At 42.7% G+C, this 72,089-nt stretch overlaps 3 protein-coding genes and 1 pseudogene across 4 annotated transcripts in view; all 4 read left to right on the top strand.

Annotated features, from left to right (window-relative positions):
- Positions 1–14,420: 14,420 nt before the first annotated feature.
- Positions 14,421–36,334, top strand: LOC308088516 (extracellular calcium-sensing receptor-like; the record flags this gene model as incomplete). Its single annotated transcript, XM_080432986.1, has 15 exons — positions 14,421–14,514; positions 15,033–15,258; positions 15,954–16,118; positions 16,290–16,404; positions 18,143–18,321; positions 21,792–22,019; positions 24,676–24,852; positions 26,901–27,028; positions 27,559–27,784; positions 28,728–28,814; positions 28,933–29,163; positions 30,157–30,348; positions 34,142–34,369; positions 34,461–34,584; positions 35,421–36,334. Exons 2-15 carry the CDS (start codon positions 15,055–15,057, stop codon positions 36,332–36,334), a joined length of 3,198 nt encoding a protein of 1,065 aa, XP_080289112.1. The 5' UTR covers positions 14,421–14,514; positions 15,033–15,054.
- Positions 36,335–39,626: 3,292 nt separating this feature from the next.
- Positions 39,627–45,211, top strand: LOC308088507 (extracellular calcium-sensing receptor-like; the record flags this gene model as incomplete). Its single annotated transcript, XM_080432975.1, has 7 exons — positions 39,627–39,830; positions 40,823–40,909; positions 41,028–41,258; positions 41,877–42,095; positions 42,578–42,805; positions 42,899–43,022; positions 44,298–45,211. 7 exons carry the CDS (start codon positions 39,627–39,629, stop codon positions 45,209–45,211), a joined length of 2,007 nt encoding a protein of 668 aa, XP_080289101.1.
- A 5,463-nt stretch (positions 45,212–50,674) lies between these two features.
- LOC308088496 (extracellular calcium-sensing receptor-like) lies at positions 50,675–58,871 on the top strand (the record flags this gene model as incomplete). The annotated part of the gene is made up of 5 exons (XM_080432963.1): positions 50,675–50,878; positions 52,181–52,309; positions 54,701–54,928; positions 55,022–55,145; positions 57,958–58,871. 5 exons carry the CDS (start codon positions 50,675–50,677, stop codon positions 58,869–58,871), a joined length of 1,599 nt encoding a protein of 532 aa, XP_080289089.1.
- A 7,490-nt stretch (positions 58,872–66,361) lies between these two features.
- Positions 66,362–72,089, top strand: part of LOC308088488 (extracellular calcium-sensing receptor-like) — a 13,978-nt pseudogene continuing 8,250 nt past the window's right edge. The window contains exons 1-6 of the transcript in view: positions 66,362–66,429; positions 67,329–67,442; positions 68,446–68,740; positions 69,288–69,402; positions 70,108–70,268; positions 70,585–70,860. The product of the transcript in view is annotated as an extracellular calcium-sensing receptor-like (transcript). The remainder of the gene's footprint in view (positions 66,430–67,328; positions 67,443–68,445; positions 68,741–69,287; positions 69,403–70,107; positions 70,269–70,584; positions 70,861–72,089) is intronic.

The following is a 72,089-nucleotide window of genomic DNA, read 5'->3' as shown; positions in this document are numbered from 1 at the left end:
TGTGCCGGGCCTCCTGAACAGCGGGACGGACCTGCTGTCCAGGGGCGGGCTTCGATACGGGGAGTGGTCACTCAACCCGCAGGTTGCGAACCTGATTTGGGCCCGGTTCGGCCGGGCGCAGGTCGACTTGTTTGCATCCAGAGAGAACGCGAAATGCTCACGGTTCTTCTCGATGGGGAACAGGGACCTCTCCTTGGGAGTGGACGCCTTGGCACACAGGTGGCCGAGCGTACTACTGTATGCTTTCCCGCCTCTGGAGCTGGTCCCTCCGACGTTGGAGAAGGTCAGGTTCCAGGGCCGGACAGTCCTGCTGGTGGCCCCAGCATCGGGCGTGTGGAGGTCGGAGATTACTCCTCTCCTCTACGACGAGCCGTGGCCTCTCCCTTCTGAGACAGGGAGGGAACGAGGTGTTCCATGAGAACCCCCAGGAGCTAGACCTGTCGGTCTGGCCCGTGAAAGGGCGAGCTTAAGCTCGCAGGGGCTGCCCCCTGATGTGGTAGCCACCATACAGGGGGCCAGGGCCGTTTCCACGAGACTTCAGTATGACGTCAGGTGGAACATGTTTGTGTGCCTAAGACAGTCACCATCAGTGGTGGCTTTCCAGCCGCCTGTGGGCAGCATCCTGGTTTTCCTACAAGACAGGTTGAACCAGGATTTGGCTTTTTCCACCGTCAAGGTGTACCTGGCGGCTATTTCCGCTTGCCACGAGGGGTTCGATGGCATGACGGTGGGTCATCATCCGCTGGTGCGCCGGTTTATGACCAGTGCTAAGCGGGCCAGGCCGGATAACAGGCCTTTGTTCCCGAAGTGGGACCTTGCAGTAGTGCTGGAGGCACTCTGCCGTCCTCCTTTTGAACCTTTTGAGGCTGTGGATCTGAGGATCGTGAGTCTCAAAACGGTACTCCTGGTGGCCCTGTGCACAGCCAAACGTGTCGGTGACATGCAGGCGCTCTTGGTGAGCCCGGAATGCATGTGGTTCTCAGACGACGGCAAGAGGGTTTTGTTGAAACCCAACTTGGCGTTTGTGTCTAAGACTGGCATGATAGCTAGGGCCCCGGTGGAGTTGGGGGCCTTCCATCCACCGCCGTTCGCGTCGGTGGAGGATAAGCGGTTGCACTGTCTCTGTCCAGTAAGGGCGCTGAAACTTTACTGTCAGAGGACGGCGGTCGGCCGTGGGTCGTCTCAGCTGTTCGTCTCCTTTGGCCGGTCCGGTCAGAGGAAAGCGGTGGCTAGACCAACCCTGTCCAGATGGATCGTGGAGGCAATTAGGTTGGCCTATGAGAGTAGTGGGTCTGTAGTCCCGTTGGGACTAAGGGCCCACTCTACTCGGGGTGTTGCTGCATCTTGGACCCTTTACAAAGGGGTGTCGATGCAGAAAAAATGCTCTGCGGCGAGCTGGTCGTCTCCTTCGACATTTGCAGCCTTTTACAGCCTGGACGTGGCGGCATCTGCGATGGCGCACACGGTCTTGGGTGTGGCGGCAGGTTCAAGCCAGGAGAATGATGAGCGAGCCTAAGGGGCATGCTTCTCTTCCTGCTTGCTCTTCCTCAAAAGTCATGTCTTACTTGACCTTTGTGGCCTTTCAGCCTGGTCGTGGCGGTGATGACGCACACGATCCGGGGCACTGCGGTTGGCTCAAGCGAAGGAAGGATTGTGCAATCCTAGGGGCATGCTTCTCTTCCTGCTTGTCCTTCCACACAGGTCGTCTACTTCGACCAGTGCGGCCTTTACAGCCTGAACGTGGCGGCATTTGCTATGACGTACACGTTCCTGGGCATGGTGGCCGGCTCAAGCCAGGGGAGTACTGCACATGCCTGGGGGCATGTCTCTCTTCCTGCTTGGTCTTCCTCAGAGGTCGTCTCTACATTCGACCTTTGCGGCCTTTTTACATCCTGGACGTGACGGCATCTATGATGGCGCACACGGTCTTGGTTGTATTGGCTAGCTCAAGCCAGGAGAGTACTGTGCAAGCCTGGGGGCGTGCCTCTCTTCCTGCTTGTGCCTCCTCTTAGGCTTCCCCTGGACCGGCTAGGCTGGGTCCGGGGGAGAGGAGGTCCTGGTTCTCATCTCACTATGGGGTAGACTGGTGTCTGACCATTAGCTGCATGAGGCAGACTTCTGATCCCTTTCCGCATCCTGGCCCGAGGGGTCGGGGGCGCCCGGGTGGCCGTGGTCTTGCCGGGGGGCGAGACCTGAGGCCGTGGGCGTGCGGATGGGTAGGGTCTACATACTGGGGCTCCCCAGGGGGCGTTCATGTGTCCCATAAGTAAGTATATTATGAAGGAGGGACAGAACAACTAGGGGTTACGTATGTAACCCCAGTTTTCTTACCTCCGAAGTAATATACTTACCAAAAACCCCCTCTGAGCGCATTTGTGGCGTGCAGAGGTGAAGTTTTTAGAGGGCGTATCCCAGTGACACGAGGGGTTTTATATATTTTTTATATATACCCCATCCGGTTTACCGGATTCGCATAACATGACCCTATCCAATAGGAATTGTAGCCGGGAGTCCATGTGCTGTGCTCTGTGCATCGCCAGGGGGCGATGTTATCCCATAAGTAAGTATATTACTTCGGAGGTAAGAAAACTGGGGTTACATACATAACCCCTAGTTTTATACAAGCTCACAGTGCATGGCGATGTGACGAGTTGTGAGCTTTGGTCACAGTCATTATCGTGATTCGTGAATCCATATCTAAAGGGAATCATGACAGAGCTGGAGGAGAAGGAGACATGTGTTTAAGGGGAGTCATTTGGGGCATCAGGAGAGAGCAATTTCCACCCCCTAGCGTTCACATTTAACCTTAAATTCAGTTATTTTATGCATAATATAGCAGGATGGGCGTTGTCTCTCACTCTGCCCATGGCCCATCATCCTCCCGCAAATCAGTGGTCTGATTGCCTGCAATATTTTGGCGGCGCACCCTATGCCTCCTTGAGGTGTCTCGTGGCCCGTTGGGCTTCAGCTAGCTCTGGTCCATAGCGTTAAAACACCCTGAGCCCCCCACCTCACGTCTAAAATACACTTTTTGGCCAGAAAAGAAAATATTTCACTGGAAGGGATAATCTATAGGAAAATCCCATTGACCAGATCTGTAGAGGGCACTGTGGAGTAACCAAAACATTTTTTTCCTTCCGGTAAAATATTTTCTTTTCTGGACAAAAAGTGTATTTTAGACGTGAGGTGGGGGGCTCAGAGTGTTCCCACTTAGTAGAGTAGGCTTTCAACTCCATAAACCTGTCTTTGTTTTGGTGAGTAGTGTCAAGGATATTTGAACATTAACATTTAAAATGAAGATGTTCTTCTGCTTGGGGCTCCACCCTGCTTTAGGAATGGTTGCCTGCTAGACACCCTGTCTCCTAACAGAGACATTTGCATTCTTTTGTTTCACTTCACATGCTAAGGTGACAAATTAACAAGTCTGAGGATGAGCCGAGTGATTGGTGTCCATGTGGGCCAGGAGGTGCTGTGAGAATTGTTTGAAGTCACTTGTATAAAACCTGTAACCTTTCAGTGTCCTTGAGTTCAGACTGGCGGTTGCATACATTTCTTGTCCTGCTTAAATGTAAGTTTGAGGCTCCTTTTTGATATCAGAAATATATCACCAATTCTTCTAAAACTGTGAATTTGTCTGTGCCTTATTTTGTCTATTCTGTTTGACTGAGTTCCCATTCAGATTCTGCCTAGACATTTGGAGGTCCTTTGCCGTTGCTTTTGGGCTTGGATTTTGCTGCAGCGCGGTGTTTGACTGTACAGTGGGGGGTAAGGACAATCTTTTACTGTTCAGTCAAGCACAAGCGGTAAGTTCTGGTGAAATCTGTTTGGGTAGCTGGTATAAGGCAGACTGTGGTTCAGTGGTTTTGGAGTGTGTTGGTGATGTCTTTGTTTGTATTGTTTAGTGTTAATAGACATTCAGACTGAAGGATATAGTATATCGCTTCATATTGATAGAGAGGTTTAGGTTGTGGAGAAGTTCTGACTGTTGTAGTGTAAGCATTTTCATTAGGTAGGTTGATTCAGCGTTTTGCCTTTTTGTAGTCAGACGAAATACGCTTCTTAATGTAAGCCGACGTTGTTCAGTCTCCTGGTGTTTTTGTTTGTGGTGATGCAGTCTGTTCGTTTTTATTCTTTTACCTGCTGCTAATCAAGTAAGTAGATCAGGGAATTATTCATTAATTTTGCTGCATCTATACAAGTTGAATGGTCTAAGGGAGACGTAAGTCTTGCCTTCAGTAGCTACTATAGAAAGGGAGGTTTATCCTTGCCTAGGGTCCTTTTGCTAACAAAGCAATGAAAAGCGCTGAGTGAATGTTTGTTTGTTTGTGAGTCAAAGTACATTTGTCTTTATACTTTGTTGTGATATTTTGGAAGTTCTTTTCAGCAACACAGTGTTCTTTTAATTTTTCTTGAGGCTTGGTTTATGTCTGTTAGAGGAGGAATTTTTCAATTGCCTCCCATTTATGAACGAAACCTGCAAGAAGAAAGTCCCTTTTGTTGTCTGTAATAGAGATTGCCTTGATTTATATATACATATATTTTGGCAGAATTATTTGAGTTTTAATACTTACTATAGTAAATTGAACAGCATTAATTAAATAAGACATTATATAAATAATATCGCCTAGGTTGAGTGCGTACAATAATAATAATAGTAGTAATAATATTAAATTGCATATTGAGAGCTTTAAATTTAACATGGGGGCAATACTTGCATATAAGAAGGAATATCAGGGTCCAGCAAGGATTGTGCATGACAAATTTGGAGTTAAAGGGGTTGCATTTCTGCCAAAATGGCATAAAAATTATGGTTTTCCTGAACATGGAAGCTTTAAACAGCCTGTGCTCCGATCTTTGAGGAAAAAGATGGCAAAAGAGTTTGGAGAAAAAATTGATAAAAGCAAAGGGTCTGCTTGTGCTAAATTAAATGCTAAATGGAATAAACAGCTCGATGGGTTAAAGCTATGGGAGGAGACGGCCAACTCTCGAAGGGGGGTGGGGACAAAGATGCACAAAGTTGATTGTCTAGTGACAGTAACCCCCCCTCACAGTCAGGGCTCACAGCTGGGAGCCCCACTCCTGGTGCCTACTCCAGCATTTCCAGAGAAGCTGCCGACACCCGGCGCTGCCGCTGAGTCTCAGCTGTTGGCGCCCCCATCATATAGTAATATAATGGACCAAATTCAAGAGAGTTCTAGATTCCCATCTAAATCCGTGAGCACAAGTGGCCTGCTAGAAAGAAGCCATGTTTTTCCAGGATCTGTAGCACCTCTTGGTCAATATTCAAGCATTTCCAGATCTGGCTTATCATACCAGCCGCAGTTGTCACTGGTTGGAAGCAACATGCTTCTTCCAATGTTGGAATGCCCGGATGGCCAGGGGGGTATCCAGAGGGTTTATAGGCCTTGGAAAATAGCAGAACTTCAGGCAATAGTAAGTTCACTGCCAGACCCAAGGAGCAATGGTGTAACATTTGCCACTGCTTTTAAGAAAATGACAGCCCAATGTAGTCCGACTTCTGCAGAACTAGAGCACGTGTGTATTACTAAATTAGGTCTCCTTTGGGGGGATGTAAAACCTGTGACGTGGAATTCGAACGCGACCTGGTCAGCTGATGGAGCGTCTCCTTATCAGACACAGGTAGCTGCCCTAGCCACTGCATTTGAGGATACATTTAAACCAGTAATTAACATGACAACGGTCTACTCATGTGTGCAGAAGCCAAATGAAACATTTGATGATTATTTCGCTAGGAAATTGCCTGTTTTTAATTCACACAGCGGTAATGCACAGCCTGTTGACATTGCAGTAGATTCGTCATGGGAAAGACAGTTCATTCAGACTCTGGTGGATGGGCTCCTCCCTGAGGTGCGAGCAGTCTTTGTGAGACATTGCATTGCATGGCAAAGTGCCAGATTGAATGATGTGAAGAAATACTGTCTGCACGCGGACACGATAATACGAGAAGAAGAAATTCTTCAACTGAAAAAGTCAAAAGCCACGGGTGATAGACTGCTAATGGCTCAATTGGAATTCTATGCTCCAGATAATGGTGGTCCGGCTGATGTGACCACATTAGATGAGTGGTTATGTTGGAACTGTCATCAGCCTGGTCATTTTGCGAGAGAATGCGACGTTGACGCCTTGTAAGCCATTTTAAGAGTTTTTGCTCTCTGAGGGACGCCTCACGAGCAAAGATTGACCGTACTAAATTGAGATGTTTTTCCTTGTCTTAATATCTTGCTTAAAGTGTTCTTCTCCAGGTTTTGAACATAAGGAAAAGGTTATGTATATATGATGTGTTGATTGTTTTATAATGTCCCCAGTTTCCTTTAGGGTTGCAGAATTTAATGCGTGGGAGGCTGACTGTTATTTTGATGTGAATTCATATTGCTATGTTATGAGTGTTTATCTTGTGTCCTTCTGTGACTAACAACTAATTACTAATATTACTAATTCCTAAACTATTGGCATGTGCGTCGGAAAGTATTGTGTTGTAATTTCTTTGGTACGAGGAAGAGTGAAACTTTCTGGGCGTCCAAGCTGTGGGGGTAAGTATGTTTTAATTTTGTAACAGTTGAGTGAATTGTGCAGTTTCTGTTTAAACTTAGATTTCTATTAAATGTTTGTTTTTATCTAATGGTTTCTTCTCTCTTAGTAATATAAAGCTAGCCAGGGCTGCATCACTATGGTCCCAGTGAAGTTTATTATACCTGCAGAACATTTTTGGCTTGTTTTACAAGTAGTGAGAATTTAAGGTGATAGGGTTAGTTGAGTGATGTTAACAATGCTATTTTAAGTTTTCTTTTAAGGTCCGTTGGAGTGCTTGCTCTGAGAGAAGGAGATTGGACGTACTGAATACTGGTTTGGCAACTTGTGTGGTATAGTATCGGTGGTTTGCTTTTGCACGTTAAGTGTTTTTTTCTAGGAAGTGAAATAATTTTCTATATTGTGTTCAACCATATGTGGGTTTTTTTAAAACATTGTTTTCTCTTTCCTTGCAGGTGGAGCAGATGGGTTAGGTGTGAAGTGTCCATTTCTGCCTGTGGTCTGGATGTTCGTGTTGGACTCCAAACAGCTACCTGCGTTCTCCCCCAAGGATGTGGATCCACTCTTCACAGAGGAAGGCACAGAGCGCCGCGGACGTGGACGACCGTGAACCAGTGCTGGTGTGTTCTACAGCGTTTATTGGATGGCCAACAGGACATTCACTGGCTGGACCTGACCTTTTCGATGATTGCGAAGTTTTGCTCTACAATTGCTTTTTCCCTACTGCAAGAGTTGGCTGGAACAATGGACTAGGGGACCCATGATGGAGGAACTTTTCGGAGCTTATGTGTTTTTATTTTCTTTTGTGATCTGTAACTGTATTTTGTAACTGTATTTTTCTGTTCATGAATGGACTTTTTCCCTATGCATTTTTGTTTTGTTGAACTTCTACATATCGTTGGCCGGAAAGGTGGTCGTATCTGTTTGGTAGGCTGGTTAGGAATTTTCCTGTAAAGTTGAATATGGGTTTTTCACCTATCCCTGTGATATGTCGCTATGAGTAATGTTGTGTAAAGGTATTTTAAATGTTAAAATGGGGGAAATGTCAAGGATATTTGAACATTAACATTTAAAATGAAGATGTTCTTCTGCTTGGGGCTCCACCCTGCTTTAGGAATGGTTGCCTGCTAGACACCCTGTCTCCTAACAGAGACATTTGCATTCTTTTGTTTCACTTCACATGCTAAGGTGACAAATTAACAAGTCTGAGGATGAGCCGAATGATTGGTGTCCATGTGGGCCAGGAGGTGCTGTGAGAATTGTTTGAAGTCACTTGTATAAAACCTGTAACCTTTCAGTGTGTTCCTTGAGTTCAGACTGGCGGTTGCATACATTTCTTGTCCTGCTTAAATGTAAGTTTGAGGCTCCTTTTTGATATCAGAAATATATCACCAATTCTTCTAAAACTGTGAATTTGTCTGTGCCTTATTTTGTCTATTCTGTTTGACTGAGTTCCCATTCAGATTCTGCCTAGACAGTAGCAAAAGTGTATTTTTTATTTTTGCTACAGACGAGAGGCTGCGCTACCGCAGTGCGAGGGGAAAGAATGGAAAGTACCATAGCGTTAAGGAGAACTCCTTCTAACGCTATGGACCAGAGCTAGGCTTCAGCTAAGCCACGCTTGTCCACGGCGTGTGCGGGTCCTTCTGACAAAATGTTTCCTCAAACAAAGCTGGCCTGTTGGGCTTCAGTATTTGATGCATCAGCGCAGGTATGTCTCTCTAATGTTTAGCAAGTGCCTGCAGTGTATAGTATGTTATGGTCATGAACTTGACAGTTTGTTTTATGTCGTTAAGTCCCTGTGTACAACTATCTGTCTCCCCACGGAGAGCACGTCCCCCCCCTTGGGTTGTCTACCCCCATGGCTGGGTGTGTGCAGTGGTGTAAAGTGACTAAGTACACTACATATTGTAGGCAAATATTGTTATTTTACTCCACTACAATTATTTGAAAACTTTAGTTACTAGTTACTTTGTAGTGGAACAAAGTAGTGGAAGATTTGGTCTATGGGAATAACACCGCATCTGGCAGAGTGTTAGAGAACTCGCTAACGCTAAGAGGCTTTCAAAAGATACCTAATAATCATATTTTGCTGCTATGAGACCACCTTTACACCTTTTACTTTAGGTTTTTATGGGTTGACAAGTGACTATGGGTTGAGATATTTGAGACTGGCATTTAAGTGTATGGTTTGAGAGAGATTTGAGACTAGCTTGGAAGAATACAACAGGTTTTTCTTGTAAGTGACTATGGGTTTACTACTCCAAGCGATGCTACAACTTTGGTTTCATGAACTGGAGTAACGTGAACCGTCATGAACTCATTTGACAGCACCATCATCAGTGTTGTGTAAATAAAATGTAGGTATTTGTTTGTTTACACATGATCTTTGCTAATAATGTGTTGATTTATTCTATGTATTTTCAGACATTTGCAATTAATGAAGAAAAAACAAAAATCCTAACAATATATATTTGCCTATATTTGCCTATATAACCTGAATCTTTTCAGGTTGGGTGTAAGGCATGTGTGCTTGGCTCCGGCCGCGGTGGTCTGAAAGGCATTTTCAGGGACTGTGGAACAGAGTTCCGACTGTGTGACTTTGACTGTAAAAAATATGGACAAAGCCAGCCCCATAGGTTTCTACAGACCGTTTTGAAGCCACTTTTTTTAATCCGACAAAATTAAACCGGAAACGACTGCTATTGGCTGCAACCGCAGCAAGGGCGGTAGAACCAGTAGAAGCGCTAGAAACGCTAGGGGTATTGGCAGGGGCAGCAGTTTATTGACAGTACTCACTGCACTCGGTAATAAGCTGTTCCGCATCCTGCTCGTTCTGGCCTTAATGCTCCTGTACAGTACCTCTTCCCCGAGGGTAGGAGGGCAAACAGGCCATGGGAAGGGTGATGGAGGTCCCTTATGATGCTGGTGGCTTTTCGGGCACAGCGCTCTGTATAGAGTTCCAACAAGGAGGGAACAGAGACACCAATGATCCTCCCAGTGAAGGCCAAAGTGTCATCAAGGGTCTTCCGACATCTCGGTACGTTAGTGGGGGCCTCTGCCAAGATACTACTAGTAATCTCCACGCAAACCCTGGTCCTTGCAGCCGAATACGCAGCCCCAACCTGGTGTAGAAGCCTACATGCCCCAAAGGTTGATGCTGTGAACTCTATGGTAAAGACCTGCTGGAGCGTTCCTTTCCCAATGCAGCACCGAGCATCACGTTTCTGCACTCTCTGCATCGAATTTTGTATTCATCACGCAAGTTTATTCATCATCACGCAAGTCTACTAAAGATGAATGCATGGACGAGTATTTTCTAAATACAGCTGAGAGATAAGCTCTTTAATTGTGTTAATTGTGGCTGTTAACATTCAGCTCTGAGTCCTAGCCCAGGTTTCTGGCTTGGTGAGTCTCACTCGTTAATCAGAGTGTAGTGCCCAGTCCAAAAAAAGTGCCCAGTCTTCTGACAAAAATGGTGCCCGACTCTCAAGTGGCCACTCTCCGGAGGAGGTGTGAGGGAAAACAACACTCTCCTGGTTAGGAGGAAGGAAAACAAGCGTAAAGCCCAAGGCATCTTCAACTCACCAGTTGTGTCCCAAATGTTAGCTGAGTGATGTCTCATCTCTCACACACACACACACACACACACACACACACACACACACACACACACACACACACACACACACACACACACACACACACACACACACACACACAAACACACACACACACACACAGTGTTGTTATTTAATTAACCCAGGCCTTAGAGGCCATGTAAACATTACAATAACACCAATTAAATATCACATGGGTCAATGCCTCGCTAAATCAGCTCTTCTGATTCAACTGTTTATTTGACAAAATTGTCAAAGTGTATGTGTTTAATAGCTTTTATTACAGATGTCCACTTTCCCTATATGATGTTGACATGTAGAGTAGAATAATGTAACTTTATATGAAAACATGACAAAATCATGTATTAATTCACAGTAAATATCTGTATAACACACATTTACTGCATGCAGGGGTCATCTCCATGTTGGCTTGTGGTGGACATTTTTGTCAAAATTCTAAGTTTGCCACAGACATACAAAATGAGCAGACAATAATATTACCAGAAACACATAAAGAGATCGCCTTGAATGACCATAATAGGTATGTAACTCTGAGAGTGTACAAATGGAACCAAATGGACCCATAGGGTCCTTGAAAATAAAAAGTTTGAGAACCACTGTACTGGCGCACTCCTAATACATATACATCATAGTAAACTAGAGAAAGTGCTCCTCGGAGCACAGGTCTCCGCCAGGTCAGGTAAGTTATTGTGGCCTCCTGGTGGCGCTATAATAGGCCAATGTGAAAAGGGTGGCATTTCTTCCTCGGCCTAGTGGGAATATGCGTGCAAATTTTCACGGAAATCGCACGCCGCGTTCATGATTTCAGACATTTTGTTCAAAACGGACCAATCCTGCAAACTTTGGAAGTCAACCTTAGTCAATGAGGATGGAATATGAAATATCGGACAGATGCGTCGTGATCACATGACTATAGAGATACTGTGTACCGATTTGTGTGATGTTTGGATAAAATCTGAAGGATTAATATCCAAAAATGTATTTGACATAAGTCGGCCTCCTGGTGGCGCTGTAAAAAGCAGATGTGAAAAATGCAGTGCAGATGTTTGTCCTTGGCCTCTAGGGAGTAGGCGTGCAAAGTTTCACGCAGATCGGTGCAGTTATAGTTAAAAATGCAAATCGGCCTGTTATAGCGCCACCATGAGGCTGATGTGAAAAGTTTTAAGTGCCATTTCTTCCTCGGCCTAGTGGGAATGTGCGTGTGCAATTCTATGCAAATGGCAAGCTGCGTTCATGATTTGAGGCAGTTTGTTCAAAACGGACCAATCCTGCAAACTTTGGATGGTAACCTTAGCCAATGAGGATGGAATATGGGAAATCAAACAGATGAGGGTTGATCACATGACTATAGAGATACTGTGTACCGATTTGCATGAGGTTTGGTTAAAAACTGTAGGAGTAATGGGAAAAAATGGGTTTTGCACAAATCGGCCTCCTGGTGGCGCTATAACAGGCCCATGTGAAAAGGCAGAGGTTCTGAATTGGCATCCAGGGAGTGTGTGTGCACAGTTTCGCAGCGACCGGGCCAACGGTGCCAGAGATTTGGTGCTAACACACAGACAGGACACACACACGGACGGACGGACGGACACACGGACGGACGGACAGGGGCGAAAACATACTCTCTCGCCATGCCTTTCGGCCTGGCGGAGACAATCAGTGTCATACATATTCTGAAGAAAACCTGGAGACTGACGTTCAGTAATTGGGTCTTATGATCAAAATAAGAACATTATAATGGTGTGTAAAACAGAAAATCTAAAATATGCGACGGACACGGCCAAGTTTTTGCCACGGACACATTTGTACGGACATATTGATGACCCCTGACTGCATGTGTTTTCACATACACAGTAATTTGTCATTTAATAGTTATTTATTAGTGTCAGTAATAATTATCCAAAAATGGCAGAGCTACAAGCGCACGTTATGGGCTTTTTAGATCAGCCATTTTGGGCACAGATTTGGTGTGAGTGGGGAAAAAAAGAGCGTAGGCCTACCAAGTACAGTTCCAACTCAGGTCTGTTTTACTAATTATATAGAGGATTTAAGAAGTGGTTAAATATGTCCATTTAAAACATTTCTGTGCATTCAGGTTATTGTAAGGTGATTCAAACATTTGTACCAACCTTTTAAACCCCATGGATTTGTTATGAAGTGTGGACATGCTTCCATGGGCCGTACGAGATACATAGTGAGGACTACAAGAACTCTCGCCCCAAAACACACTCGCCCCGGGTCAAATCCGGCGACCTCGGAACCGTCGCCACCAGGTATTCCAAAACGTAACCTCAGTAAAACTATGCCTAAACCTAACCTTATTCCTAACCTTAACCTCAGTAAAACGAATAGAAGAACCGCTGGGGCGAGCGGTCCGTGATTTTATTTTGGTTTGGCGTTTACCGTAGAGAGGTGCAACCACCTCAGGATCACTCTAACTTGAGTACAGATCAACATATTATGTCCGATTCAGAAGCCCAGGACCTGTAGAAGAAAAAGGTTTGCCTAAAATGATCAATTCCTTATCAAAAGGGTCTGAGGGCCTAAACGCCTGTCAGACCTTTCAGAGGGTGAAAGTGGAGAAAAGTTTTCCAGAACACCTGCAAACACCATATTCATGATTTGGTCTTGCTGAAAATCTGGGGCCTCTAGTTGGTCTGGAGCCCGATCTGTGGATGTACAGATTATTTGGGATCAACACTCTCTGCCTTTATAGTTTCACCATTAAACACAAACTGATTAACTGAGAAATTCACTTAGAAATATACTTTTTTATTTACAATAAATAAATACAAAATAAGCAAAAGAAAAAATTACGTCAGGGAGGGATTGATTGATTGATTGAATACTTTATTAACAGTTTGCAAAAGAGTGCAGTGGAACGATTATACAAATGGTGCTAAAAGGATAACACAAAAAGCCCTAAGGGCTTGTTTCCATTGAGGTCATATGTATTCAATTCATCGAGACATGTAAAGACATACGATATTATGCAAGACATAATCAACACTAGTAGCTCAACACTGGTGTTAAGCTTATACTTTATACAGGGACCAGTTACACATTGCAGATAGGCGGTTTTGAAGGAGGGTAAGGAGTCACACTTTTTGCTGACTGTTGGTAGGGGATTCCACATTTTGGTGGCATTTGGTACATCTGGTTTTTAATGTGGTGCGTGAAAACATGGCAGACGGAGAGAAAATGTTCCCCTAGCAAAACGGATGCTCCCAAAGAAACGATGGATTCAAATAATACGCTTGTAACTATTTAGAGCTATAGTGAACCACATGACGGCAATATGTGACCTGTAGTGTTGCTTCTCCTTCAATAAATGTGCTCCTGTACCGTGCAGTTCGGCAGTGTGCAAGCGTATTCTTTTATTATTGATGTGCACTTGTTTGCCTTCGCACCTGCTCTTAACAACTCATTCAGTGCCAATGACTAACACATACATTTTGTCCAAGGCCCAGAATGCCAATGACGTGTAACACGTCAAAACAGTGTTTTCAGTGTTTACACTAGATGGCGCTCTTCGCCGACCTAAGAGTGATCCTATGACTTCTGGAGAAGAGTATCCCTGGGAATAACGTGATCACAGCAAACCCAGCCCCATCCGATCTAATGTTAAAAGTTTAAAACATTTTTTTTTCTCTGCTTTCTTGTTTTATTTCTGCGTTTTTGGCGAGAACACGCTATATTCAACAGCCAATAACTAAAGAACGGAGGGTCGCGGTGACACGCTTCCCCCCCCCGATGAAAGCAGAGACACTCCTCCGTCTTTTGCGATACTATAAGGTGGCACAGAGATTATGTAATGCTATAAGGTGGCACTGAGATGATGTAATGCCATAAGGTGGCAGAGAGATTATGTAATGCTATAAGGTGGCACAGGGATGATGTAATGCCATAAGGTGGCACAGAGATTATGTAATGCTATAAAGTGGCACAGAGATTATGTAATGCTATAAGGTGGCACAGGGATGACGTAATGCCATAAGGTGGCACAGGGGATGGCACAGCACTGTGTATAAAACCTACCAACTGGACAATGGATTTAGAGAAGGGAGGGGGGTGTTAGACAGAGGAGGACAGTCATGAGGGTTTCTATAGACATACACCTGCTTTCATACTTGATATTCTTCTCTTCATTCTCTCCTTTGTCGTCCTCACCTTCCTCTTCTTGTGAGTTACAGGCACACTTTAATCTCAACAGATTGTACAAGGCTGGAGACGTGCTTCTGGGTGGTTTGCTTCCGATCCACGTCTCCTCTGTGTTCCCTGAGCAGTCTTTTACCTCCAAGCAACAGGAGCCCACTTGCTATAAGTAAGTATCATAACTAGCAAGCAAGAGAACACTGACATTGTTTTGATAATTATAACCAGGATTAGTTGATTTTTATATTTCTACAAATGTCCATAGTCGCTGTCGGGTGGAAACCTTGTATGTTACTTTTCATGGGGAGAAAAAAAAGAAAAGAAAAATAACCTGTGTTTCGATGGATCCAATGCAGTTATTATTTAGTCACAAGCTCTTACTAATACTTTTCATTAGGTCAATATGTATATAAGCCAGAGACACACTTAACCACATACTGTACACTTTCACTTGAATATTTTCTTGTACAATTTTCTTGTAATTTATAGCTAAATTAGACGATCCACAAGCTCACAAGGCGTGGTTGTAGCTTGTAGCTTGTAGATCGGCTAGTTCGCTACGTTTGTGTGACACTGTAAGATAAAGTAAGGCATTCATTTATTAAACAAAAACATAAAACCTTTCAATATGGAGATGCATGGTTTCTGACAGCAACGATATTGAAGGTTACAGTGTAATTTTGTTAGTTTTTACATCCAAGGGGTCAGAATGGTCCAGACCATGGCTTTTGCCATCAATGAGATCAACAGAAACCCCAGCCTGCTGCCCAATGTGACTCTGGGATACAGTATCTATGATACATGTGTCACGCTTGGAGTTGGATTCCGTGCAGCAATGTCACTGATCAGTGGGAGAGAGGAGCAGTTTACACTGGATGAGAGCTGTGTTGGGTCTCCTCCAGTGATCGGAATTGTGGGTCCTTCTACCTCAAAAAGTTCTATTGCCACCTCTAGAATATTAGGTTTGTACAGAGTGCCCATGGTAAGTTTCCTAACTGAATTCCTTTTTTACCATGGCCTATTTTATATATGCTTAATTTTCATATAGATCATAGGGTAAGGTAGAGTGTTAAAACAGCACATTGTGATCTTTCTGGAATGAGATTCCAAAGGGCAAAGGCAGACTGATGGTTTGAAGCTAAATACTTATATTTCTCCCCTTATCCTTTTTTGGCAAATGTTTCCCACAGAAAAGGGATGCTAGGGTTCAATTGGTTGTCATGGAGTCCCAGACCCACTGTTGAACACCCATGATCTACATTACAGAACAGATGTTTTGTGCTTTTCTTTTTTTCTTCAGATAAGTTACTATTCTGCTTGTTCCTGTCTCAGTGACCTGTCTCAGTTCCCATCCTTCTTCAGAACAATACCAAGTTTTGTCTTCCAGGTGAACTTGTACACACACTAGACGTGTTGGTATTTAGTAGTTCATGTTCCACACACTGATTTACCACTATGTGAATAATTGAACCTAAGTACTTATCCCTCCATTCTTTAATCAATCAGGTGCGAGCTATACTCCAAACTATGAGGTGGTTTGAGTGGACCTGGGTAGGACTGTTGTTTAGTGATGATGATGGAGGCCGTGATGCTGCCCTATTACTCCAGTCTGACCTGGACCAGTCTGGTCTGGGTTGTGTGGCTTATGCAGAGGCTCTGCCCTTTGATGACCTGGCCAAACTCCAGAGGATTGTCACTGTGATGAAGACGTCCACAGCTCGTGTGGTCATTGTATTTGCATATGGGAACTATTTATATAAAATCATGGAGGAGGTTTGTGTTATGATACATTTAGGGATTCATAATTCGAAGGAATCTAAAGTGAGCATAGGTTGCAATTAAACTGCATATATATATACACACACACACGCGCATAGGCTAGATATACGTTCTCATGTATATATAATGTATGTATTTATCTTTTATTTGTTTTTTCCCAAACAGGTGGTAAAGCAGAATGTAACGGGTCTGCAATGGTTCTTACCTGCCACTGCAGCTTGGTGGCAAGACGCATATCTCCAGGCTCCTCACTACCTGCCCTACCTGAGAGGCACCCTGGGTTTTGCTATTCATCGTGGAGAGATACCAGGTCTCAAGGACTTCTTGTTAAAAATACATCCTGACAATGACCCTGACAACAACCATGAAGATAACATAGTGAGTATTTAGTTTAATTTTGTATTTAAGCTTTTATGTCTGTTATTTTTTTATGCTTATTTCTTCATTATTGTTTCATCAGGTGAGGCAGTTTTGGGAGCACACATTTCGGTGTAAATTTGCACCCCTTCCGTCAGATTGGGTGGATGCTGGTGGAAGGGTGTGTACTGGACAAGAGGACCTAGAAACAGCAGAAACTACCCTGTTGGATGTGTCTGACCTCAGGGCAGAGTATAATGTGTACAAGGCTGTGTATGCTCTGGCCCATGCCCTCCATGACATGTTGCAATGTGTGCCAAGAAGAGGGCCTTTCACTGGGCACAGCTGTGCCAGTTTGCAGAAAATACAGCCATGGCAGGTGGGATATTAATTCACAGTATACCTATTTCTACTTGGATTCAAATTCAGAATAACTATGAAAATATAAATATGACATTGGTGAAAAACGAGAAAAAATTACATAGAATATTTCGTGTATCACATGACCAGCTCAGTGTCTTGTAGACATGCCCTCATCACTGGTCGAGGAGGCAGACTTCTGAAGGTGGTCTGTATAGGTGGTAATTATTAGGGATGTTCGATATTGACTTTTTTACCTATATCCGATATTCCGATATTGTCCAACTCCTAATATCCGATACCGATATCAACCGATACCGATATATGCAGGCTTTTTCACCAAAAGTCAACTAATTGTCAGGTAACAACATCATATTATCTACTGTAATATAATAAAATAACTATACTATCAATATAATATCTATTATCTAATAAATCTAATATAATACAGTGATGTTGTTAGGTTTTCAATGAAGTGAGTCCTGGGACTCACTGGTGGTCATTTTAATCCCACTAATCTTAGATCAGATGTTGGCCTATTTGACAGTGCAGAAGCATAATTGCTTCGATGCCTATAACATTAACGAGCGTCAATGAGCGTCAGCTGGACGCAGACCCACACACCTGCCCTCTGCAGTGCTCTAAGGCCGAGGCTACACATGTATGGATCTTTTTCTAAAAAGATGTTTTTGTCCTCCATTAAAAAAAATCCCTGTCCACATGACAAAAATAGCTATGTCCACACGTACACCCCAACACTAACACAATCGGCTCAAACAAGCATGCCAGGCCAGTAGGTGGCGGTAAGCGATATGTAATACCATAGAAGAATGTTCTGAGCATGCGCAGTGAGCTGGTTTCCTAGGCGGTAGTGAATCAAAAACAAAACAAACAGTTATTGAATAGACGAGAGAAAAAGTTATGGCGAGCAAGAAGATATAATCTAAAACTGATTCAAGTTCCTTCTGTATGGACCAACGACGATGTTGATATGCTGCTTGGCGTCACCTTACAGTACAAGGCCATGAAAGCAGATGTTGACTGGGAGTCGTGTTATACAAAATATGCAGACATCTCGGAGGAGTTAGAGGAACAGTATCCTGACTCAGAAGACGCAAATTAAGTTGGGAAAGAGTTTCCTCATTCGAAGCACTCGGCGACCAAGGTAATAATATCGACCAAGCTCAAGAACATCCGTGCAAAGTACCGTAAGGCTGTTGACGACGGACACCGAAGTGCACACGGTAGAGTGGGGATACTGTACTTCGAGCTCTGTGCACAGATTTGGGGTGGCTCTCCAGCAACAAGCTTCTTATCTACTGGCATCGAGTCAACAGATATTGGCGTGGACGAGACCGGCGGATCATCTATCAGTGTGGATACCGGGCACGATTTGGATGGCGCGTCTGTTGATGGTGATGCGTCTGCTGGTGCCGGAGTGTCCGCCTCGGTCGTGAAGGAACGACGGGATTTACTTCAGGTATATTTGTGGTCCTCACTGACTCTTGGTTAAGGAAACACTGTGCATGGTGTTGTACATGTAACAGGATAGGTGGGCACCGAGGAAGAGTGGGCACGTCGGTGCTACATTGGCAATTTTCTCCAAAATGTAAAAAAAAATATTTGGAAAATGTTTTAAAGTAAAGTATACATGATTAGAACATGCTTAAGCATTCGACAATTATGGTCTAATATTTCTACAATTGCTACAAAACCTGTATATCCAGTCATTTTGGGGCATAAACAAGAAGTTGAAGGATAAAATTAAGTCTTAAAATTATGTACTGTGCATGTTCACATCATGCATACTTTATATTACTTAAAAATTTGGACCAAATAGCCAATTTTACATCGAGGTGCCCAGATGTCCCTAGTGCCCACTGCCCACCTATCCTGTATCCGTTGTACACACACAGGCTAGTAGCATATTTCTAAGCATTGACTGATTCAAAAATATAAACTATGGAATAGAATATGCTATTTTGTAGATACATATTGCTCTTTATTGGTTGTTTTTACAGTTTTAGGCTAGCTAGAGAATAGGCTAGTTTTTAGCTGCCAATTGTAGTTCTATCTGCTTGTTATTCAAATTATTTTCCATTTGTAAGTAAAGTATTCTATTCTTATTTTCAAGGCCAAACTTAACGGCTACAGATACGACAAACTGAAGGAAAAAAAGGGTTCCGGTGGACAACCCAGCCCAAGAAGACCTAGAACTGAAGAGGAGCATGCTGAATCTCATGGAAAGAGCAGAAACACACAACATGGAGTATCTCAACAGAATTTCCTCAAACATTGCTCAGCTCACATCCTCAATCACTGACGGGTTTAATCTTTTGACCCGAATGATGCCAACTACTCAGCCACCATATTACACACAACCCCAAAGTAGCACTTACACTTACACACAAATGCACAACCCTACATCCCTTCATAACCGATCACACACGCTCTTAGCCTGGTAAACCCTCCCTCCGGAAATCTCATTTCCATTTGATTCCAGGAGTGAGTCTGGCATGAAGGCTTGTATGGGCGTTTCTAGCGCATTACCAAAAAACCGAGCCTATCAGCGTCGTCGCTCATCGTTCTGTGATTGACAGCAAAAGTTGGCCAATCAGGTGGCGAGTTCGAGTGAGCCCGAATGGACCCGAGTGCAGCCTGAATGCAGCCGACCAAACACGAACGGCAGCCATTGTTTCTGTGGGCAGTTTCTACTTTTTATTTTCGGGTTTAAAACGCTCTCAAACTTCTTTTTTGAGGCACGGAATTTACTTATAAGATATCGTTTGGATAGAATTTAGTTGTTTAACTTCATATATGTGGTCAATTAATCATGACAGAGCCTATTTAAAAATAAAAATTCAGAGAACCGGCAGGGGCGGGCAGTGACACGCATGTATCCGAATAAGGCAACCTATTTTGGGCATGGCCATCTCAAAAGTCCCGTTGCGTCACATTAGTCGCGGAGGTGGTAAAAATGCACTGCAATTGGCTGAAGGGGAAAAACGATCATTGGCTGAAGGGGTTGTCAGTCAACGGTATTACTCCGGCCCAACTCCAGCCCACAGCCACTATTGCAGAATGGGCGATCAGGCCAGACTCACTCCTGGAATCAAATGGAAATGAGATTTCCGGAGGGAGGGTTTACCAGGCTAACACAGTCTCACCTCCACAACCAAATACCACACCACAACATCCTGCTCAGTTCTCCTACAGGCAGGTCCTGCTCCATGATGACATGAATGACCCATTTGAATTATGTGTAAATACTGTTTCAGTTTCAGGCTTGCATTGGTACAGCATAATGTTTAATTTAAGCCTCAATTGTTATTTTAGGTCATATTACACTGAAGGCGTACTTTATGTCATGTTTTTTGTCATAGCTGTTGCACATAAGACCACATTGAATGTATAGTGTATACGTAACCTGTGTGGATGGATGTTTACATTTTGTTGGCATTAGTTAGAACTTCAGTTTCACATAAGATCACATTGAATGTATAGTGCATACATATCCTATGTGGATGGATGTACTTGAGAGTTAAGACTGTTTTTTAAAGTTACGTTGCACTAAATGTCTTTTCTTTTTACAGTTTTGTTGCATTTCTATTACCTCTGTTGCACATAACACCAACATTGACAGTATACTGTAAGCTACACACATGATAGAAAAATGAAAGGCTTTGCAATGCCAAATTTAGTTTATTTTGTTTAAATTGCAAATATGTTTGCTTGTCATGTCTGCAAAAACAGTTTTCTGTATCATACCTAAAAAATATGTATGATTACAGTCGCATCTGTGTGAAAACATGTTGCATCAGAAAAGAAAAAAACAGACATGTAACATTCATCTTCACGGTTTTGTTGCCTCACTTTTATAATCGATGTTGCAAATAAGACCAGAATTAAAACTACACTATCTTTACACAAATATGTTTGAATGATGTGTCATGTCTGTTAGAACAGTGGTTCTCAAAGCGGGGTCCGGGGACCCCCAGGGGTCCTTGAGGGAGTTACAGGGGGTCCACAGCTAAATGATAGATAGTTGGGACCCAAATGGACCCTTATGGGTCTGTAACTCAGAGAGAGAGTGTACAAATGGAACCAAATGACCCTAACGGGTTAATTTGGTTCCATTTGTACACTTAACATTGATTTTACAATATAAATTGGGGTCCCAGAGATAGAAATGACATTAAAAGTGTCAATTTGGGGGGTCCTTGACATGAAAAAGTTCGAGAACCACTGTGTTAAAAGTGACATTTACAACAAACTAATGAAACAGATTTTCTTCGATTTTCATTTATTTTTAATATTATTTTTGGGAAAACAAATAATATATATACAATAAAAATTTTTTATAAAATAAATGAAAAAATTAATCGAAAAAACACGGCCCCCTTCCGTATTAGGAGGGCAGGGTGAGTCACCAGAACCAAGAACGGGTGTTTTTGATGAATCTAACATGTTAAGAATGGAGTTTGAAGTTATAATGCGGGTTTGTATAGGAAGGGGGCGTGTCTGATAAAATGAATATCAAATATCTAAATACAGAATCAAGCAACTTAAAAACGGTCTGGGGGGCTCACAAAAGCCTGAGTAGACGATACAATGACCCAAAGTTTTTTTTAAAGTGAAATATCCCTTTAAGCAAGACGATCACGCAAAAAACAAACAAAAAACATTTTAATTAAAGAAAGATAGAAAGACATTATGAAATGTATTAATTTTTTTTTTTTTTGCAAAATCGATCGGGTGGGCCAGCTTTCTACGTGGGTGGGCCGCGGCCCACCCAGGCCAACCCATGGCTGCGCCCCTGCTGCAAATACTGCAAGGGTGTAGTAAATACAAAGTTCCTATCAATGTAACCATATAATGATAGTGTATATTGCATACAGTACATTTTTTAAGTCTCTTGTTCTTCATGATTCTGCTCATCACCATTCCTAGCTTCTCTATTACCTGGAAAAGGTCAACTTCACCACATCGGTTGGTGATCATGTATCATTTGATGAGAATGGTGATGCTATACCAATCCTCGATCTAATGAACTGGGCGTGGCTCCCTGATGGAAGCACAAAGATTCACAATGTAGGTGTGGTCAGGAAGTCAGCCTACGGAGATGAAGAACTCATCCTTGATGAAGACAGAATCTCCTGGAACTTTGAATCCAAAAAGGTAATTTCAGCTTTCCAAAATGTAATGTTGAGCTCATGATGTGAATATAATTGAGTTTAGACTGAAACTGATCATTGTTACTTTCCTCTGTAGCCTCCTCGGTCAGTGTGCAGTGAGAGCTGTTCCCCTGGAACCCGTGTGACCAGAAGGAAAGGAGAACCTGTCTGCTGCTTTGACTGCATTGCTTGTTCTGAGGGAGAGATCAGCAATCAGACTGGTAGGTTTACATTACTAGTCCATACCGGGGTTGTTCACGAACTAAAACTAAATGCAGACTTTTATTCTTGCTTTTCACCCCTTATTCTCCCCAAGTTAGTCGTCATTTCAATTCATTCCTCCCCACACACATTTTGTGTGTTGTCACTTGTGGTGAGCAGACTGTAGGGAAAAAATACTGAGACCCTCCGTCTTCAGGTGAAAAAAATAAATAGATTGATTTTTACAGATTGCTCAGCTGTTGCGTTGCTCACAAAATGGGCCGCTCCCGCAAACTTTGAAAGCCAATCATCGTCAATCGGAATGGAATAAAAAGAATATGACAGATATATCTTGATCACATGACTACAGAGATATGGTGTACCAATTTAGAAAAAATCGGTAGGAGTACTGGCAAAAAGTGTTTTGCAAAAACCTGCAACTTGTCAGGTGGAAATGGGCGTGGCTTATTTTGGGAGTTGCATAATGATTCAAGGAATCTAAGGGGAAAATAATTTAGATTTTCAATTCAAGATGTATTGTCCAAAAGGTGTCCAGAAGGTATAGCGCCACCATGAGGCCGATTTGAAAATTTTAGGGTGTCATTTCTCCCTTGGCCCATAGTGGGAATGTACGTGCAAAATTTCACGGCAATCGAACGCTGCTATCATGATTCGAGGTATTTTGTTCAAAACCACTCCTACAAACTTTCAAAGCCAATCTTACCCAATCAGGATGGAATATGAAAAATCTGACAGATCCATATTGATCACATGACTATACAGATAATGTGTATGATTTGCTTGATGTGTGGACAAAATCTGTGGGAGTAATATTCAAAATTGTGTTTTGCAAAAATCTGCCTCCTGGTGGCGCAATAACAGGCGATGTGAAAGATTTGGGTCATAGGTTCTGCTCTGGCTTCCACGGAGTGTGCATGCACAGTTTCACAGCAATCGGTAGAGCACTGTTATACCGATATGAATGATTGCTTATAGTAGGATAGTAGCATACAACGCATATTATCTTTGGGACAATACTTATCTGTCACTTACTTTCTGTTTTTGTTAGACGCTACAGAGTGCACCAGTTGTCCAGAGGACTTCTGGTCCAGTCCCCAGCGTGACAACTGTGTCCCTAAGAGCGTGGAGTTCCTCTCCTACCACGAGGCCCTGGGTATCTCCTTGACAACCATCTCATTGCTAGGCACACTTATCTGTGCCATTATCATGGGAATCTTCATCTATCATCGAGACACACCCATGGTACGCGCCAACAACTCAGAACTCAGCTTCCAACTTTTGTTGTCACTCAAACTGTGTTTCTTGTGCTCACTTCTGTTCATTGGCCGCCCCAGACTCTGGACTTGTCAGCTGAGACATGCAATATTTGGGATCAGCTTTGTGCTGTGTGTCTCGTGTATCCTGGTAAAGACTATGGTGGTGTTGGCTGTGTTCAAGGCCTCCAAGCCTGGTGGAGCAGACATTATGAAGTGGTTCAGTGCTATGCAACAGAGAGGAACAGTTCTGGCTCTTACTTCCATCCAGGCAATAGTCTGCACAGCCTGGCTTGTTTCTGCCTCACCAACTCCTCATAAGAACACACACTATCAAAGTGATAAGATAGTCTATGAATGTGGTATGGGATCAACAGTTGGTTTTGCTGTGTTACTTGGTTATATTGGTTTACTGGCACTCCTGAGCTTCATTCTAGCATTCATGGCAAGGAATCTTCCAGACAACTTCAATGAAGCCAAATTGATCACTTTCAGCATGTTGATCTTCTGTGCCGTGTGGATAGCCTTCATCCCAGCATATATCAGCTCTCCAGGCAAATATGCAGATGTAGTGGAGGTATTTGCTATTTTAGCATCTAGTTTTGGCCTTTTGATGGCACTGTTTGGACCAAAGTGTTATATAATCCTTTTGAAACCCGAGAAAAACACTAAGAAATCCATCATGGGTCGCGGTGCCACCAAGATCTAAACAGAAATTCAATGAAAATTCATCTTCTGTGTATTTTACAATAAGTTTATTTGGATATCATTTTTATTTTTGATCACCTTGTTAGGAATTGATTAAGTTTTCTACCAGATTAAACTTCATCCAGTCAGAGATGCAAACACATATTATACATCATGAATAAAGTTGATTATCCTCCCTTAAAGAACCCTGGTGATTTTAAACCTATATAGAAAAGATATATGTAAGAGGTATGTAAGATATAAATTATGAATACGTTTAAATTGGCAAATGTACCCTTTAGCTATTATTGTCTAACATTATTTTTGAAGGCCTTTGGTTTCGATGTGTTAAAACTGCTTTGTGTGATATTTTCTTGGTCAAAAGACTTGAAAACAATATTCTCTGTACGAAAGTTTCATAACACTACCAACAAATGTGCACATACCAGCCATTCATATAGATGTTTCTACTGCTGGCCCAACTTTGGCCCCCGCCAGCTTAGTAGAGGACTTCACACCCGGGTGGGAAAGGCTGTGGATGGTGTCAAACATCTGGCATCGCCAGCCAGCAGGCACCATGGGGCGTGGGTGGCCAGTGGAGACGTAACGGAGGAGTGTGTCGTTGGCGGTGTCAAACACCACGTCTTCCAACTGCAGGGCAGTGGTGGCTGTCCGGTAAGCCTGAATGTCTGAGTCCACGGCTCCGTCAACCGCCATGGCAGACATAGTCGCGTCTCAAGTGCACAGACCCTGCAACTGCCTGGGAGACGCTGTAACACGCCGTGCAACCCTTTTACAACCCTTAATTCACACCTCAACAAAGTTTACAAAGGCTCCCGACTGCTGGGTGTCACACCAGCATGAATTAACATAGGAATGAGCCTAGATGCATCACGTTCCAAGAAATTCAGGGGGAAAAAATATGTTGATTGTACGACCGACGGTTCAAGAGTTATAGGCCAAAACGTGAAGTCGGCTGTTGTTGCGCCACCATGAGGAGATTTGAACATTTTGGGATTGAGGTTATTCCTTGGCTTAGTGGATATATGCGTGCAAAATTTCCCAGCAATGGGGCGTTCATGATCTGTGGCATTTTGTGCAAAACGGGCCACCTCAACAATCATAGGCAATCGGAATGGAATGAGAAATGGAACATAAGTCTTGATCACATGACTACAGAGATAATGTATACCAATTTGCGTGAGGTTTGGACTAACACAAAATATGTTAATCAAAACACTGTCTCATGGTGGCGCTTTAACAGGCTGATTTGAAAATGAATTGGGTGGAGATTCGTTCTTGGTCTACTTGGAGTGTGCGTGCAAAGTTTCCGGTAGCATGTCGTGCAAAACGGGCCCCTCCAGCAAACCATGAAAGCCAATTGTAGTCAGTTGGAGCAGAATCCGAAGAATCTGACACATACAATAGATTTTGATCACATGACTACAGAGATATGGCGTACCAATTTGGGTGAGGTTTGGACAAAATCGGTAGGAGTAGTAGCAAAAACTCTGTTCTGCAAAGAAAATGAAAAATGGCGTCAAACTTGTCTGGTGGAAATGGGCATGGCCTATCTGGGAAGTTGTGTAATGATCCAAGGAATCCAGAGGGAAAATCATTTTTGATTGTTTGACCTACAGTATGGTTCAACAGTGCCGAAGATTAGCTGATCACAGACAGACGGATGGACGGACATGCACACACACAGACGGACAGCGGCAAAAACATAGTCCTGGCCACGCCTTCAGCCGGGCGGAGAGTTTCCGTCCTCATTTACTTACTTTGCACTTTGAGACAGCTCTCAAAATCACTCTTTTAGCACACAAATGAATGCAAACAAATCAGATTCTGACAATATACGTGTAACATCACAAAAACACAGCTTGTCTTCCATTTGAAAAAATAAAGAAATCAACTTCCTGTTGATTTTACTGTTTGAAGATCCATTCGACACTGTCTGGCACCACATACTCTACCTGAAGCTGCTGAGGACAAACCCAGATCGGTATATGGTGAATGTTACAGCCCTACAGAAATTGGGGCCGCAGGTTGTGTGGGTGTCTTCTCTTTCTTTTCCTTGCAGTGCCAAATGTGATTGGAGGCGGACTAACAGCACCTGGCTGTCATTGCCAATCAGCCAGCAGCCAGCTCAAGTGGGGTCCGGGGTCCTAGAGGGGGTTCAAGCTGGTCCCTAACAAAATGTGTTAATATAGCATAAAAAATCACTTTAACCACTTTAGCCCTATATACATCGGCTATTTGAAAATGGCAGATCTACAAACATGCATTGTGAGCTTGTTTAGATCTACTATTTTGGAAAAGAGATCTTGAAAAATAATAATATTCTCAAATATTACCAACCTGGGTGTAAAACAGTGTATAGTACATAATAATACGTAATAACTTTCATATGAAAGTATTGTTGATGTATGTTAAGCCCTGCCTGTACTTCTGCCTCTGTTCAGATGGATGTTGTGAAAGATTACGCAATGCCATAAGGTGGCACAGGGATTACGTAATGCCATAAGGTGGCACAGGGGATGGCACAGCACTGTGTATAAAACTTACCAACTGGACAATGGATTTAGAGAAGGGAGGGGGGTGTTAGACAGACGAGGACAGTCATGAGGGTTTCTCTAGACATACACCTGCTTTCATACTTGATATTCTTCTCGTCATTCTCTCCATTGTCTTCCTCATCTTCCTCTTCTTGTGAGTTACAGGCACACTTTAATCTCAACAGATTGTACAAGGCTGGAGACGTGCTTCTGGGTGGTTTGATTCCGATCCACGTCTCCTCTGTGTTCCCTGAGCAGTCTTTTACCTCCAAACAGGAGCCCTCTTGCTATCTGTGAGTATCACAACTAGCCAGCAAGAGAACACTGACCTTTTTTTGATAGAACCAGGATTAGTTGATTTGTATATTTCTACAAATGTACATATAGTCGCTGTGGGGTAGAAACCTTGATGTTCAAAACTGTTACTCTTCAGAGTAACAGAGTAACACTCTTCGGAGATAAACAAGAAAGCAAAATAACCTGTGTTTTGGACCCATTGTAGATATTATTTAGTCACAAGCTCTTGCTAATACTTTTCATTGGTTCAATATGTATGAGCCACAGACACACTTAACCACGTTCACTTTCACTTGAATACTTTCTTTAAAAAAAAGCTAAACTAGTCGATCCACAAGCTCACAAGGCGTTGCGGTGCAATGTCTTGTGAGATTGTAAATTAGATCGGCTAGTTCGATACGTCTGTGTGACACTGTAGTAAGACAAAGTAAGAAAAAAAAAAAAAAACATAAAACCTTTCAATATGGAGATGCATGGTTTCTGACAGCAATGATATTGAAGGTTACAGTGTCATTTTGTGTGTTAGTTTTAACATCCAAGGGTTCAGAATGGTCCAGACCATTGCTTTTGCCGTCAATGAGATCAACAGAAACCCCAGCCTGCTGCCCAATGTGACTCTGGGGTTCAGTTTCTATGATACATGTGCCACGATTGGAGTTGGATTCCGTGCAGCAATGTCACTGATCAGTGGGAGAGAGAAGCAGTTTGCACTGGATGAGAGCTGTGTTGGGTCTCCTCCTGTGCTCGGAATTGTGGGTCCTTCTACCTCAAAAAGTTCTATTGCCACCTCTAGAATGTTAGGTTTGTACAGAGTGCCCATGGTAAGTTTCCTATTTGAATCCCCTTTAACCATGGCCTATTTTATATATGCTTAATGTTGCTTACTTGGCTATTTGCTCATCTAAAATATGATAAATAATATATTTGGTATTTTTTCAGTTTTTGTTGCCATCAGTAAGAAACCTTGTGTCTCCATACTTAATTTTCTTTAACTTCTGGCAACAAGTGCTCTCCTCTAACCTTTTGAACACCGCTGCCACAATAATTACATTATTTGCCCAGACCTGAAAGTAGGAATCATACAGTCCTGAGTCAGGCCCATCCATTGGTCTGATATAATGCCTTTTTAAAATATATATATACAAGACTGGAGAGTAAACTATGTGGTGTGATATTCAGGATGTAAAATGTATAATAATAACATTGTAACATTAAACCGTATTTATCAATCACTGTTCTCTATACATGATAAGGTTACAACAATGTTATAATGTGGACATGACTCCTTTCTCTCTTAGGAGAGAGAAAGAGGGAGGGGGGGGGTACCAGGTGATTACCCTGAAGGATTTGTTGTTATTGCCCGTCTTATGAAAAAGCCAATGTCCATGTATCTTAGTAAAATGTGTAGCCTAGGGTTAAAACGTGATGTTTTGTGACAGTGTCGCTGTCCATGGTGCTGAAGGATACACAGATGTATTCAGTCTGCATTGTGATCATAGGGTAGGGTGTTAAAACAGCACATTGTGATCCACTTGCTTTCTTGATTGAGATTCCAAAGGGCAAAGGCAGTCACTGCTTCTTTGAAGCTATATACAACTTATATTTCTCCCCTTATCCTTTTTTGGCAAATGTTCCATCACACAAATGATCCAGTACAGTACAGAACAGATGTTTTGTGCTTTGTATTTTTTTCAGATAAGTTACTATGCTTCTTGCTCCTGTCTCAGTGACCTGACTCAGTTCCCGTCCTTCTTTAGAACAATACCAAGTTTTGTCTTCCAGGTGAACTTGTACACACAATAGACGTGTTGGTATCAATAGCTCATATTCCACACACTTATTAACCACCATGTGAATAATATAACCTAAGCACTTATCCCTCCATTCTTTAACCAATCAGGTGCGAGCTATACTCCAGACTATGAGGTGGTTTGAGTGGACCTGGGTAGGACTGTTGTTTAGTGATGATGATGGAGGCCGTGATGCTGCCCTATTACTCCAGTCTGACCTGGACCAGTCTGGTCTGGGTTGTGTGGCTTATTCAGAGGCTCTGCCCTTTAACAATTATGACCTGGCCAAACTCCAGAGGATTGTCACTGTGATGAAGACGTCCACAGCTCGTGTGGTCATTGTATTTGGATTTGGGAGATATATATATAATGTCATGGAGGAGGTTTGTTTGTTTTGTTATGATACATCTAAAATGAAGGAATCTAAAATGAGAATATATGGAAGTAAAGACATCTATGAACATATAAATGAGCATAGGCTGCAATTAAACTGCATATATATATATATATATATATATATATATATATATATATATATATATATATATATATATATATATATATATATATATATATATATATATATATATAATACAGCTTTATTTATATAGCACCGTTCAAAACAGAGTTACAAAGTGCTCCACAGAGAATCAAAAACATACCATACAACAGAGATAGAACATTAAAAACAAACAAACATTACGCAGCAGTGCAGTAGGACACAATATGTTAAAACATTTGGGTAATAAAAGCCTCTCTCTCTCTCTCTCTCTCTCTCTCTCTCTCTCTCTCTCTCTCTCTCTCTCTCTCTCTCTCTCTCTCTCTCTCTCTCTCCCTCTCTCTCCCTCTCTCTCTCTCTCTCTCTCTCTCTCTCTCTCTCTCTCTCTCTCTCTCTCTCTCTCTCTCTATATATATATATATATAACTTTTTTTCTTATCTTTTCTTCCCAACACACAACAGGTGGTAAAGCAGAATGTAACGGGTCTGCTATGGTTCTTACCTGCCACTGCAGGTTGGTGGCAAGACCCATATCTCCAGGCTCCTCACTACCTGCCCTACCTGAGAGGCGCCCTAGGTTTTGCTATTCATCGTGGAGAGATACCAGGTCTCAAGGACTTCTTGTTAAAAATACATCCTGACAATGACCCTGACCACGGCCATGAAGATAACGTAGTGAGTATTTAGTTTAATTTTGAATTTATGCTTTTATTTCTGTACTTCTATTTATGCTTATTTCTCCATTCATCAGGTGAGGCAATTTTGGGAGCACACATTTCGGTGTAAATTTGCACCCCTTCCGTCAGATTGGGTGGATGCTGGTGGAAGGGTTTGTACTGGACAAGAGGACCTAGAAACAGCAGAAACTACCCTGTTGGATGTGTCTAACCTCAGGGCAGAGTATAATGTGTACAAGGCTGTGTATGCTCTGGCCCATGCCCTCCATGACATGTTGCAATGTTCCCCAGGAAGAGGGTCTTTCACTTGGCACAGCTGTGCCAGTTTGCAGAAAATACAGCCATGGCAGGTGGGATATTAATTCACAGTATACCTATTTCTACTTGGATTCAAATTCAGAATAATTAACCTCCCACTCCCAGTAATCTACATACTGTTGATGACTTCAACCTAATCAATATTCCCATTCAGCCATCAGTCATCATTCCTACTCCAAATTCTGACACAGCATTTTCCAAATTGACATTTAAGAATCGGAAAGGGCTGGGGATTATTCACCACAATATTAGGAGTCTAGTCCTTAATTTAGATTTTATTGTGTTACTTGTTAAGCAGACTAATCCGGACATTCTGGTGTTAGGTGAGACGTGGCTCAAAAAAAGTATCAAGGACTCTAAAGTGGCTCTTTTAAACTATAATGTATTGAGAGCCGACAGATCAGGTAGAGGTGGTGGGATATGTATTTATACCAAATCCAATCTTTCCACTACACTTTTAAATGCTGTCTCACACCCTAAGCGCTTTGAGTGGCTCTCACTGAAGGTTCAGTTTGGAACAACATCATTGGTTGTAGTGGGTATCTACAGACCCCCATCTGCAGACCCAGGTTCTATAGACACTTTAGCTAGCATGCTCTCCATGCACTCGGATGGGGAGCTTTTGGTTTTAGGTGATTGGAACCAGAACTGGTTGAGTGCTGGTTCTGAACACCTCAAGGAAGTTACAAATGACTTGAATTTGTCACAAATGGTCCTGGAAACTACTAGGCCAAATTTAATGGATAATTCAAGATCTACCCTGATAGACCTTATCTTCTATAACAGGGCTGACAGGATCTCTGCTTGTGGTGTTTTTGAGTTAGGTGTTAGTGACCATTGCCCGGTTGGGTGCATAAGAAATGCCCGATTACACCGGACAAAATCTAAGGTGATCTCTAAGAGAAGCTTTAAGCACTTTAACGAAAAAGAGTTCTTACGTGACGTTTTTAATAGTAACTTGTTCTTAATTTCTGAATTTACTGATGTTGATATGGCGCTAGAGTTTTTTATTGAAACCTTTGTTGCTATTGTAGACACACATGCTCCAGTGAAAAAAATGAGAATCAGGGATAGAGTTACCCCTTGGTTTTCACCGACATTAGCTACCCTATTCAATGAGAGGAATAGAGCTTGGTCGCTTGCTAGGCGTTCTGGAGACCCTGCTCATTGGGCTTGTTTTCGGCAAATTCGAAATCATTGCACGTCTTCTCTTAGAAAGGTTAAAGCTAATTATTTTCTACATTTAATAACTTACTCTCAGGGAAATACAGTTAAATTCTGGAATTCTTAATAATAATTCCACCTCTGCCCTACCATCTCAAATAAATGGTAGTAATGGCATAATTTCAGATACTTTGGAGGTATGCTCTGCTTTTAATCAAATTATTCCTCTCATCCTTCTCAGTGTTAAATGAAAATCAATCTGGTTTCAGGGCCAAACATAGTACAATCACTGCAGTCACCTTAGTTACAAATACCATTCTCACTGCTTTTGACAATAAGCATTTTTGTGCATCCCTCTTTGTGGACTTATCCAAGGCCTTTGACACCGTAGACCATAACCTACTCCTACTGAAATTACACAACATAGGTTTTAGTAATGAAACCTCGGAATGGTTTCAAACTTATTTAACAAATAGACACAAGTAAGACGCGCGGGAAGCGAACGCAGCTCTAAAATAACAATAAGAAGAATCGAAAGGAATGAGCAATTGTAGAGAAGTGGGTGGTACAGTGAAATTAGTGAGAACAGGAGCCACAAGAAGGCTCCATACCGCTAGCCCCATTGTCGTCTAGATGCTTTTAGATGTGTTATTTTTGACTGTAGCTGCTATATTTCTCTCAGAGGAGTGTAATTAGTCACCCAGGGGCAGGCGGATTTCAGCCACACTGTAGTGCACTCTGGCGCACACAGGCAGTGCACGCACACAGACACACAGACACACAACCCGAGCACGGTTTCATAGTAAGCTCCACTTGCACGGAGGCGCGCCTTCGACGCGCCTCCTTCCGCTGCGTTCGCAATCAAGCTGTGAAGTCCGGAAGCTCTCAATTTGGGTTTCGGCCAGTCTCCGTGGGCGTCCCACAGGGCTCAGTCTTAGGCCCAGTTCTTTTTACTTTATATATTAACAATATTATCTCTACTCTTAATGACTGTAAGGCCCACCTTTATGCAGATGACACGGTCATATACTGTGTCGCTGACTCAGCTCATCTTGCCACCAGGAAGCTGCAGCTTGCTTTTAATGCTCTCCAGTTTGCCCTGGTTGAGCTTAGACTGGTTTTAAATGCAAGCAAAACCAAATTCATGCTGTTCACTAGAGTTAAAACCACCAACCTTAGCGACATAGTCATAACCTCTTCAAGTGGTGCTGCAATAGAAAGGGTCTCGGAATACATTTACCTGGGCATCTGGCTAGATGAGAAATTGTGTTTTAAATTTCACATTGATAACCTTGTCTCCAAATTGAGACAAAAAATTGGGTTTCTCATAAATCATGCTTTCCTGCATCCAGTAGGAAAACAATTATTGAAGCCACTTTTCTCTCGGTTTTAGACTATGGAGACATTATTTATAGAACTGCTGCTCCATCAATTTTAAAACGCCTTGACACTGTGTACCATTCTGCCCTAAGATGGGTCACACACTTTTGACACCTATGGTACCCATCACTGTACACTATACGGGAATGCAGGCTTATCCTCTTTAACTGAGAGGCGTGATAAGCACTGGTATCTATATATTTTTTAAAGCCATATCAGGAATGCTCCCCCCTTATATTTGTTCTACAGTATGTTGGTTCAGAACCCTATTACTTACCAGACCCGCTCGAGTGATCTCCTGACGCTCAAGGTTCCTTTTGCGCAGACTGAGTTAGGCAAGACAGCATTTTCTGTCAGTGCTCCATCTGCCTGGAATGAGCTCCAGAGGTCCTTGAAAATCAAATCACTTCCATCTTTAGGTAGGGAAATGATTTCCAACAACTTTGTTCAGGATTGTAACTGCTTTATTTAATTATTTGATTATGGTATATCTGTTCTAGTTCTTTGACTATCTTAGTTTTTGAGTTCTTTCTGTATTTTGATTCATGTATTTTATTGCTGTATGTGAATGTCTATTCCTGTTGATTACTGTGTTCTGTATCTCGGCTACATTGAAAATGAGGGCCTGCCCCTCAACTGTACTCCGAGCTGAAATAAAGGTTATGATGATAATTATGAAAATATAAATATGACGTTGGTGAAAAACAATTGACATATTGTAGCATCTTTCATGTATCATGACCAGCTCAGTGTCGTGTAGACATGCCCCCATCACTGGTCGAAGAAGCAGACTTCTGAAGGTGGTCTGTATAGGTGGTAACCCCACACATGTACCCCACACATATCTAATTTCAGCTTGTGTTCCAATTCTGTCTGCTAAGGTTTTTTTTTTTTCATTCATAACTTCCAATTTCACTTATTTATCCTGAATTGAAAATGTTAACTTTGACAAAATTAAATATCTCACAGCACCTCTAATGCCCCCTTTTTTTTAAATGGTAAATGTATTTTTATGCTCACACACACACACACACACACACACACACACACACACACACACACACACACACACACACACACACACACACACACACACACACACACACACACACACACACACACACATCCATTCAGTTAATGTTGTATTGTACTGCAAATACTGCAAGGGTGTAAATACAACAGTTCCTATCAATGTAACCATAGAATTATAGTGTATATTGCATACTGTAGATGTTTTTTAAGTCTCTTGCTCTTCATGATTCTGCTCATCACCATTTCTAGCTTCTCTATTACCTGGAAAAGGTTAACTTCACCACATCTGTTGGTGATCGTGTATCATTTGATGAGAATGGTGATGCATTACCAATCCTCGATCTAATGAACTGGGCGTGGCTCCCTGATGGAAGCACAAAGCTTCACAATGTAGGTGTGGTCAAGAAATCAGCCTCCGGAGATGATGAACTCATCCTTGATGAAGACAGAATCTCCTGGAACTTTGAATCCAAAAAGGTAATTTCAGCTTTCCAAAATCTAATCTAGCTCATGATGTGAATGTAATTTAGATTAGACTGAAACTGATCATTGTTACTTTCCTCTGTAGCCTCCTCGGTCAGTGTGCAGTGAGAGCTGTTCCCCTGGAACCCGTGTGGCCAGAAGGAAAGGAGAACCTGTCTGCTGCTTTGACTGCATTGCTTGTTCTGAGGGAGAGATCAGCAATCAGACTGGTAGGGTCCATACCCGGGGTTGTTCACAAACTAAGACTAAATGCAGACTTTTATTCTTGCTTTTAACCCCTTATTCTCCTTATGTTAGTCGTCATTCCAATTAATTACTATTTACTGCTCAGTGATCCAATCCTGTGTAGAGCCCGCCTACTGTATCCAGTAATTTGAACACACGCACAAATACCGCTTTGCGCACCAGACAACATTGACTTATTAATTATTGCGAGTGAACCAAACCTCTCCCTGGAGTAGAACATTTATTTTGATGGTATGACCTATACCGTTCAAGATTTATTGGCCAAAAGGTGAATGTGCCTATTATAGCTCTACCATGAGGCTAATTTTCAAAAATGTAGGGTTCTCCTTGGCCTAGTGGGAATGTGCATGCAAAATTTCAAGGCAATCGAACGCTGCTTTCAGGATTTGAGGTATTTTGTTCAAAACGGGCCACTCCTGCAAACTTTGGAAGCCAATCTTACCCAAGTAGGATAGAATATGAAAAGTCTGACAGGTCTGTGTTGATCACATGACTATACAGATAATGTGTACGATTTGCGTGATGTGTGGACAAACCTGTGGAGGTAATATCCAAAAATGTGTTTTGCAAAAATCTGCCTCCTAGTGGAGCAATAACAGGTGATGTGAAAGATTTGGGGTATAGGTTCTGCTCTGGCTTCCAGGGAGTGTGCATGCATGCACAGTTTTACAACAATCTGTATAACGGTGCACGCACGCACGCACACAGTAGGATATAGAAGGATTATAGTATAGTAGCATACACCACAGATTATCTTTAAGACAATACTTTGTCTCTTTAAACTTTCTGTTTTTGTTAGACTCTACAGAGTGCACCAGTTGTCCAGAGGACTTCTGGTCCAGTCCCCAGCGTGACCACTGTGTCCCTAAGAGCGTGGAGTTCCTCTCCTACCATGAGGCCCTGGGTATCTCCTTGACAACCATTTCATTGCTAGGCACACTTATCTGTGCCATTATCATGGGAATCTTCATCTATCATCGAGACACACCCATGGTACGCGCCAACAACTCAGAACTCAGCTTCCAACTTTTGTTGTCACTCAAACTATGTTTCTTGTGCTCACTTCTGTTCATTGGCCGCCCCAGACTCTGGACTTGTCAGCTGAGACATGCAGTATTTGGGATCAGCTTTGTGCTGTGTGTCTCGTGTATCCTGGTCAAGACTATGGTGGTGTTGGCTGTGTTCAAGGCCTCCAAGCCTGGTGGAGCAGACATTATGAAGTGGTTCAGTGCTATGCAACAGAGAGGAACAGTTCTGGCTCTTACCTCCATCCAGGCAATAGTCTGCACAGCCTGGCTTGTTTCTGCCTCACCAACTCCTCATAAAAACACCCAATATCAAAGTGATAAGATAGTCTATGAATGTGGTATGGGATCAACAGTTGGTTTTGCTGTGTTACTTGGTTATATTGGTTTACTGGCACTCCTGAGCTTCATTCTAGCATTCATGGCAAGGAATCTTCCAGACAACTTCAATGAAGCCAAATTGATCACTTTCAGCATGTTGATCTTCTGTGCTGTGTGGATAGCCTTCATCCCAGCATATATCAGCTCTCCAGGCAAATATGCAGATGTAGTGGAGGTATTTGCTATTTTAGCATCTAGTTTTGGCCTTTTGATGGCGCTGTTTGGACCAAAGTGTTATATAATCCTTTTGAAACCTGAGAAAAACACTAAGAAATCCATCATGGGTCGCGGTGCCACCAAGATGTAAACAGAAATTCGATGAAAATTAATCTTCTGTGTATTGGTAGAAAACGTTTATTTGGATATATTTTTTTATTTTTGATCACCTTGTTAGGAATTGATTACGTTTTCTACCAGATTAAACTTCATCCAGTCAGAGATGCAAACACATATTATACATGAATAAAGTTGATTATCCTCCCTTAAAGAACCCTGGTGATTTTAAACCTATATAGAAAAGAAAAAATATGTAAGAGGTATGTAAGATGTAAATTATGAGTATGTTTAAATTGGCAAATGTACCCTTTAGCTATTATTGTCTAACAACAATAATAACAACATTATTTTTGAAGGCCTTTGGTTTCAATGTGTTAAAACTGCTTTGTGTGATATTTTCATGGTCAAAAGACTTGAAAACAATATTCTCTGTACGAAAGTTTCATAACACTACCAACCAATGTGCACATACCAGCCATTCATATCGATTTTTCTACTGCTGGCCCAACTTTGGCCCCCGCCATCTTAGTAGAGGACTAAGGCCTTTCCCACACCCGGGTGGGAAAGGACGTGGATGGTGTCAAACATCAGGCATCGCCAGCCAGCAGGCACCATGGAGCGTGGGCGGCCGGTGGAGACGTAACGGAGAAGTGTCGTGTTGGCGGTGTCAAACACCACGTCTTCCAACTGCAGGGCAGTGGCGGCTGTCCGGTAAGCCTGAATGTCTGAGTCCACGGCTCCGTCAACCGCCATGACAGACATCGTCGCGTCTCAAGTGCACGGACCCTGCGACCGCCTAGGAGACGCGGTAACACGCCGTGCAACCCTTTTACAACCCTTAATTCACACCTCAACAAAATTTACAAAGGCTCCCGACTGCCTGGTGTCACACCAGCATGAATTAACATAGGAATGAGCCTATAGATGCATATCAATTGTCTGGCACAAGTTGCGTCACGTTCCATGAAATCCAGGGGAAAAAAATATGTTGATTGTACGACCGACGGTTCAAGAGTTATAGGCCAAAACGTGAAGTCGGCTGTTGTTGCGCCACCATGAGGATATTTGAACATTTTGGGATTGAGGTTATTCCTTGGCTTAGTGGGAATATGCGTGCAAAATTTCCCAGCAATCGGGCGTTCATGATCTGTGGCATTTTGTGCAAAACGGGCCACCTCTGCAATCATAGGCAATCGGAATGGAATGAGAAATGGAACATAAGTCTTGATCACATGACTACAGAGATAATGTATACCAATTTGCGTGAGGTTTGGACTAACACAAAATATGTTGCGCAAAACACTGTCTCATGGTGGCGCTTTAACAGGCTGATTTGAAAATGAATTGGGTGGAGATTCGTTCTTGGTCTACTTAGTGTGCGTGCAAAGTTTCCGGTAGCATGTCGTGCAAAACGGGCCCCTCCAGCAAACCATGAAAGCCAATTGTAGTCAGTCGGAGCAGAATCCGAAGAATCTGACACATACAATAGATTTTGATCACATGACTACAGAGATATGGCGTACCACTTTGGGTGAGGTTTGGACAAAATCGGTAGGAGTAGTAGCAAAAACTCTGTTCTGCAAAGAAAATGCAAAATGGTGTCAAACTTGTCTGGTGGAAATGGGCATGGCCTATTTGGGAAGTTGTGTAATGATCCAAGGAATCCAGAGGGAAAATCATTTTTGTTTGTTTGACCTACAGTATGGTTCAACAGTGCCGAAGATTAGCTGATCACAGACAGACGGATGGACGGACATGCACACACACAGACGGACAGCGGCAAAAACATAGTCCTGGCCACGCCTTCAGCCGGGAGGAGAGTCTCCGTCCTCATTTACTTATTTGCACTTTGAGACAGCTCTCAAAATCACTCTTTTAGCACATAAATGAATGCAAACAAATCAGATTCTGACAATATACGTGTAACATCACAAAAACACAGCTTGTCTTCCTTTAAAAAAAAAGAAAGAAATCAACTTCCTGTTGATTTTACTGTTTGAAGATCCATTCGACACTGTCTGGCACCACATACTCTACCTGAAGCTGCTGAGGACAAACCCAGATCGGCATATGGTGAATGTTACAGCCCTACAGAAATTGGGGGTTCAAGCTGGTCCCTAACAAAATGTGTTAATATAGCATCAAAAATCACTTTAACCACTTTAGCCCTATATACATCGGCTATTTGAAAATGGCAGATCTACAAACACACACTGTGTTGCATTGTGAGCTTGTTTAGATCTACTATTTTGGAAAAGAGATCTTGAAAAAGAATAATATTCTCAAATATTACCAACCTGGGTGTAAAACAGTGTACAGTACATATTAATACTTAATAACTTTCATATGAAAGTATTGTTGATGTATGTTAAGCCCTGCCTGTACTTCTGCCTCTGTTCAGATGGATGTTGTGAAAGATTACGCAATGCCATAAGGCGGCACAGGGATTACGTAATGCCATAAGGTGGCACAGGGGATGGCACAGCACTGTGTATAAAACTTACCAACTGGACAATGGATTTAGAGAAGGGAGGGGGGTGTAAGACAGAGGATGACAGTCATGAGGGTTTCTATAGACATACACCTGCTTTCATACTTGATATTCTTCTCGTCATTCTCTCCATTGTCTTCCTCATCTTCCTCTTCTTGTGAGTTACAGGCACACTTTAATCTCAACAGATTGTACAAGGCTGGAGACGTGCTTCTGGGTGGTTTGATTCCGATCCACGTCTCCTCTGTGTTCCCTGAGCAGTCTTTTACCTCCAAGCAACAGGAGCCCACTTGCTATCTGTGAGTATCACAACTAGCCAGCAAGAGAACACTGACCTTGTTTTGATAATTATAACCAGGATTAGTTGATTTGTATATTTCTTCAAATGTACATATAGTCGCTGTGGGGTAGATACCTTGATGTTCAAAACTGTTACTCTTCAGCGGAGGAGAAAAACAAGAAAGCAAAATAACCTGTGTTTTGGACCCATTGTAGATATTATTTAGTCAGAAGCTCTTGCTAATACTTTTCATTGGTTCAATATGTATATGAGCCACAGACACACTTAACCACGTTCACTTTCACTTGAATACTTTCTTTAAAAAAAAAGCTAAACTAGTCGATCCACAAGCTCACAAGGCGTTGCGGTGCAATGTCTTGTGAGCTTGTAAATTAGATCGGCTAGTTCGATACGTCTGTGTGACACTGTAGTAAGACAAAGTAAGACAAAAAAAAAAAACATAAAACCTTTCAATATGGAGATGCATGGTTTCTGACAGCAATGATATTGAAGGTTACAGTGTGTGTTAGTTTTAACATCCAAGGGTTCAGAATGGTCCAGACCATTGCTTTTGCCGTCAATGAGATCAACAGAAACCCCAGCCTGCTGCCCAATGTGACTCTGGGGTTCAGTTTCTATGATACATGTGCCACGATTGGAGTTGGATTCCGTGCAGCAATGTCACTGATCAGTGGGAGAGAGAAGCAGTTTGCACTGGATGAGAGCTGTGTTGGGTCTCCTCCAGTGATCGGAATTGTGGGTCCTTCTACCTCAAAAAGTTCTATTGCCACCTCTAGAATGTTAAGTTTGTACAGAGTGCCCATGGTAAGTTTCCTACTTGAATTCCCCTTTAACCATGGCCTATTATACAGTATATGCTTAATTTTGCTTACTTGGCTATTTTTGCAAATATAAAATATGATAAATAATATATTTGGTCTTTTTGCAGTTTGAAAGACATGGAGCATAATTGTTGCCATCAGGAAGAAACCTTGTGTGTCCATATTTCAACTTATTGTGTTTAAACTTCCGGCAGCAAGTGCTTTCCTCTAACCTTTTGAACACCGCTGCCACGATAATTTGATTCTTTGCCCAGACCTGAAAGTAGGAATCGTACAGTCGGGCCCATCCATTGGTCTGATATAATGCCTTTTTTTAAATATATATATAAAATACTGGAGAGTAAACTATGTGGTGTGATATTCAGGATGTAAAATGTATAATGATAACATTGTAACATTAAACCGTATTTATCAATCACTGTTCTCTATACATAATAAGGTTACAACAATGTTATAATGTGGACATGACTCCTCTCTCTCTCTCTCTCTCTCTCTCTCTATATATATATATAGGAGAGAGAAAGAGGGAGGGGGGGGGAGTACCAGGTGATTACCCTGAAGGATTTGTTGTTATTGCCCGTCTTATGAAAAAGCCAATGTCCATGTAAAATGTGTAGCCTAGTAATTCATTAGGGGTTAAAACGTGATGTTGTCGCTGTCCATGGTGCTGAAGGATACACAGATGTATTAAGTCTGCATTGTGATTATAGGGTAGAGTGTTAAAACAGCACATTGTGATCCACTTGCTTTCTTGAATGAGATTCCAAAGGGCAAAGGCAGTCACTGCTTCTTTGAAGCTATATACAACTTATATTTCTCCCCTTATCCTTTTTTGGCAAATTTTCCATCACACAAATGATCCAGTACAGTACAGAACAGATGTTTTGTGCTTTGTCTTTTTTCCAGATAAGTTACTATGCTTCTTGCTCCTGTTTGAGCGACCTGACTCAGTTCCCATCCTTCTTCAGAACAATACCAAGTTTTGTCTTCCAGGTGAACTTGTACACACAATAGACGTGTTGGTATCAATAGTTCATATTCCACACACTTATTAACCACCATGTGAATAATCTAACCTAAGTACTTATCCCTCCATTCTTTAACCAATTAGGTGCGAGCTATACTCCAGACTTTGCGGTGGTTTGAGTGGACCTGGGTAGGACTGTTGTTTAGTGATGATGATGGAGGCCGTGATGCTGCCCTATTACTCCAGTCTGACCTGGACCAGTCTGGTCTAGGCTGTGTGGCTTATTCAGAGGCTCTGCCGTTTAACAATTATGACCTGGCCAAACTCCAGAGGATTGTCACTGTGATGAAGACGTCCACAGCTCGTGTGGTCATTGTATTTGGATATGGGAGATATATATATAATGTCATGGAGGAGGTTTGTTTGTTTTGTTAGGATATATCTAATGAAGGAATCTAAAATGAGAATATATGGAAGTAAAGACATCTCTTCATCTATGAACATATAAGTGAGCATTGGTTGCAATTAAACTGCATATATATATATATATATATATATATATATATATATATATATATATATATATATATATATATATATATATATTATATTTTTTAATCTGATCCTTTCTTCCCAACACACAACAGGTGGTAAAGCAGAATGTAACGGGTCTGCTATGGTTCTTACCTGTCACTGCAGCTTGGTGGCAAGACCCATATCTCCAGGCTCCTCACTACCTGCCCTACCTGAGAGGCGCCCTAGGTTTTGCTATTCATCGTGGAGAGATACCAGGTCTCAAGGACTTCTTGTTAAAAATACATCCTGACAATGACCCTGACCACGGCCATGAAGATAACGTAGTGAGTATTTAGTTTAATTTAGAATTTATGCTTTTATTTCTGTTCTTCTATTTATGCTTATTTCTCCATTCATCAGGTGAGGCAGTTTTGGGAGCACACATTTCGGTGTAAATTTGCACCCCTTCCATCAGAGTGGGTGGATGCTGGTGGAAGGGTGTGTACTGGACAAGAGGACCTAGAAACATCAGAAACTACCCTGTTGGATGTGTCTAACCTCAGGGCAGAGTATAATGTGTACAAGGCTGTCTATGCTCTGGCCCATGCCCTCCATGACATGTTGCAATGTTCGCCAGGAAGAGGGCCTTTCACTGGGCACAGCTGTGCCAGTTTGCAGAAAATACAGCCATGGCAGGTGGGATATTAATTCACAATATACCTATTTCTACTTGGATTCAAATTCAGAATAATTATGAAAATATAAATATGACGTTGGTGAAAAACAATTGACATATAGTAGCATCTTTCATGTATCATCATGACCAGCTCAGTGTCGTGTAGACATGCCCCCATCACTGGTCAAAGAGGCCAACTTCTGAAGGTGGTCTGTATAGGTGGTAACCACATGTACCCCACACACATCTAATTTCAGCTTGTGTTCCCATTCTGTCTGCTAATGTATTTATTTATTCATAACTGCTAATTTCACTTCCGAATTGAAAATGTTCACTTTGACAAAAGAAAATATCTTACAGCACCTGTAATGCCCCCTTTTTTCAAAATGGTCCATTTATTTTTATGCTCACTCACTAACCATATCATTATAGTGTATATTGTATACAGTAGATGTTTTTTAAGTCTCTTGCTCTTCATGATTCTGCTCATCACCATTTCTAGCTTCTCTATTACCTGGAAAAGGTCAACTTCACCACATCTGTTGGTGATCGTGTATCATTTGATGAGAATGGTGATGCATTACCAATCCTCGATCTGATGAACTGGTCGTGGCTCCCTGATGGAAGCACAAAGCTTCACAATGTAGGTGTGGTCAAGAAATCAGCCTCCGGAGATGATGAACTCATCCTTGATGAAGAAAGAATCTCCTGGAACTTTGAATCCAAAAAGGTAATTTCAGCTTTCCAAAATCTAATGCTGAGCTCATGATGTGAATGTAATTTAGTTTAGACTGAAACTGATCATTGTTAATTTCCTCTGCAGCCTCCTCGGTCAGTGTGCAGTGAGAGCTGTTCCCCTGGAACCCGTGTGGCCAGAAGGAAAGGAGAACCTGTCTGCTGCTTTGACTGCATTGCTTGTTCTGAGGGAGAGATCAGCAATCAGACTGGTAGGTTTACAGTCCATACCCGGGGTTGTTCACAAGCTAAGACTAAATGCAGACTTTTATTCTTGCTTTTAACCCCTTATTGCCAGACCCAAGGGGTCGGCCTACATGAGGCTTTGTACCTGTTTTCTCCATACATGGGCATGCCCCCTTTGTCCTTAGGCCCCAGCCATAAAAGTCTGTCCCCCTTTCGTCCATACATGGACATGTTTCGTACCTGTTTTCTCCATACATGGGCATGCCCACTTTGCCCTTAGGCCCCAGCCATAAAAGTCTGTCCCCCTTCCGTCCATATGGGCATGTTTTGTACCTGTTTTCTCCATACATGGGCATGCCCCCTTTGTCCTTAGGCCCCAGCCATAAAAGTCCATACATGGGCATACACAGGCTGACACGTCATGTGAAGTCTGGCTTATAAAAGTCTGTCCCCCTTTCGTCCATACATGGGCCTAGACACAGGCTGACACGTCATGTGAAGTCCGGCTTAGCCGTGACGTAGTGATCTTATAAATCTTATAAAGTACCGCCTACTGTATCCAGTAATTTGAACACATGCACAAATGTTGTTTCCGTTTTTGGTCTAAACCGGATTTGCAACCTGTAAAGTGAACTGATCCTGATATTATTGTTGCGCACCAGACAACATTGACGTCGCGGCTTATTGCGAGTGAACCAAACCTCTCCCTGGAGTAAAAAAAATATTTTGATGGTACATGTATGACCTATACCGTTCAAGATTTATTGGCCAAAAGGTGAATGTGCCTATTATAGCGCCACCATGAGGCTAATTTGAAAAATGTAGGGTTCTCCTTGGCCTAGCGGGAATGTGCATGCAAAATTTCATGGCAATCGAACGCTGCTTTCAGGATTTGAGGTATTTTGTTCAAAACGGGCCACTCCTGCAAACTTTGGAAGCCATCTTACCCAAGCAGGATAGAATATGAAAAATCTGACAGGTCTGTCTTGATCACATGACTATACAGATAATGTGTACGATTTGCGTGATGTGTGGACAAAATCTGTGGGGGTAATATCCAAAAATGTGTTTTGCAAAAATCTGCCTCCTGGTGGAGCAATAACAGGCGATGTGAAAGATTTGGGGTATAGGTTCTGCTCTGGCTTCCAGGGCGCGTGCATGCATGCACAGTTTCACAACAATCTGTATAACGGTGCACGCACGCAGTAGGATATAGAAGGATTATAGTATAGTAGCATACACCACAGATTATCTTTGAGACAATACTTTGTCTCTTTAATTATACTTTCTGTTTTTGTTAGACTCTACAGAGTGCACCAGTTGTCCAGAGGACTTCTGGTCCAGTCCCCAGCGTGACCACTGTGTCCCTAAGAGCGTGGAGTTCCTCTCCTACCATGAGGCCCTGGGTATCACCTTGACAACCATCTCATTGCTAGGCACACTTATATGTGCCATTGTTCTGGGAATCTTCATCTATCATCGAGACACACCCATGGTACGCGCCAACAACTCAGAACTCAGCTTCCAAATTTTGTTGTCACTCAAACTATGTTTCTTGTGCTCACTTCTGTTCATTGGCCGCCCCAGACTCTGGACTTGTCAGCTGAGACATGCAGTATTTGGGATCAGCTTTGTGCTGTGTGTCTCCTGTATCCTGGTAAAGACTATGGTGGTGTTGGCTGTGTTCGAGGCCTCCAAGCCTGGTGGAGCAGACATTATGAAGTTTTTCAGTGTTATACAACAGAGAGGAACAGTTCTGACTCTTACTTCCATCCAGGCAATAGTCTGCACAGCCTGGCTTGTTTCTGCCTCACCAACTCCTCATAAAAATACACACTATCAAAGTGATAAGATCGTCTATGAGTGTGATATGGGATCAACAGTTGGTTTTGCTGTGTTACTTGGTTATATTGGTTTACTGGCACTCCTGAGCTTCATCCTAGCATTCATGGCAAGGAATCTTCCAGACAACTTCAATGAAGCCAAGTTCATCACTTTCAGCATGTTGATCTTCTGTGCCGTGTGGATAGCCTTCATCCCAGCATATATCAGCTCTCCAGGCAAATATGCAGATGTAGTGGAGGTCTTTGCTATTTTAGCATCTAGTTTTGGCCTTTTGGTGGCGTTGTTTGGACCAAAGTGTTATATAATGCTTTTGAAACCTGAGAGAAACACTAAGAAGTCCATCATGGGTCGCGGTGCCGCCAAGACGTAGAAGCAGAAATGCAATGATAATTCATGTTCTGTGTGTTTTACAATAGTTTTATATGGATATATTTGATTTCTGATCACCTTGTTAGGAATTGAGTCCGTTTTCTACCAGATTAAACTAAATCTAGTCAGAAATGCAAACATCTATTATCTATCATGAATAAAGTTGGTGAAAAGTTGATTATCCTCCCTTAAAGAACCCTGATGATTTTAGACCTGTATTAGACAAGAACAATTTGCACCTCTTCATTCTTTGTCGGTCAAGGTACTCTAGCTGTAAGATGTTATTTACGTATAGGTTTAAAATGGTCAAATATACCCTTTAGCTATTATTGTCAACATAATTTTTTAAGGCCTGTGGTTTCAATGGGTTGAAGCTGCTTTATGTGATATTTTCACGGCTTTTGTGTGGCAAGTCATGCGGTAACTAAGTACTGGGAGCTGATGTAGGTGTTGCGCTCCAGGGGTCTAGCGCATTGCGAAATGGGGATTGATCGACAATAAGCCTCTCCGACCTACTACTACTACATGGTCAAAAGACTTGAAAACAATATTCTTTCTTTGCTTTGCACGGAGGTTTCATAGCACTACCAACCAATGTGCACGTGCCGGCCATCCATGTAGATTTTTCTAAAGCATTGTGTTCAACTGCTGGCCCAACTCTAAGCTCCCTTGTTGCTCACCCCTCCCATACCCTTGCTTCCCACTATGGTAGGTTATTCAGTGCAAGAAATGCATTTGATCAAAGACCATTTAGGGACTGTGTCCACTGAGGCTTATTCTTTCCTCGGCTGAAAACACCAAAGCATTCGCCTTAAAAACGCTTCCAAACGTTTAAGTTGGAAATATTTCAGCTCAAGTTTCAATCAGCTTCAAGCAGATTAAAACACCACACGTGAATGTGCCAGCGCAAAATAAATGTTCAGCGCTACTCGGTGCTGCTGTCGTAAACAATTCAAAACATATGCTGCGCTCAAGAAAATGTATATTGACATTTATAACATACAAACAGCTTCTCTCATTAACTCTTGTAAGTTCATTGCTTTTTCCAATTGTAACCAGAGGGACCAACCACAGGTCCTTGTAAAAAGACCACCACTTTCATACCCGAATGTAAGTCGTCGATTCTGGCTGAGGATGGGTTTTCCCTCACACCAGTGCTTAATTTGTAAATTATTAGGTGCCAGAGCTCATGAAGCCACTAAAGGGGAGGCGCGTAGAAACATCTCTCTCTCTCTCTTGTCAACTATGCATGCCTTACTGCCTAGTGCCTTCTTCACTTCCCTCGTTTCTCTTCTGAGTGTTAGGATTGCTAGAGAGGGTGGAATTGGGACGAATCTTGCTTTAAAAGTTTATGCGCCTATAGAGTGCCATTCACCCCAAGTAGCTGGACAGCACGACAAATTTCATTTTGTGCATGCACGCATATACGAACCCAACCCCCATGCCATGTTCTCAAGCAACACGGTTTTAAGCACTAGGCTACTCACTCACTCACTATTGCCAGGCACAAAGTCACAGACAGATACTGTACGCACTGCGCCCAGCTCGGTTAACAACACAGACACACTAGAGAGAGATGCACATCAGCGCAATGTTACTGGCTGTTATTTATTGACTGACATTAAACTTGGAGAGGAGAGAACACACGTTTAACTGATCACTCGTCAATTCACTCTCGTGATGTTTTTTTCCTCTTTCTCGCTCACAAATAAAAGTGTGTCCTTATAAATAGTGATCGATACTACTCCTTCCCATCTGAAACCCACCGCTTATTAAAATACTGTAGTTTGTTTTGATATATCTACACTTGGGGTATTTTGTATCAAGAACCATTTTGATATAATATATGAAAATGCAGCCATATTATGGTTGCTCATCTGTCTTTGTATTATGACACAATAGACCTAGCTACAGGCCTAGAAACACATTGTATTGTATTATGACACAGTAAAATAGACCTAGCTACAGACCTAGAACAACATTGCACCTGTTTCATCACTATTTCATCACTCCTGGGCCGGATGTCATCAGCGGTAAACACACCTGCCTTTGCTTGCCCAGCTCATGTTTAATCTGTACCCACCTGGGTATAGTCTGTTGTTGCTAGACAATCAGAGATTTCTGCCTACCGATGCATCTGGACACTTCTGATCAGAGACGTCTGTGTCTGTGTCGCTGGTAATTTTCCATGTGCTGGAGCTCATAAACAACCTGTTCCTATAGGGGACACAAGGGATGACAGGGACAGTTTTTTGCAGAATCAAACAAAATGGAAATTAGATCAATATTGAGAAATATTTCAGGTATTTAAGCTTAAAAATAGTAATAAATAGAGGTACAATACAAGGCAGGTGTCACGCACAAGGCAAGTCGACTCGACAAATAGACCGACTAATACTACCAGTATACTACCATTAGCTTTAACAAGTCACTATGCAGCCCTCAAATCTAGTCCTATATTTGCGCTGTTCAGCGCAATGGTCACTGAGTTATGGCCATTTGAAGTGTTAAACACTGCTGTAACACTGCTGCAGCCTCCCATATGTGTGCAATTTAGGTTCTTTGGTGTGACCATTCTTACACCAGACCCCTGAACTTTGTTTGTGCCAAGTTTGGTGCGGATTGGAGCAACGGTGTGGCCCCGGAGGGATCCTGGCAGCAGTAAACTGGGTTGTACCGCGTGTGGCCCTCAGAGGCACCTGAGACACAGTAAACCTGTCTGCATCAATGAGTAAACAATGTAGACGCTAACACTATTAGCACCAAGAGCTAACACAATGTGGACTCGAACAGAGTATGTGTCAATGTGCGTGCTAGTGCTATGAAGATAATATCCAAAGCGCTCCCGCTCATAAAACGCAGTATGTGTGGACACGGGCCCTAAATAAAAGTCCTTCATATGTTTGTGTGTTTGTAAGCCAATTAGTGTAGCCAGGCGCTAGAGCTCCCATAGCTTGCGGACTGTAGCCATGACAACAGATCACATAGGCCAAACTGCACACAAAAACGCTAATAAACAACTTACATTTTGGGAAAGTGAAAAACGGGCGTCGTCATTTTGTTTATATTCTTAAAAGACAATTCCTCTCAGCACCTTTTTTGGGGAAATAAAGCGAGTCATGACAACCTGGGCCCTCACCATGGAATAGAGGTTTGGTCTTAAAATGCCTCTACAATCATGTTTTCAGTGATTACACCAGAGGGCGCTGCTCCGCAGCCTGTGAATGATCCAAGCACCACCGAAGAAGAGTACACCAAGAAATCACATGATCACAACAAAAAAATAGTTTCCGTTCATGCTAAAGGATTTATAAAATTCAAATTTTCGCGGCTGTCTGTTTTTGGCCAAAAGAAGCCACATTGAACTGGCCATAGCTCTGGAACGGAGGATCGCGACCGGCCATTTAATTTTTTTCTGATTCTACCAGACCCCCGTGCGTGTAGGCGATCTCCGTGGTGCGGGCGGTGGCGGATAATATTCCATGATTTTTCAAAGGTAGGCTACAGTAAAATGGCTCGTTTTGCTGGCAAGGGGACGAAAAACGATGTTTTATCTCCGGCAGTCAAGTGTTAAATAGACCATATTGTGATGTATTTACTAGGTAAATAGACCATATTGTGATGTATTTACTAGTGAAATAGACCATAATGTGATGTATTTACTAGTGAAATAGACCATATCGTGATGTATTTACTTGTGAAACAGGGGCTGAGTTTGTCTTAGCTAATCACAGCCATTTGGCCAGTGGTCCCTAGAGGTGGGTCGTTCGTTGACTGGATCAGTCAGCTGACTGTCCCTTCCCCTTGAAGTGCTCTACCAATGGTAATGATTAAATGACTGGGCCTGCACACCTTTGTCCACATGGGGATGCACGGCAGACACCATGCTGTTACCACGGAGCAACATGATCCCAAGCGCAGGGGTAGTTTGTAAAAGTATAGTGACAATAACTTCCAGTCACCAGTAGGTGATGCTATGACTATGATTATTATGATTCATGTTGGTAGTAGGTTTCACTATGACTGTAACTCAATACTAAATAAGTTACAAAGCACTTCCTGTTTGGTGACATCTGTGAAGCATTCGGCGCTTCACCATGACTTTTATGTCACCGCGGTACGAAACGTACTTAACTAGGCGCTAAGCTAAACGGCTAACCGGTCCGGCGGTAGCTCCAGCAAGCCCCGTCCGGACCCCGGCCTCGAGTCAAAACCCCATCGCGGCCGCCCGGGGTGTCCTCCTTGGCTCCAGGGGGCCAGGACACACCGAATTCTTTCCTTTCCTTTTTTTTACGTTTTAGAGCCTGTTGGCCCTCAAAACAGTGATTTATTTATGAAAATATCATGTTTTCTGCTTGGAGCTTTATTTATTTTTATATCAATTATTTTCTAAAATCCATAATGCATTTCATGACCTACAGTGGGTGAAGAGACGTCAATGTATCCCTGGTGAGAGTGTGATTGACACATTACAGTACACAAACAACATTATGTCCATATGAAAGTATTGTTCATGTATGTTAAACCCTACCTCTGCTTCTACCTCTGCTCAGATGGGTGTAAGAGATTACCTAATGCCATAAGGTAAAACAGGGATTACGTAATGCCATAAAGTGGCACAGCACTGTGTATAAAACGTACCAGCTGGACAATGGATTTAGAGAATGGAGGGGGGTGTTAGACAGAGGACAGTCATGAGGGTTTCTCAAGACATACACCTGCTTTCATACTTGATATTGTTCTCTTCCTTCTCTCCTTTGTCTTCCTCATCTTCCTCTTCTTGTGAGTTACAGGCACACTTTAATCTCAACAGATTGTACAAGGCTGGAGACGTGCTTCTGGGTGGTTTGATTCCGATCCACATCTCCTCTGTGTTCCCTGAGCAGTCTTTTACCTCCAAGCAACAGGAGCCCTCTTGCTATCTGTGAGTATCACAACTAGCAAGCAAGAGAACACTGACCTTGTTTCCATAGATAAAACCAGGATTAGTTGATTTGTATATTTCTACAAATGTACATATAGTTTCCGTCTGGTGTTCAATACTGTTACTCTTCAGTGGGGGTGAAAAACAAGGAAAGAAAAATATCCTGTGTTTTGGATCCATTGTTGTTATTATTTTTCGTCACAAACTCTTTCTAATACTTTTCAATAGTTCAATATGTATAGGAGCCACAGACACACTTAACCACCTTCACTTTCACTTGAATATTTTCTTTTAAAATATAGCTAAATTGGACAATCCACAAGCTCGCAAGGCGTTGTGGTGCAATGTCTTGTGAGCTTGTAGATCGGCTAGTTTGATACGTCTGTGTGACACTGTAGTAAGACAAAGTAAGGCATTAATTTATTAAACAAAAACATAAAACCTTTAATTTCAATATGGACATGCATGGTTTCTGACAGCAATGATATTCAAGGTTGCAGTGTAATTTTGTGTGTTAGTTTTAGCATCCAAGGCTTCAGAATGGTCCAGACCATTGCTTTTGCCGTCAATGAGATCAACAGAAACCCCAGCCTGCTGCCCAATGTGACTCTGGGGTTCAGTTTCCATGATACATGTGCCACGCTTGGAGTTGGATTCCGTGCAGCGATGTCACTGATCAGTGGGAGAGAGGAGCAGTTTGCACTGGATGAGAGCTGTGTTGGGTCTCCTCCAGTGATCGGAATTGTGGGTCCTTCTACCTCAAAAAGTTCTATTGCCACCTCTAGAATGTTAAGTTTGTACAGAGTGCCCATGGTAAGTTTCCTACTTGAATCCCCTTTAACCATGGCCTATTATACAGTATAGGCTTAATTTTGCTTACTTGGCTATTTGCAAATATTAAATATGATAAATAATATATTTGGTCTTTTTGCTGTTTGAAAGACATGGAGCATAATTGTTGCCATCAGGAAGAAACCTTGTGTGTCCATATTTCTACTTATTTTGTTTAAACTTCCGGCAACAAGTGCTCTTCTCTAACCCTTTGAACACCGCTGCCACAATAATTTGATTCTTTGCCCAGACCTGGAAGTAGGAATCATACAGTCCTGAGTCAGGTCCATCCATTGGTCTGATATAATGCCTTTTTTAAATGTATATATAAAAGACTGGAGAGTAAACTATGTGGTGTGATATTCAGGAATTAAAAAAAAATGTATAATCATAACATTGTAACATTAAACCGTATTTATCAATCACTGTTCTCTATACATAATAAGGTTACAACAATTTTATAATGTGGACATGACTCCTTTCTCTCTTAGGAGAGAGAAAGAGGGAGGGGGGGGGGGGGTACCAGGTGATTACCCTGAAGGATTGTTGTTATTGCCCGTCTTATGAAAAAGCCAATGTCCATGTATCTTAGTAAAATGTGTAGCCTAGTAATTCATTAGGGGTTAAAACGTGATGTTTTGTGACAGTGTCGCTGTCCATGGTGCTGAAGGATACACAGATGTATTCAGTCTGCATTGTGATTATAGGGTAGAGTGTTAAAACAGCACATTGCGATCCACTTGAATTGCTTTCTTGAATGAGATTCCAAAGGGCAAAGGCAGTCACTGCTTGTTTGAAGCTATATACAACTTATATTTCTCCCCTTTTCCTTTTTTGGCAAATGTTCCATCACACAAATGATCCAGTACATTACAAAACAGATGTTTTGTGCTTTGTCTTTTTTTCAGATAAGTTACTATTCTGCTTGCTCCTGTTTGAGCGACCTGACTCAGTTCCCATCCTTCTTTAGAACAATACCAAGTTTTGTCTTCCAGGTGAACTTGTACACACAATAGACGTGTTGGTATCAATAGTTCATATTCCACACACTTATTAACCACCATGTGAATAATCTAACTTAAGTACTTATCCCTCCATTCTTTAACCAATCAGGTGCGAGCTATACTCCAGACTATGAGGTGGTTTGAGTGGACCTGGGTAGGACTGTTGTTTAGTGATGATGATGGAGGCCGTGATGCTGCCCTATTACTCCAGTCTGGTCTGGACCAGTCTGGTCTGGGTTGTGTGGCTTATTCAGAGGCTCTGCCCTTTAACAATTATGACCTGGCCAAACTCCAGAGGATTGTCACTGTGATGAAGACGTCCACAGCTCGTGTGGTCATTGTATTTGGATATGGGAGATATATATATAATGTCATGGAGGAGGTTTGTTTGTTTTGTTATGATACATCTAAAATGGAGGAATCTAAAATGAGAATATATGGAAGTAAAGACATCTCTTCATCTATGAACATATAAGTGAGCATAAGTTGCAATTAAACTGCATATATATATAGCATAGGTTGCAATAGCATAGGTTGCAATTAAACTGCATATATATATATATATATATATATATATATATATATATATATATATATATATATATATATATATATATATATATATATATGTGTCACAGGGAGATTGGAGAACCAGGGAGATTGAAGAAGGAGCGCTTGTTTTCAGGCAATTCTGTAAAACCAACGCTAGAGGGCAATGCAAGCCAGACTAGAGGGAGTGTGTGTGTGTGTGTGTGTGTGTGTGTGTGTGTGAGTGTGTGTGTGTGTGTGTGTGTGTTTGTGTGTGTGTGCGTGCGTGCGCGTTTGTGCGCACGCGCACACACATGCGCGCGCGCTTGACCGCGCCCAAGGACACACGCATTGTTTTAGTTTCTCCCTGACACACACACACAGTGATCCATGAAAATAACTATTCTGTCCCTATCGGTTCACAACTCGGACGGCATCGGCCGGTCAGCGCACTCGCGCCTGGAGGCGCGAGGGCGCGCCTCCTCGGCCTCAAGCTCTGCTGAGTCGGCGCGCCTCCGTCATGGACAATAACTATTATCACGTGTGCGTGTGAACGCGTGTTCAGCGTTCCCCTAGCGTAGCTTCCTGGTTGCTACGTGGGGGGGAATAACAAAAGACAGGTCCGCGTCGCATCAAAGCCCCGCCTCGCCCCGAAGCCCTGTGCCTAAAAACGAGCGCTCTGTCTTCAATCTCCCTGGTTCTCCAATCTCCCTGTGACATATATATATATAATACAGCTTTATTTATATAGGACCGTTCAAAAGAGAGTTATAAAGTGCTCCACAGAAAATCAAAAACATACCATACAACAGAGATAGAACATTAAAAACAAACAAACATTACGCAGCAGTGCAGTAGGATACAATATGTTAAAACATTTGGGTAATAAAAGCAGCTTTCTCTCTCTCACACACACACACACACACACACACACACACACACACACACACACACACACACACACACACACACACACACACACATCCATTCAGTCTCTCTCTCTCTCTCTCTCTCTCTCTCTCTCTCTCTCTCTCTCTCTCTCTCTCTCTCTCTCTCTCTATATATATATATATATATATATATATATATATATATATATATATATATATATATATATATAAACTTTTCTTCCCAACACACAACAGGTGGTAAAGCAGAATGTAACGGGTCTGCTATGGTTCTTACCTGCCACTGCAGCTTGGTGGGAAGACCCATATCTCCAGGCTCCTCACTACCTGCCTTACCTGAGAGGCGCCCTGGGTTTTGCTATTCATCGTGGAGAGATACCAGGTCTCAAGGACTTCTTGTTAAAAATACATCCTGACAATGACCCTGACCACGGCCATGAAGATAACGTAGTGAGTATTTCGTTTAATTTTGCATTTATGCTTTTATTTCTGTTATTTTATTTATGCTTATTTCTCCATTCATCAGGTGAGGCAGTTTTGGGAGCACACATTTCGGTGTAAATTTGCACCCCTTCCGTCAGATTGGGTGGATGCTGGTGGAAGGGTGTGTACTGGACAAGAGGACCTAGAAACAGCAGAAACTACCCTGTTGGATGTGTCTAACCTCAGGGCAGAGTATAATGTGTACAAGGCTGTGTATGCTCTGGCCCATGCCCTCCATGACATGTTGCAATGTGTGCCAGGAAGAGGGCCTTTCATTGGGCACAGCTGTGCCAGTTTGCAGAAAATACAGCCATGGCAGGTAGGATATTAATTCACAGTATACCTATTTCTACTTAGATTGAAATTCAGAATAATTATGAAAATATAAATATGACGTTGGTGAAAAACAATTGACATATAGTAGCATCTTTCATGTATCATATGACCAAGCTCAGTGTCGTGTAGACATGCCCCCATCACTGGTCGAAGAGGGAGACTTCTAAAGGTGGTCTGTATAGGTGGTAACCCCACACATGTACCCCACACATATCTAATTTCAGCTTGTGTTCCAATTCTGTCTGCTAATGTATTTATTTATTCCAAACTGCTAATTTCACTTATTTATTCCGAATTGAAAATGCTCACTTTGACAAAAGAAAATATCTTACAGCACCTGTAATGCCCCCTTTTTTCAAAATGGTCCATTTATTTTTATGCTCACTCACTAACCATATAATTATAGTGTATATTGTATACAGTAGATGTTTTTTAAGTCTCTTGCTCTTCATGTTTCTGCTCATCACCATTTCTAGCTTCTCTATTACCTGGAAAAGGTCAACTTCACCACATCTGTTGGTGATCGTGTATCATTTGATGAGAATGGTGATGCATTACCAATCCTCGATCTAATGAACTGGTCGTGGCTTCCTGATGGAAGCACAAAGCTTCACAAGGTAGGTGTGGTCAGGATGTCAGCCTCCGGAGATGATGAACTCATCCTTGATGAAGACAGAATCTCCTGGAACTTTGAATCCAAAAAGGTAATTTCAGCTTTCCAAAATCTAATGCTGAGCTCATGATGTGAATGTAATTTAGTTTAGACTGAAACTGATCATTGTTACTTTCCTCTGTAGCCTCCTCGGTCAGTGTGCAGTGAGAGCTGTTCCCCTGGAACCCGTGTGGCCAGAAGGAAAGGAGAACCTGTCTGCTGCTTTGACTGCATTGCTTGTTCTGAGGGAGAGATCAGCGATCAGACTGGTAGGTTTACAGTCCATACCCGGGGTTGTTCACAAGCTAAGACTAAATGCCGACTTTTATTCTTGCTTTTCCAATCCAATCCAATCCACTTTATTTATAAAGCACATTTTAAAACTTGTTCAGGGTTTACAAAGTGCTGTACAGAGAAACCAAATACACTGGGAAAGTTAAAAAACACGGAGACAAAGCAAAACACAGAAGCAAAAACATAAACAAACGAAGCAAAATAAACAACAGGAAGAAACACATCACTGAAAATATGACGCAGCCGCGTCAACAGACAGTGAGACAAAACATAGAGACAAAACATAGACCACGAAACACTCAAACAGGGTCAAACGCCAAAGCATAAAGGTGGGACTTAAGGCGAGATTTAAAAGTATCGATGGTGGGGGCCAGTTTAATATGGGAGGGGAGCGCATTCCATAAAATGGGGGCTGCTACCGAGAAGGCTCGGTCACCTCTGGTTTTCAAATTTGAATTTGGGACCTCAAGTTTCAACTGGCCCGCAGACTGTAGTGACCTTGGTGGGTTATACACCTCTAGGAGTTCAGATAAATACTGAGGTGCCAGGCCATTCAGTGATTTAAAAACAAACAATAAAATCTTAAAATCAATTCTGAAGCGAACTGGGAGCCAGTGAAGTGAAGCCAGAATTGGTGTAATGTGGTCACGCTTGCGGGTCCCCGTTAGGAGACGTGCCGCAGCGTTTTGGACTAGCTGTAAACGTGCAATGGAGCCTTTGTTTAAGCCAACATAAAGTGCATTACAGTAGTCCAAGCGTGTGGTGATAAAAGCATGAATGGCACGCTCAAAATCATTAAAAGAAAGTACAGACTTGATTTGGGCGAGCAGCCTTAGATGATAAAAGCTGGACCTTACCACAGCATTTATCTGTTTGTCAAGTTTGAGCACATTGTCAAATTTGACACCAAGATTTGAGACAACGGATTTAACGTAAGGCTGCAGGGAACCAAGGTCAGAGGGAACAACACCAGGGCCACTAGGCCCAAATACTATGACCTCTGTTTTACTCTAATTTACACTTAAAAAGTTGAGAGCCATCCAAGCCTTAATGTCGTTTAGACAGTCAAAAAGAGGTGTCAGGGAGCTGTTGCTATGCTTTTTTATGGGCATATAGATTTGAGAATCGTCAGCATAAAGGTGATAGGAGATGCCATGTTTCTTAAAAATTTGTCCCAGGGGGAGAAGATATAGGGAGAAAAGTATTGGCCCAAGGATCGAGCCCTGAGGGACTCCGGACGACAGGGGGGTGGAAGATGATACAAAATCTCCAAATTGAACAGAAAAGCATCTCTCGGATAGATAGGATGAAAACCAATCTAAAGCAGTGTCCCTGACACCAACACAATGCTCTAATCGGGACATTAGAGTTTTGTGATTCAAAGTATCAAAAGCAGAAAGATAAATCCAGCAGCAGCAGAATTTCAGAGTCACCAGAGTCAGTGGTCCTCAACACATCATTAAAAACCCTCAGCAATGCTGACTCAGTGCTATGAAACGCTTTAAACCCCTTATTCTCCTTATTAGTCGTCATTCCAATTAATTCCTCCCTACACACATTTTTTGTGTTGTCACTGTTGTTGTCTCCTACTGACTCAACAGTTAGTGAGGAGCCCCCACCGGGAGGACGTAGAGCCTTCATCCTACTCCTCCCGCCCAACACTCCCTGCAGACAGGTGCTGCCCCTGCAGGAGTATGTGCAGTGCATACCCTCCCCGCCCGGCTTCCCTCTCCCGAACCCGGGCCAATTGTGTTCGTATAGACAAACTAAATGCAAGACTGGACACTTGCCACTGTCACTACAGATCCACAGCCCGTGGCAAAAACGTTGACAACTTAAACATAACTATACCTCATAACTAAACTAACTATCCTAATAATGTGTCAGCCTGGGCCAACAACGCATCTTTTTAAAATGTTGGTTAGTCTCTGCTTGTGCTGTCAAGAGTGTGTGGTTTGGTTGGTTGTGAGGGGGGGAGAGGGGGTCTACACAGGATTGGATCACTGAGCAGTAAATAGACCCCCTGTCTATTTACTGCTCAGTGATCCAATCCTGTGTAGAGCCCGCCTACTGTATCCAGTAATTTGAACACACGCACAAATGTTGTTTCCGTTTTCGGTCTCGACCGGATTTGCAACCTGTAAAGTGAACTGATCCTGATATTATTGTTGCGCACCAGACAACATTGACGTCGCGGCTTATTGCGAGTGAACCAAACCTCTCCCTGGAGTAACATTTTTTTTTTGATGGTATGACCTATACCGTTCAAGATTTATTGGCCAAAAGGTGAATGTGCCTAACATAGCGCCACCATGAGGCTAATTTGAAAAATGTAGGGTTCTCCTTGGCCTAGCGGGAATGTGCATGCAAAATTTCACGGCAATCGAGCGCTGCTTTCAGGATTTGAGGTATTTTGTTCAAAACGGGCCACTCCTGCAAACTTTGGAAGCCATCTTACCCAAGCAGGATAGAATATGAAAAATCTAACAGGTCTGTCTTGATCACATGACTATACAGATAATGTGTACGATTTGCGTGATGTGTGGACAAAATCTGTGGGGGTAATATCCAAAAATGTGTTTTGCTAAAATCTGCCTCGTGGTGGAGCAATAACAGGTGATGTGAAAGATTTGGGGTATAGGTTCTGCTCTGGCTTCCAGGGAGTGAACAATCTGTATAACGGTGCACGCACACAGTAGGATATAGAAGGATTATAGTATAGTAGCATACACCACAGATTATCTTTGAGACAATACTTTGTCTCTTTAAACTTTCTGTTTTTGTTAGACTCTACAGAGTGCACCAGTTGTCCAGAGGACTTCTGGTCCAGTCCCCAGCGTGACCACTGTGTCCCTAAGAGCGTGGAGTTCCTCTCCTACCATGAGGCCCTGGGTATCTCCTTGACAACCATCTCATTGCTAGGCACACTTATATGTGCCATTGTCCTGGGAATCTTCATCTATCATCGAGACACACCCATGGTACGCGCCAACAACTCAGAACTCAGCTTCCAAATTTTGTTGTCACTCAAACTATGTTTCTTGTGCTCACTTCTGTTCATTGGCCGCCCCAGACTCTGGACTTGTCAGCTGAGACATGCAGTATTTGGGATCAGCTTTGTGCTGTGTGTCTCCTGTATCCTGGTAAAGACTATGGTGGTGTTGGCTGTGTTCGAGGCCTCCAAGCCTGGTGGAGCAGACATTATGAAGTTTTTCAGTGTTATACAACAGAGAGGAACAGTTCTGGCTCTTACTTCCATCCAGGCAATAGTCTGCACATCCTGGCTTGTTTCTGCCTCACCAACTCCTCATAAAAACACACACTATCAAAGTGATAAGATCGTCTATGAGTGTGATATGGGATCAACAGTTGGTTTTGCTGTGTTACTTGGTTATATTGGTTTGCTGGCACTCCTGAGCTTCGTTCTAGCATTCATGGCAAGGAATCTTCCAGACAACTTCAATGAAGCCAAGTTCATCACTTTCAGCATGTTGATCTTCTGTGCTGTGTGGATAGCCTTCATCCCAGCATATATCAGCTCTCCAGGCAAATATGCAGATGTAGTGGAGGTATTTGCTATTTTAGCATCTAGTTTTGGCCTTTTGGTGGCATTGTTTGGACCAAAGTGTTATATAATCCTTTTGAAACCTGAGAGAAACACTAAGAAGTCCATCATGGGTCGCGGTGCCGCCAAGACGTAGAAACAGAAATTCAATGATAATTCATGTTCTGTGTGTTTTACAATAGGTTTATATGGATATATTTGATTTCTGATCACCTTGTTAGGAATTGATTCTGTTTTTTACCAGATTAAACTAAATCTAGTCAGAAATGCAAACATCTATTATCTCTCATGAATAAAGTTGGTGAAAAGTTGATTATCCTCCCTTAAAGAGGTGGTGCCATGGTTTTGCACTTTTTCAGTTTTTCATGTGTTTATGAGGTTGATAGAACTTTATTAAGCCCCCTGGTGGTGTTTTTATGGTGTTTATGTCTTCTCTGACTATTTTGAGTTTCTTCCTGGAGGCTGAAACCTTGAGGGTCAAACGTGCCAATAGAAAAACAGCGCTTTAGTGACATAGTAAAAACATGCCCTCCCCCTCATTATCATAACACAGCAGGTGTGGGCATGAGGAGGAGGAGGGACTAGGACAGGTGGGTGGTGCTAAGGTGGTGGAGGAGGTGCTAAGTGAGAACCAGGTGTACTTAATGAACTGGAGGCGTCTCCACATAAAAACATAATTTTAACAATTTCTGTACACTTTTTTGAAAAAAATCTTCCTCCTAGTATAACCATAATACCTGATGATTATGTTTTGGGGGGGAAAAATCACTGAAAATCACGGCACCCCGTCTTTAAAGAACCCTGGTGATTTTAGACCTGTATTAGACAAGAACAATTTGCACCTCTTCATTCTTTGTCGGTCAAAGTACTCTAGCTGTAAGATGTTAATTATGTATAGGCTTAAAATGGTATTGTCAACATTATTTTTTAAGGCCTGTGGTTTCAATGGGTTGAAGCTGCTTTATGTGATATTTTCACGGCTTGTGTGTGGCAAGTCATGCGGTAAGTACTGGGAGCTGATGTAGGTGTTGCGCTCCAGGGGTCTAGCGCATTGCGAAATGGGGATAGATCGACAATAAGCCTCTCTGACCTACTACTACTACATGGTCAAAAGACTTGAAAACAATATTCTCTGCACGAAGGTTTCATAGCACTACCAACCAATGTGCACGTGCCGGCCATCCATGTAGATTTTTCTAAAGCATGTGTTCAACTGCTGGCCCAACTAAGCTCCCTTGTTGCTCACCCCTCCCATACCCTTGCTTCCCACTATGGTAGGTTATTCAGTGCAAGAAAAGCATTTGATCAAAGACCATTTAGGGACTGTGTCCACTGAGGCTTATTTTTTCCCCGGCTGAAAACACCAAAAGCATTCGCCTTAAAAACGCTTCCAAACGTTCAAGTTGGAAATATTTCAGCTCAAGTTTCAAGCAGCTTCAAGCAGATTAAAACACCACACATGAACGTGCCAGTGCAAAATAAATGTTCAGCGCTACTCAGTGCTTCCTTCGTAAACAATTCAAAACATACGCAGCACTCAAGAAAATTGATATATTGACATTTATAACATATAAACAGCTTCTCACATGAACTCATTTGCAAGTTCATTGCTTTTTCCAATTGTAACCAGAGGGACCAAGCATAGGTCCTTGTACAAAGACCACCACCTTCATACCCGAAGGTAAGTGGCGGATTCTGGCTGAGGGTGGGTTTTCCCTTACACCAGTGCTTAATTTGTAAATTATTAGGTGCCGGAGCTCATGAACCCACTAAGTCTCAAAACAGGAGGGGTGGCTCGTAGAAACATCTCTCTCTCTCTCTCTCTTGTTAACTATGCGTGCCTTACTGCCTAGTGCCTTCTTCACTTCCCTCGTTTCTCTTCTTTTTTTTTAAAGATAATTTTTGGGGCTTTTATGCCTTTATTGATAGGACAGTAGACTGACAGGAAATGGGGAGAGAGATGGGGGGGTGACACACAGCAAAGGTCGTCGGGATCGGGCGTCGAATCCGGGACACGCTGTATAGCTGGATTACCAGCATATGGTATGCCCCCCTCCTTTCTCTTCTGACTGTTAGTGTTAGGATTGCTAGAGAGGGTGGAAATAGGGACGAATCTTGCTTTAAATGTTTATGCGCCTATAAAGTGCCATTGCCCCCAAGTAGCTGCTGGACAGCACGACAAGTTTCATTTCGTGCATGCACGCATATTTGAACCCAACCCACATGCCTGTCTGTTGTTGTTAGATAATCAGAGATGTCTGCCTACCGATGCATCTGGACTTCTGATCAGGGATGTCTGTGTCTGTGGGTGCATCCACACATGAGCGCACGCTAGCGTCAACTTGACGCTCGGAAGTCGGAAGTCCCATCCACTCCCATGTTAAGTAAAAAAACGGAAAGACCGTCCCGATCTGCGTCCGGAAAATCATATCCGGGTTCCGCTCAAGAAACGATCACCCGGAAGTGATAGGCACCAACCAATCGTCCTGTGTTCTCTCCACTGGGCGTGTTTGTCTCTTGTAGTTTCCTTACAGGGGAAATGCAAGGCAGACGTTCCAGCACAAACACAACAGTATAACACATGCACTCTATTTCAATAAATGTAAACGTCCTTATTTATTTGTGGTGAATGGCTACAAAAAACGAAACATTTCTGTGCTTTATTGTCATTAATTGCACTCTTCTACCATATGAATCTGTCATTCATAATTATTGATGTAATTCACATGTATGTCTGTATTTGTTTGTTTGTTGATGTGGGCAACGAGACCAAAGTTATTTTGGCAGCTCCTTTTAGTTGGTTTAAATGTGTTTTCTTTATTGCTTGTCAGAACTTACTTGTTGACTATGTTATTCCCTTATGCTTTAAAAAAAAACACAAAAACAAACGTGTATGTTTTATTTGACCGTACTTATATATTTTATGCTCCAATTGGAGCATAACATATATAAGTAAGGTAAAATAAAACATAAACATTAATTGCTGTTCAGCACTTTGTAACTCATGTTTTGTAAACTGATATATAAAGTTCTTATTTTATTATTATGTAGCCTAACCTTCTATTTACAATAAAAACGGACCTACTTTTCTTGGACCCTTTTTTCTGTCAACACCAAATCTCTCTGCCAAAAATAGCAGATCTACAAGCTTGTAGATCAGCTATTTTTGGCTTATGTTCCCCCCATGCCGGGGTTCATGTGGTTATTCATAATAATTTAAATGATGGTGTTTTAATTTTGTCAAGGCACCTTGACATAAAATATTAATATTATCCAGTGATATGAAAACATTAGCTAATGTTTTCATATCACTGGATAACATTAATATTTTATATTGCACGTACATAATGTTTTCATGATAAGTAGTGTTATTCAGTCCTCACTTGTACAAATAGCACTAGTCAAAGAACTACACTTCCTGAAAAACGGCGCTGCCCACCAGCTGCTCAAAGCCCCGGAAGATATCAAAGTAAGGTCGGATCCGGAACAAGGGCTAGCGTCACGTAGCGTACAGTTGCACGCTAGCGTGCGTTCATGTGTGGATGCACCCTCTCTGGACACTTCTGAATGCAAGGTAGTTGCAAGAAAACCAGCGAGAACACAAAACTCCACCCACTGCTTTAGAAACCAATCATGTCAACACCCCAACATGACAGACCTCCCTAAAACGTTTTATAGGTTCTGCAATGCATGTTTTTTTCTAATAGTTCCCTCCCATTTTTAGCAACGAAAGCTGAGAGATTACATCATTCTCTAGTTGAGTGAAGTGTTTAGAGACTCGCTGGTAATTTTCCTTGTGCTGGAGCTGAAAAACAACCTGTTCCTCTGGGGGACACAAGGGATGACAAGTTTTTTGCCGAATCAAACTAGACTAAAATAATTAGATCAATTTTGAGAAATATTTCAGGTATTGAAGCTTAAAAATAGTAATAAATAGAGGTACAATACAAGGCAGGTGTCACGCAGAAGGCAAGTCTACTCGGCAAAAAGGCAGACATACTACCAGTATACTACTATTAGCTTTAACAAGTCACTATGCAGCCTTCAAATCTAGTCCTATATTTGCGCTGTTCAGCGCAATGGTCACGAGTTATGGCCTTTTCAAGCGTTAAACACAGCTGTAACTCTGCTGTAGCCTCCCATAAGTGTGCAATTTAGGTTCTTTGGTGTGACCATTCTTATGCCAGACCCCTGAACTTTGTTTGTGCCAAGTTTGGTGCGGATTGGAGCAACGGTGTGGCCCCGGAGGGCTCCTGGCAGCAGTAAACTGGGTTGTACAGCGTGTGGCCCTCAGAGGCACCTGAGTAAGCAACCAGTAATTTTACAACCAGTAAGCCTGGTTGTAAAATGTGGCCCCTGGTGTGACTACTGTCATCGCAGACCCCTTAACTCTTTGACTGCCAGATCAATAGTGTAATAGTGTGCCACTGCATGCCAGCAAAAACAGCGATTTTACTATACCTTTGAAAAATCATGCAATATTCTCTGTGACCGCCGTCCTCACGGACATCGGCTCATTGCACTCATGGCGTCATCAGGAGAACATGGCAGGTGGTACACACCTTGACAGACTGCAAAACAAGAACCAGAAGCGAGGTGAACCCGCCTGCCTCCCTCCCCAACGATCTGAACACTTACGGCCGGTTTGAGATCAGCCCCAACCGCGGCAGCCAAGCGGGGCCATCAGCAGCACCAGCAGAGGAGAACCCTCTAACCATCTCGGAGAGAGAAGTGCGTACAGCCTTCGCACGGGTCAACATCCACAAGGCAGCCGGACCTGATGGGATTCCAGGCCGGGTCCTTAAGGCATGTGCAGACCAGCTGGCGGGTGTCTTCGCTGACATCTTTAACCTCTCCCTCTCCCAGGCTGTGGTCCCTGCAGGGTTCAAAATGTCAACCATTGTGCCCATTCCCAAAAAGGCCAAAGTGACATGCCTGAACGACTGGAGACCTGTTGCTCTCACCCCGATCGTCAGCAAGTGCTTCAAGAAACTGGTGAGGGAATACATCAGCTCCACGCTACCTGCCTCGCTGGATCCGTGGCAGTATGCATACCGCAAAAACAGATCCACCAACGACGCTATTGCCATGGCTCTCCACACCGTCCTCTCGCACATGGACAACAAGCTGCTGAAGGACAAATATGTACGTATGCTGTTCGTGGACTACAGCTCAGCATTCAACACCATTGTCCCAGCAATACTTGACAAAAAGCTCAGAGACCTAGGGCTACACCCAAGCATGTGCGACTGGATACAGGACTTCTTGTCCAACCGACATCAGGTGGTGAGAATGGGCAGCATCACATCCGACCCCCTGACCCTCAACACCGGAGCACCCCAGGGATGCGTGCTGAGCCCTCTCCTCTACTCCCTGTACACATATGACTGCATAGCCACACATGTCTCCAACACCATCATAAAGTACGCGGACGACACGACAGTGATAGGCCGAATCGTCAACAACGACGAGTCTGACTATAGAGAGGAGATCAACTCACTGGCACTCTGGTGCCGGGAGAACAACCTCGCTCTTAACGTCGACAAGACCAAAGAACTGATCGTGGACTTCTGGAGGCCGCGGAGAGACCATGCGCCCATCCTCATCGACGGTGCTGCAGTGGAAAGGGTCAGCGAGTTCAAGTTCCTCGGAGTACACATCGAGGAGGACCTCAAATGGGAGACGCACACCACACAAGTGAGGAAAAAGGCTCAGCAGCGACTGTACTGGCTCCGCCGCCTGAAGAAGCTCGGAGTAGGACATCGCATCCTCAGGCTGTATTACAACAGTTCTGTTGAAGGCATCCTAACAGGCTGTGTCACGGCCTGGTACGGGAACTGCACTGCCCGAGAAAAGATCAGCCTACAGCGAGTAGTGCGATCGGCAGAGCGGATAATGGGAGGCGAGCTCCCAGCGCTCCAGGAACTGTACAAAAAGCGGTGCGTGGTCAAAGCCAAGCGCATCATCAAGGACAAGCACCACCCAAGTCACAAACTGTTCAAACCCCTACAACGACCGCGACCGGGCAAGGGGCTCTACCGCAGTATCAAGAGTTCCACCACCAGGTTCTGGTGCAGTTTTAATCCGGCTGCTGTCAGAATGCTGAATGAGGCATAAGCCTTGTTCAGCAGCCTGACAACAGGCGGTACTGTCCAGCTGGTCGCAGACTTTTCTGGCTCTTCCTGAACACACCTGTGGATTATACCAGGGACAAAAGACTTGGACTTAGCTCCCCCTCGGACATACCTGTGGACTACACCAGGTACAAATGACTTTTTGTTGCACTCCCTCATGGAGCTACTTGCGGATTATACTAGGGTCAGTCCACCCTAGGTGGACACGCATTGACCTTTTGCACCTTAATCCCATGTATAACACACTGACTTTTTTTTGTCTTTTTTTATTGTGCTCTTTTTTTTTTCTCTAAGCACCTTAACGTCCATAAGTATATCATGCACAGTATAAGTATATCATGCACAGTATACATACATTGCTGCTATGCTCAGGCACCTTAGTTTTGTATTATCTCAGGTACTTTGTAAATATGTAGATAACTTGTCTGGCCTTCTGTTGTTCTCTTGTTTTTGATCTCCTTCCCACTTGCCCCCCACCCCTCTTCTTCTCCCCCCCCTCTTCTTTCTATGGAAATTAACGTTGCGATGGGAACGATGTACAAAAATGAATTTCACCCACTTTTTTACCTTGTAAACCTGTGATGCAGGGCCGGACTGGGACCAAAATTCAGCCCTGGCATTTTGGTTCGGACCGGCCCACCACCCCCCGGGCCGTTTTGTCAACGGGGTTTGGGGGGGGGAGCGTTTCACTGTTTCAGCCCAGCCCTACACATGAACTCTGCAGCCGCACTGAGGCCCCTGCTGGAAAGCATCTCAGCCCAAACATTAACGTAACTAATAATTGGGCCACGCGACCCTGAAATGACCGTAATAATAATATAATATATATATATATTTTTTTTTTTTGTGGCCCAGCGGCCCACTGGCCCAGCGGCCCACCGGGCATTTGCCCGGTACGCCAAATGGCCAGTCCGCCGCTGCTGTGATGTGACAATAAACCTGATTCTGATTCTGATTATGATTATGATTCTGCACGCACAGGGTTGTCGTAGTAGAGGGGGAAAACATTTGTCAGGTCGCGATCCTCCATTCAAGATCTATGGCCGTTTCAATGAGTCTTGTTTTGCCATAAAGCAGGAGGAACGAAGATCTAGCAGATATATGGCCATTTCAGTGCAGGAAATAAACAGGAAGTAAACACGCTTTAGTTTTTTCAAACAACGTAATTTTCGGTTCTGTCATCATCAGGCAGTGAAAGCATCATCCATAGGATAGGTAACAGCTCCATCTAGTGGAAAACCACTGAAAACAAAAACTTGTCAGAAAATATTGTGATGTAAATGGACCATATTTACTAGTGAAATAGACCATATTGTGATGTATTTACTAGTGAAACGGGCTGAGTTCAACTCGGCCAATCACACAGCCATATGACCAGTGGTCCCTAGAGGCGGGTCCTTCGTTGACCGGATCAGTCAGCTGACTGTCCCGTCCCCTTGGCGCTCTACCAATGGTAATAATTAAATGACAGGGCCTGCACACCTTTGTCCACATGGGGATGCACGGCAGACACCATGCTGTTACCACGGAGCAACATGATCCCAAGCGCAGGGGTAGTTTGTAAAAGTATAGCGACAATAACTTCCAGTCACCAGTAGGTGATGCTATGACTATGATTATTATGATTCATGTTGGTAGTAGGTGTCACGATGACTGTAACTCTATACTAACCAAGTTACAATGCACTTCCTGTTTGGTGACATCGGTGAAAGATTTGGCGCTTCTCCATGACTTTTGATGTCGCCGCGGTACGAAACGAGGCTTAGCTAGGCTACCGGTCCGGCGGTAGCTCCAGTAAGCCCCGTCCGGACCACGGCCTCGAGCTAAAACCCCAACCCGGTCGCCGGGGCGTCCTCCTCGGCTCCAGGGGGCCGGCACTGGACCCAGAGGAGCCACCGGATTCTTTCCTTTCTTTTTTACGTTTTTCCTTTTTTACGTTTGCCCTCAAAACTGTGATTTATTTATGAAAATGTCATGTTTTCTTCTTGGAGCTTTATTTATTTTTATATAATTAAAAAAAAATCTGTAATGCATTTCATGACCTACAATGGGTGAACAGATATCAATGTATCCCTGGTGAGAGTGTGATTGACACGTTACAGTACACAAACAACAATTATTTTCATTTGAAAGTATTGTTCATGTATGTAAGCCCTGCCTCTGCTTCTGCCTCTGCTCAGATGGGTGTTGTAAAAGATTACGTAATGCCAATAAGGTGGCACGGATATTACGCAATGCCATAAGGTGGCACAGGGGATGGCACAGCACTGTGTATAAAACTTACTAACTGGACAATGGATTTAGAGAATGGAGGGGGGTGTTAGACAGAGGAGGACAGTCATGAGGGTGTCTCTACACGTACACCTGCTTTCATACTTGATATTGTTCTCTTCCTTCTCTCCTTTGTTTTCCTCATCTTCCTCTTCTTGTGAGTTACAGGCACCATTTAATCTCAACAGATTGTACAAGGCTGGAGACGTGTTTCTGGGTGGTTTGTTCCCCTTCCACCTCTCCTCTGTGTTCCCTGAGCTGACTTTCACACAGTCCAAGCAACAGGAGCCCTCTTGCTATCGGTGAGTATCACTACAATACAATCAGTACAATAGCAAGCAAGAGATCGTTTTAATATATTTCTACAAAGATACTTGTAGTCACTGTCGGGTGGAAACCTTGTATGACAGATCCAATGTAGTTATCATTTAGTCACAAGCTCTTGCTCACATTTTTCATTAGTTCAATATTTAGTGACCCACAGACACACTTAACTCTCTCAGTGCCAAGAGTATTTTCATAAAGTACTCCCCCAGTGCCAGCAATTTGCGTTTTATTTCATTTTTTTATTTTGTAATTTTTCATTCAAATAAATGATCTGATTGGGTTTTTAAACCCATAATACAGTTCTACCAGTAGAGAGCAACAAATTGACACATTGATGACCTCGCTGGCTCACTCGCCCCCTCCCAAACAGGCTCACGTCACATCCGGTCATAACCGGATGTTGACATTTTCGACAATCGTTGATCGGGCTAAATTACGATGCGATACACGACTACGATGACTGATCGTCACCCAGACCAAAGAGAGTAGACGTGGACCTCTCCGTTCGTTTTTTATACCGTGTGAAAAAACGTGACTTTCCCTATTCTGGACGAAAATGACCGCGGGAAAAAAATGAGAACCGGAAACGGAATCTGCGTCATGAAACTGGAACCCAATGAGTCTGAAGGAGTCAGGAAGCGAAAGTGATCATGAAAAATAAACAGAATAGCGCGACCACAGTCAAAAGTAAAAACTCTGGATTTCTCGTGCTGGCACGGAGGGTACTCGGGAAAAACTCGGGATATCTCGGGGCGTGGCACTGAGAGAGTTAACCATGTTCACTTTCACTTAAACATATTTTTTTCAAAAATCTACAATCTAAAAGCTCTCAACACCTACGCAGTTCAACGTTTTACTTGATCTGTAGTATGATAAATGTTTGATGAAACAAAAACATAAAAAGTCGAAATGTGGAGATGCAAGGTTTTTGCCCGACAGCAATGATATTCAAGGTTACAGTGTAATTTTGTGTGTTAGTTTTGACATTGAAGGGTTCAGATATGCCCAGACCATGGCTTTTGCCATCAATGAGATCAACAGAAACCCCAGCCTGCTGCCCAATGTGACTCTGGGATACAGTCTCTATGACACCTGTTTCACGCTTGGAGTTTCATTCGGTGCAGCAATGTCAATGATCAGTGGGAGAGAGGAGCATTTTACACTGGATGAGAGCTGTGTTGGGCCCCCTCCAGTGATCGGAATTGTTGGTCCTTCTACCTCAAAAAGTTCTATTGCCATCTCTAGAATATTAGGTTTGTACAGAGTGCCCATGGTAAGTTTCCTACCTGAATCTTATACTTCTCTGAAACTTATATTTCTCCCCTTTTCCTTTTTTGGCAAATGTTTCCCACATAATAGGGATGCTAGGGTTAAATAAAAAAGAAGAAGAATTCCTATCACACAAAGATTTTGCGGCCCCTCTAAAGTAAACCTGAGGATTTCCTATAGGGTACCAGACCCACTGTTGAACACCCATGATCTAGTACATTACAGAACAGATGTTTTTTTTCAGATAAGTTACTATGCTTCTTGCTCCTGTCTGAGCGACCTGACTCAGTTCCCATCCTTCTTTAGAACAATACCAAGTTTTGTCTTCCAGGTGAACTTGTACACACAATAGACGTGTTGGTATCAATAGTTCATATTCCACACACTTATTAACCACCATGTGAATAATCTAACCTAAGTACTTATCCATCCATTCTTTAACCAATCAGGTGCGAGCTATACTCCAGACTATGAGGTGGTTTGAGTGGACCTGGGTAGGACTGTTGTTTAGTGATGATGATGGAGGCCGTGATGCTGCCCTATTACTCCAGTCTGGTCTGGACCAGTCTGGTCTGGGTTGTGTGGCTTATTCAGAGGCTCTGCCCTTTAACAATGACCTGACTAAACTCCAGAGGATTGTCACTGTGATGAAGTCGTCCACAGCTCGTGTGGTCATTTTATTTGGATATGGGAGCTATATGCATAATGTCTTTGAGGAGGTTTGTCGTTTGTTTATCGTCACCTTCCTAAACTAATGGCCTAAGTCTTTTTTTTTGTTTTTCAGAAAGAAAAAAAAAAAACGGATCCAAAACAAAACCATATTATATTTCTTAATAATTTCACCCAAAATGTTTATAACAAATTATGACAATTAACACAAACATAACACTGTCTGTCAGTTATGTAACATAAGAGATTTAAATAGGTTTAAATATGATTAAACCTGACTTAGGCCAAATGATTTATTGATTTACTCCAGACTTAGGCAATTCTTTGGCCTAAGTCACAAAACCATGTGACCTAGGCCCCAAAAAATGCCTATTTTGGCCCAAGTCACATTATAGGGAGATAGGCCATTATACTAAAAGGGGAGGGAACAGCATGATCCTTTTCAATTAGGAGATAGGCGATTTTACCAGATTTTACCAGAGGTGGCCAGTGTCATGAGGAGCTGACTTAGGCAAAAATATAATTTGCCTCAAAAAATGACATATGCCATTAGTTTAGGAAGACGTTATGATACATGCTATGAGAATGTATTGAAGGAAAGACATCCCTTTATTTTTTATTTTATTTTATTTTTTCAAAACAATCAACAGGTGGTAAAGCAGAATGTGACAGGTCTGCTATGGATCTTACCTGCAACTTCAGGTTGGTGGAGAGACCCTTATCTCCAGGCTCCTCACTACCTGCCCTACCTGAGAGGCACCCTGGGCTTTGCCATTCGTCGTGGAGAGATACCAGGTCTCAAGGACTTCTTGTTAAAAATACATCCTGACAATGACCCTGACAACAACCATGAAGATAACGTAGTGAGTATTTTGTTTAATTTGTTATTTAAGCTTTTATTTCTAAATTACATCCGTTACCCCCCAACTGTCTACTGTACATATATGTTTCATTATTGCTACTATAGTGTTGATGATGTCTTGCATATTATTGTATGTTTTTAAATGTCTCGATGAATTGAATACACAGAACCACAATGGAAACAAGCCCTTAGGGTTATCCTTTTAGCACCATTGTATAATTGTACCACTGTATTATTTGCAAACTATTAAAGTATTCAATCAATCAATCAATCAATCGATTTTATTTATGCTTATGTCTTCATTGTTGTTCCTTCAGGTGAGGCAGTTTTGGGAGCACACATTTCAGTGTAAATTTGCACCCCTTCCGTCAGAGTGGGTGGATGCTGGTGGAAGGGTGTGTACTGGACAAGAGGATCTAGAAACAGCAGAAACTACCCTGTTGGATGTGTCTGACCTCAGGGCAGTGTATAATATATACAAGGCTGTGTATGCTCTGGCCTATGCCCTCCATGACATGTTGCAATGTGTGCCAGGAAGAGGGCCTTTCACTGGGCACAGCTGTGCCAGTTTGCAGACAATACAGCCATGGCAGGTGGGATATTAATTCAGTTAACCTTTAAATGTTTCTATTTGGATTCAAATGTAGAATAATAAAATATGACATTGAAAAACTAGAAACATTGACAAAGTAGGATAGCCAGCTCAGTTTTGTGTACACATGCCCTCGTCTGGTCCTATGTCGAAGAGGCTGACTTCTGAAGGTGGTCTATATAGGGGGCAGCAGGTAATTTACATGTTCTTCTGAAGGTGGTCTTTGAAATATCATACAAGTCTTCTTGCCTAGAAATTTGGTCATGGCTCTCTGCAAGAGTCACACAACATTCAGAAGTCTTCCTCACTCCTTCTTCTCAACGAATTCTCAACAAATCTTATATAGGATTTGAGTATATTCGAAGACAATGATGTGCGCTGCGCAGTGCCATTTGCTCCAAACCACACACTTCAGTTTGATTAATCCATTACGTAGGAAATGAAGAACGGATTGCAACAAAATAACATTCTCTATCATCAGTAACATGTGGGTGATACTTATGTCTAATAAATATGGTTTTGTTCAAAGGCAATCAAAGGCTAGAGCTTATGATAAAAACGTTGAGATGTGTCCGACATTACATAGGCGCCTCAATGCGGTAACCGGAACGGTCACCCCAAAACAAACTTGCCCTCATTTTCTTTGCGAACCGCTCACCCTTAGCGGTTCTTGCGTTCTTGCTTTGATTTACTGAGGTTAAGGTAATGAATAGGTTTAGGGTTAGGCATAGTTTTACTGAGGTTAAGTTTAGGAATAAGGTTAGGTTTAGGCATAGTTTTACTGAGGTTACATTTAGGAATACCTGTGGCGACATTGACCCGGGGCGACCGTGTTTTGGGGCGAGACAAATAAAATGTTGTTTGATCTGCGATTGCTATAACCACACTAAGCCATTCAATTTAAGTAATCTAGAACACAAGCGATTGCTTTAATTGAAAGTTTTCTATAACCAGCAATGTGTGAGTGATAATTCTGTGTATCAAATATTTTATTCCAAGGCAATCAATGTCAGACTGCCTCTTCCATGGGCAGAGAGGGAGAGAGCGTTAGCACTGAACATAAGGCATAGTGCATCCAGCTCTTAAAGGCAATGGCACCTGGCTCGCGTATTGGTTTTATTAATGTAACACCCAAACCACACCTATGAATAATGTAAGTGGTAGCGCAGGTGTTTTAGTGGCTGGTAGAGGAAGATAGCAACTCGGCCACAGGAACGCCCCTTGCTAAAT

The sequence above is a fragment of the Gymnoscopelus braueri genome (assembly GCF_963280865.1).
Source record: "Gymnoscopelus braueri genome assembly, chromosome: 1".
NCBI classification, from domain to species: Eukaryota; Metazoa; Chordata; class Actinopteri; order Myctophiformes; family Myctophidae; genus Gymnoscopelus; species Gymnoscopelus braueri.
Note: the sequence above shows the minus strand (reverse complement) of the source record. Positions and strands in the feature narration are given on the sequence as shown.